General features: G+C 49.3%; 1 protein-coding gene across 1 annotated transcript; it reads left to right on the forward strand.

Moving 5' to 3' along the window:
• Positions 1–1,540: 1,540 nt before the first annotated feature.
• Positions 1,541–31,863, forward strand: ADAMTS8 (ADAM metallopeptidase with thrombospondin type 1 motif 8). Its single transcript, XM_029075292.1, has 9 exons — positions 1,541–2,329; positions 12,926–13,165; positions 13,921–14,053; positions 17,516–17,683; positions 18,560–18,861; positions 21,119–21,302; positions 22,426–22,598; positions 22,738–22,913; positions 28,813–31,863. The coding sequence occupies exons 1-9, from the start codon at positions 1,541–1,543 to the stop codon at positions 29,381–29,383; spliced, it is 2,736 nt and encodes a 911-aa protein (XP_028931125.1). The 3' UTR covers positions 29,384–31,863.
• The last annotated feature ends 39,805 nt before the right edge of the window (positions 31,864–71,668 follow it).

Below are 71,668 nucleotides of genomic sequence, written 5' to 3' on the forward strand. Positions count from 1 at the left end.
GCAGGGAATGAAGAGCTGCCCTTCCACTTGCTCCAAGTGTTTAGTCGCCAGCACCGCCTCTGCCAGGATCGGTGGACACGAGACACAGGGAGGGGGATTTTCTGAGACCCCAGGGAGTGAGATTCCCCCAGGTGAGTAGGCTTGAAACTCCCTCCCCCTTCACACATCTGACAGACCACCACTCTCCCCTCCTTCAAAGCCATAATGAAATCACAACGGGGGGGACCCCCAGATGGGGCAGAGCCCCCTTCCCAGATTGAGCCCCCCTTTCCCTCTTCCCCTCCTCCCCTATTCCCTCCCTCCACTCTACCCCCTTCCCCTCCCCACAGCACTTGTGTATATTTGTATATATTTATTACTTTATTTTATTAATGATGTGTATATATATCTATCATTCTATTTATCTATTCTGAGGTTAGCGATGCCCGTCCACTTGCTTTGTCGTTCGCCTCCCCCTTCTAGACTCTGAGCCCGAGGTTGGGTAGGGCTTGTCGCCATCTGTTGCCGAATTGTACTTTCGGCGCTTAGAACAGTGCCTGGCACATAGTAAGCGCTTAACAAATACCATCATCATTATTATTTCCCAGCGCTTGGTACAGTGCTCTGCACAGAGTAAGCGCTCAATAAATACGATTGGATGAATGAATGAATGGCGGGGGGGGGGGGAGCAGGGGGAGGGTCAGCCTGGCAGTTCAGGGCCTTCCTGCCCAGGTCCCACGGGGCAGGTCGGAGGGCGGGGGGGAGGTCGCTTGCCGGTCCCCGGGGATTTTGCGATAAAAGACAGAGCCGTGGCCGGTGACCAGGAAGGGGAGGGAAGGGAAGGGACGGGGAAAGGAGGGGAAGGGAGGCCGGCTTCCACCGGGCTCCTGCGGGGCTGGGCTGCTCCCAGGAAGGGCTCGGGGGGGTCTGCGAGGGCTTCGGGGAGTCCTGCTGTCTCCCTAAGGGTTAACGGGAAAGCGAGTAAAAGGGAGAGAGAGAGCGAGGGGAGGAAAAAAAAGGGCTTGGAGTTGACACAAACCGGGGGCGGAACTCGGCCTCCTGATTGGCTTTACGTTTCATCCCCAACTTTCATCCAAACTCTCTCTCTCCCTTTCTCTTTCTCCTTCTCTCCCTCCTCTCCCTTTCTCCCCCCTCCTCTCCCCTCCCCTCCCCTCCCCTCCCCTCCCCTCCCCCCTCCCTCTTTTCAGCTTTCCCTCTCCGGGTCCCAGGGGAGGGGAAACTGGAATAGTGAGAGATCAAAAATAAACCTCTTATGTCAAAGCCGGGGGAAGGCGGTATAAATACCGAGGCCCATTCGGGTGCTTCCCAGACAGTGGAGGAGGAGGAGGAGGAGGCCCGGGTGGGGAGGCCGGCCGGGGGACGGGCCGACGGTCCTCGAAGACGAGCAGGGCGGTGGGCGCAGGGCCGAACGTCCGCTCAGGACCGGCGGCCTCGCCCCTCTCCGCCGCCCGGGTCCCCGCGGCAGGGACCATCCCGATCCCGATCCCGGTGACCCTCCTCGTGGCTCCTGCTGGGCCGTAGGCTCGGTCCGGGCCCCCCCATGCCCCTTCCCCTCCCAGCGCTGCGCCGCCGGTGTCCCCGGGCCTCCTCCTCCGCGCCGCCCTCGCCGCTGCTGCCGGTGGTGGTGGTGGCGGCGGCGGTGGCGGCGCTGGGCCCGGCGCTGGCCCGTCCCGGCCGGCCGGGGCCGTCGGAGGAGCTGGTGGTGCCCGTGCGGGGCCCGGCCGGGCCCGGGGAGGCCGCGCTGCACCTGTCCGCCTTCGGCAGGACCTTCCACCTGCGGCTCCTGCCCGACGACGCCTTCCTGGCTCCCGCCTTCAGGGTCCAGCGGCTGGCCGCCCACGGGGGGCCCGAGGCGGGGGGCCCTGCCGGGGTCCCCCCGGGGGCCTGGGGCCGCCGCTGCTTCTACTCGGGCACGGTCAACGCGCGGCCGGACTCGCTGGCGGCGGTCAGCCTGTGCGGGGGGCTGAGCGGCTCCTTCCTGCTGGCCGGCCAGCGCTTCACCGTGCAGCCCCTGGGGCCTGACCCCCGGGGTGACCCCCTGGGCCGGCCGCACCGCCTGCGGCGCTGGGCCGGGACCGGGCCCCGGGGCCCCCGCCGGCGGGACCGGGAGGACGGGGAGGACGACGAGGAGCCAGGAGCCTTCGAGCCGCCTCCGGAATCCACCAGCAGGCCCACGGGCACCACGAGCACCACGAGCACCACCTCCACCACCGGCGGCGGGAACACCACCAGCAGCAGAACGAGGCGCTTTGTGTCCGAGGCCCGCTACGTGGAGACGCTGCTGGTGGCGGACGCCTCCATGGCCCGCTTCTACGGAGAAGACCTGCAGGTAGGAGCCCCGGCCCGTCTCCTCCGGCTCCCCTTCCCTGCCCTCTCCCCATCCTAACCCACCGCCACATCAACGCCCTCCTCCTCATCCCACGCCCCGTCGGGTCCTGCAGATTTCTCCTTCCCGCCTTTTCCCACTCCCCTCCCCGCAGCATCATCCTCATCACTGTTATTATTACGGCGTGCCTTAAGCGCCGACTATGTGCCGGGCACTGTCCGAACCGCAGGGGTGGATACGAGCAGATCGGGTTGGACACGGTCCCTGTCCCACGTGGGGCTCCCAGTCTCCATCCCCAGGCTACGGACGAGGGAACTGAGCCGCAGAGAAGTGAAGTGAGTTGCCCAAGGCCACACGGCAGACAAGTGGAGGAGCCGGGATTAGAACTCATGACCTTCTGACTCCCAGGCCAGTGCTCTATCCGCTACACCATGCCCATATGCCCCCTCTCTCCCCGACCTCCCCACTCAATCCGCCCATATTGAGCTCAGAAAAAGTCTTTCATCTCCTTCCTTCCCACATCTCCCGCCCTGCCCTCATCTCATCTCATCTCACTTCCCCCCTGCCTGAATTCCCCTGAGGGTCTGGCACCCCCTCCCACCCTTCTCCCTTCTCCAGCCTCCTCCGTCACACACTCCCATCTCTTGGCTCCGACTGTGATCTGGGGATCGGCCTTGAGCCCGGACACTGTTGCCCAACAGACCCTCGGTCGGGCACCGTCTTACCTGGGCACCTGGAGTCTATGGAGAGGTGCCAGCCCTCAAGGGACCTGCAGCTTCGTAAGGGAGACGGGACAGGCCCGCAAATCATTTCCATCTATGCGATCAGTATACGGGGCTGCCAAGAATGAGAGGGTGGTGGATGGTACCGGAGGGCTGGGAGAATGGGGTGAGATCATTCAGGGAAAGCTCCCTGGAGGAGGTGGGTTTTAACCTGCAGTTTAAAAGAGGGATTGCAAGGAGGTTGATTGGTCCTCGCCTAATGGCTAACACTGGGATGCATGAACGGAGCCCAGACTTCGTAAGGAAACTCTCCCAACCCACTCAGGTCGGGATGAACCCCCACCCACTCAGACCTGGGCCCCCGTCAGATCCAAGGACCCCTCTGCTGGGTTTTGCACCCCAGGCTTAGAATGACCTGGCAGCTCCCTGAAGGGGTGAAGGGGCAGGCGGAGGGATGAGGGTGAAGTAGCAGGGCACCGGTGTCTCCATCTCTGCGGCAGGGCCCCATCTGGACCCTCTTCCCTGGTGGGTGATCAGCAAAGCCAGGGGCAGGGGTTGGCTCAGATCACTGCTCATACCTTGACCAGGAGCTTCTCCTTCTTGAATCACTTGGGCTGGGGAACAGGGGAAGGAGAGGCAGCTGCAAAGAGCTAGCACCCTCAGGCCCTCCCAGGAAGCCAGCCCTCTGCCTATATCCCTTCTCCCCGTCTACACCGCACCTGTCTGAAGAGGCAGGAGGAGGAAGGAGAGGCCAAACAGCCTCCTAGAGCAGGGTGGGATGTTATCCAGGGCTTAGAACAGTGCCCAGCGCTTAGAACAGTGCTTTGCACATAGTACACGCTTAACAAATGCCATCATTATTATAATAACGCTCAGAGTTTGTCAAGCTGTTGTTTATGTTCCCAGAGCACTTTGACAGTACCAATCTAATTTTAACCTCGTAACGTATCCGTGAGGTGGAGAGAAGCTAGTAATAACTAGTCCCATTTTACAGAAGAGGAGACTGAGGCCCAGAAAGGTTGAGTGATTTTCCCCAGTTCACTCAACAGGTCAGGGGAAGGGGCAGGGTGAAAACCCAGGATTCCTGACTCTAGTCCTGCACACTGACAGTGAGACTTTGTGCTTCCTCTGCCCTAGGATTTTTCTTCTTCAGTTAGAGAATGTCTTGGGCACCCATTCATTCTTTAAAGAACTCCAGGGGGAAAACTCCTTTTGAGCAGGGTCCAGGGCAAAGTTCTCACTTCCGCTTTCTCCCCTAACCGTCCCCTCATCGTCCTAAGGAGATGCCTCCTGGGCTGACCTGACTTGTTCTTTGATCACTGGGATGCCCCAACAAGCCGAACACACCCCCTCCCTTAGGCCTCTCCTCTCTGAGTGCTGGAGGGCAGCAACTCCTTGCCCAGGAGGCTCTGTGGGGGCTTGGGTTTGGCTTTAGGTTCCTGGAGCGTTTTCCATCCTGGCCAGGAAGCAGTGGCAGCTGCCAGCTCTCTCTCAGCAGCCTTGCCAGTTCCTCTCTCTCCCTGGGAGAGAGGCCATGGCACAGAGCCCTGAGCGGGAGGGAGGTGAAAAGGGAAGTAGGGGAGAAGGAAGAGAAAGAGGGGAGAAGGAGGGAGAAGAAAGAGAAGAGAGACGAGAAGGAAGAAGAGAGGAGGAAAAGAGGCTTGGGAGGAGGAGAGTGGGAAGAGGAAAGGGAGGAGAAAGAAAAGGAGCAAGGGGAAGAAAAAGAGGAGGAAGATTGAGAAAAAAAGAAGAGGAGAGGAGGAGGGCCAGAGAAGAAGACAAGAAGAGAGGAAGTGGGGGAAAAGGAGAAAGAGAGAAATAGGAGGAAGAGGAGGAGGAGAAGAAGGAAGGTTCCTTTAAGGAAACAGGAAATAAGACCACTTAAGTCTGTGCTCCCCAAGCCCCAGTCTCCCTGTCCCTTTTAATCCCAGCTCTGGCATTAGCCTCCAAATCCAAGCTGGAGGGAGAGGAGAAATCAGAGCCCCACGTGTTGGGCGGGGGGTACTTCCTCCTTCGACGGTAGTAGATTTGCCTTCTTGGTGGACCATCTGCCAAGGAAGATTTTCCATGGGCAAGGGGGATGGCGAGGGAGCATACGCGAGGGACCCTCGCTCTGTGGCAGCTTCATGCACCCTCGGGACCTTGGCCAGCTCACGTCCATGCACACGCACCGCTGCACACAACTGCCTGGGCACTCTCGCCAGCTCCAGCACCAGGCACACCCCCTTCCCCTCCCACCTTCCATTTCCCCCCTGCCTCTGACCTAGTGACTAGACTGAAAACTGATCCCAAGTGAAGGCAGAGGGCAACAGGTGCCTTGCCCTTGGGCGACCTCTCCCAATGGCTATAATGATGGCATTTATAAGGGACTTTATGTGTGCTAAGCACTGTGTTATGCGCTGGGGTAGATACAGGGAAACCAGATCAGGCACTGTTCCTTTTCCTCATGGGTTCCAGTCTAAAAAGGGAGGGAGAAGCAGGTGTCTTATCATCATTTACAGATGAGGAAACTGAGGCCCAAAGAGGGTAAATGATTTGCCCCCGATCACACAGCAGGAAAGTGGCTACGCTCTTACCCAGACTTCTGGTTGACTGACAGATGTATAGAAATGACAAGAAACTGGCCCTTTAACCCAGTAGGCACAATGCCTTCCCAGTAATATCCACTAGTCTCTCCCAGCCCACTCGCCACTCCACCTTCATCCTGTTCCCTCCTACCTGCCGCCAGGCCACCCCCATCCTTCCTAATCATCCCCTCACCAGAGACATTTTCTCCTCTCCATTCGCTCCTCCCACTGCCACTTCACACTCCCTCCCAAACACCTATTCTTGATCAATTAATCCACTGTATTTACAGTAGTAAGGGCTTGGGAGACTCCAATGCACCAGAGTTGGTAGACATGTTCCCGGCCCAAAATAATAATAATGATGGTATTTGTAAAGCGCTTACTTTGTGCCAAGCACTGTTCTAAGCGCTGGGGTGGATACGAGCAAATCGAGTTGGACACGGTCCCTGTCCCAGGTGGGGCTCACAGTCTCAATCCCCATTTTACAGATGAGGTAACTGAGGCACCGAGAAGTGAAGTGACTTGCCCACAGTCACACAGCAGACAAGTGGTGGAGCAAGGATTAGAACCCATGACCTTCTGACTCCCAGGCTCATGTTCTATCCACTATGCCATGCTTCTCTCTAGAGGGGAACATATGATAATAACAATAATAATAATAATAATAATTACAGTACTTTTTAAGCACTTACTATATGCCAAGCACTGTTCTAAGCGCCGGGGTAGGTGCACGTTAATCAGGTTGGACACAGTCCCCGTCCCAAATGGGGCTCACCCTCTTATCCCCATTTTTTTCAGATGAGGTAACTGAAGCAGAGAAGTTAAGTGACTTGCCCAAGGTCACAAAGCAGACAGGTAGCCGAGCTGGGATTAGAACCCAGGTCCTTCGGAATCCCAGGCCCGTGCTCTATCCACTAAGCCTCACTGCTTCTATATAAATAATACAAGCTCTCAGAACACTAAGCATTGAAAAGGTCTTCAGGTTCTCAATCACAAGCCGTAAGGGGGTGTCCAGGGGAGATGACCAGCAGCCCCAGACACAGTAGCTGCTTCAGGCCAGGAATTGAGGCCAACAACCTGGATACTTTCAGCTACTGTAGGGTAACTCGCTCGGTGCTGGCTGGTGGGCGAGTGCTAACCGGCATGCCTGCTTTGCCATACATTCTGGAGACCTCCCTTCTGTTCCCAACTGCCTCCTGCCTGAATTGGCATCAGAGCCCTGGGAAAATGTGCCTTTTCTCTTTCTGGGGAATCATCTTTGGGGGCTGCCAGTGAACCAAGTCAGGAAAGAGCCCGACTTCTCAGCTGCCCTCCTCCCTCCACCCTGCCCAGCTTTCGTGACAGTATGTCTTTCCCCTCCTTCTCCACCCCTATTTTCAGGGAACTGAAGCTCAGCTTCCCACCCCCACCCATACAGTGGGACCTTTCATCTAGCCTCATCCCTGGGCTCATCCAGAACTGAATGACCAGTGGCAGCCATGACTGAAAAGACTCTAGTCTCTGCCCAGCCCCTTCTCGCTGGCAAACAGAAGTTAACGCTTGGGAGGCAGTGTCATCTAGTGGAAAGAGCCTGAGCCTGAAAGGAGAACTGCTCTGTGACCTTAACTTCTGTTCCCCCATTCCCTCATCTGTAAAAGGGGTACAAAATCCCTGCTTTGTCCCCCATTTTAGATTGAGAGTTCCCTGTGGAATAGGGGCTGTCTGCCTTGTATCTACCACAGTGCTTTGGCAGAGAGTTAGTGTTTGATAAATCCCATAATAATAACTCTTGGTTTGTCCAGTCCAGGGAAGAGAGCAGCCTCTAGAAAGTTCATGGTTTCCTTGCTCAGCCTCAGTACCACTCCTATAAAACTTCATTTCTTGAAACACTTTTTCAGAGAGTTTTCTGGACCCCTCCCAACCACTTAACGTTATTAGTAGTAATAATAACTGTGGTATTTGTTAAGCACTTACTATGTGTCAGACGCCAAAATAAGTGCTGGGGTGGATAGAAGCTAATCGGGTTGGACGCAGTCCCTGTCTCGAATGGGGCTCACGGTCTTAATCCCCATTTTACAAATGAGGTAACTGAGGCCCAGAGAAGCGAAGTGACTTACCCAGGGCCACCCAGCAGGCAAGTGGCAGAGCCGGGAATAGAACTGGGATTAGAACCCATGACTTACCCACTTCCTCTGCCCCCCAGCTCTTCCCTCTGGGGTGAAGCACTTGAGGGGAGGTAAGGTGCAGTTACAGTCCAAGCTCTGGTTTGATGGAGAGGCAGGGAGGTCCGGTCTCTAGAGGCCTTGACAGCCAGCACTCTGCTGTCGGTGACGAGGGGGCTGCTGGCTCCAGCTCCAAGTGCCGACCAGGCCATCCCTCTCCCAGCAGGCTCCGGGAGCTCATCAGGTCTTCAACTGACTCTGGGCTCGGGGATGTTTTTCCAAGGCACACAAAGAGCTCCCAGTCAAGTCCCCTAATCCCTTGACAAAAAGAAGCCAACCCCACTGCAATCAGAGTTCAGAGTTAAGGGGCCCGGGTGAAGGGGTCTTTCTGAAAGGGAGGGGACCACCTGGGAAGATTCAATTCACTTGGGCCACATCCGGCTCCTGGGAACAGGGCCCGTGGGTGAAACTGGAGAGGGGAAGAGATAGGAGTCCTGGGACCCCTGATTGAAAGTCCACCTGGAAATTATGTCTGAAATCAACCTGGAATGGGAGGCCCCGGACCTCCTGCCCACAAGGAGTGGCCTGGGAGAGGCTTAGGAGAAGTCGTGGGGCAAATATTGAATTCTACTTCATGGAGGTCTGTATGCAGAGCTGCTGTAAGTCTGGAGGACAGAGGGGGGAAAGGGAACAGGTATGACAGGATGGTGGTCCAGAAAGACACCAATGAGGTTTCAGTTGGCAGTGGACATAATAATAATAATAGTATTTGTTAAATGCTTACTATGGGCCAGGCACTGTATTAAGCCCTGGGGTGGATACAAGCAAATCAGGTTGGACACAGTCCCTGTCCCACGTGGGGCTCACAGTCTCAATCCCCATTTTACAGATAAGGTAACTGAGTTACAGAGGAAGTGAAGTGACTTGCCCAAGGTCACACAGCAGACAAGAGGCAGAACTGGGATCAGAACCCATGACCTTCTGACACCCGGACCCATGTCCTATCCACTGTGCCATGCTGCTTCTCATTATTGTTACGGTATTTATTAAGCACTTACCAGCTACCAAGCTGTCTGTTCTAAGTGTTAGCTGGGTCTCATCTACTAGATGAAACCCAGACCCTGACCAACTCGAGATTAATCATCAAGAGGGACAGAGCAGGTATCTTCTCCCCCGGGGTATAGATGATGAAACTGAGGCTCAGAAAGGTTAAAGTGGCTTGCCTGAGGACATACAGCAGGCAGAGTAGAGACTAGAACCTAGGTCTCCTGACTCCCAGCCCCGTGCTTGTTTCACCAGGCTACCCTGCCTCTCTAACCTATGTCCTATTGTCAGTGAAGAGCCAGTTCTGTTGTTTGGACTTTGCTCGGTCGAATGAAGTGTCTCTCGGGCTCAGAGCAGGGAAGGCCAGGAGGGAGACTTGAAACCCTGTATAACCCCATGGAGAGAGACAGTAAGCTGGATCCTCACTTCTTCCTCCCCTCTTGTCCTTTCCCAGACAGGCCTGGGGCCAGGGAACTGAATGGAGGGGAAACCTTCCTTGACCTTCTTCCTCTAGCCCCTCTGCACCTGTGCAGGTAGAATAGGAACCCAGAAAAGGAACAGAGGAGAAGCCAGAGGAAGGAGCATCAGAACGGGGACCAGCAGAAGCAGCTGAGATGCTTTCAGACAGCACCCAGGGGCTTCACCTTGCTGTCTGCCTACAGTTTATTCCGGCTGCCCTAGGGCTAGGTTTGAGGAAATGCCTTGCTCACATTTCAACTACCAGGGAGGTGCTGGATCTGAAGTGGTGCCGGCTGGCAAGCTCTGGACTCCCGGGAATGAGAAGATCCTGGTTCCGACCCCAGCTCAGCCCTTGCTTCTTCAGCTAGTTGTCTGTAAACACCTGGGGATGTATTCTCTCTTCCTTAGAGTGCGAGCCCCATTTGGGATAGCAACTGTATCTCACCTGCTTAAATTATATTTCCTTGGTCCAAAGTAAGTGCTGAATGAGCAACACAATCCTTATTGTGATGCACGGGCTTGGGAGTCAAAGGTCATGGGTTCAAATCCCGGCTCTGTCAATAGGCAGCTGTGTGACCTTGGGCAAGTCACTTAACTTCTCTGTGCCTTAGTTCCCTCATCTGTAAAATGGGGATGAAGACTGTGAGCCTCACGTGGGTCAACCTGATGACCCTGTATCTACCCCAGCGCTTAGAACAGTGCTCCGCACATAGTAAGCACTTAACAAATACCAACATTATTATTATTATTTTATCTTCTGAGAAACAGCCAGTAGGAGTCCCCTGGAGAACTGGGGTAGCATTGCAGCTGGAGTGTGCACGCTGTGCATGAATGAGCTGTTGAATAGTCTCAACTCCAGGACAGGGCCATCTGCTGTGTGACCTTGGGCAGGTCATTTCACTTCTCTGGACCTCAGTTTCCTCATCTGGAAAATGGGGATTGAGACTGTAACCCCATTCGAGACAGAGACTGTCCATCTTAATTGGCTTGTATCCACCCCAATGTTTAGTATAGTAACTGGCACAGAGTAAGTACTTAAATACCATCGTTATTATTATCATTATCATTGTTATTATTATTACCAGTTCCACGGGGTGAAGAGGGGAACAGTGGCACTGCAGCAGCAAGGCTTTACAGGCTATAGTGGCCTGACAGGTAGTGGGAGTCAAAGGGCAATTCTGGTTAGACACAGTCCTTGTCCCACATGGGGCTCATGGTCTAAATAGGAGACAGGACAGGCATATAATCCTCATTTTACAGATGAGGAAACTGAGGCACTGAGAAGTGAAGAGACTTGCCAAAGCTCAAACAGCAGACAAGAGGCAGAACTGAGGTTAGAACCCAGGTCCTCTGACTCCCAGGCTTGTGCTCTTTCCACTAGGCCACGTTGTTTCTGGAGAGTACAACAGGGTTGGTAGACTGAATCCCTGACCTCAAAAATATTTCAATCTAATGGGGGAAACGGACATGAAAATAGCTTACTTTTATTTTTCAGATAGGGGAATCAGCAGAGTATGAGGTACATACTGTAAGCTCATTGTGGGGAGGAAACATGTCAACCTACTCTATCATACCATACTCTCCCAAGCACTTAGTACAGTGCTCTGCAAACAGTAAGCACTCAATAAAAATGATTGATTGATAAGGAAATAAATTCTGTTTTTCTCAAATGTTCAGTATAGTGCATTGCCCTCAGGAGGTGCTCAATAAATACCTCTACCCCTCCTCCTTGCCCACCCTTATATGACTCCTCATCATTGGCTTTAATACAATCACCTTGCTCTCTCTTACCTCACCTCGCTACTCTCCTAGTACAACCCAGCCTGCACACTTTGCTCCATTGGTACTAACATTCTCACCATTCCTCAGTCTCGTCTATCTTACCCCTGGCCTCTCGTTCACATCCTACCCCTGGTCTGGAACGCCCTCCCTCCTCAAATCCGACAGATGATTACTCTCCCCCCATTCACTCAAAGCCTTATCAAAGGCACACCTCCTCAAAGAGGCCTTCCCTAACTAAACCCCCCTTTCCTCTTCTCCCACTCCCTTCTGTGTCACCCTGACTTGCTCCCTTTGTTCTTCCCCCCTTCCAGCCCCAGAGCACTTATGTACATATCTCTAATTTATTTATATTAAAGTCTGGTTCCCCCTCTGTAGACTGTAAGTTCATTACGACAAGGAATATGTCTGTTTATTGTTGTATTGTACTCTCCCAAGCGCTTAGTACAGTGCTCTGCACACAGTAAGCATTCCATAGATATGATTGAATGAATGAATGAGTCACCAGAAAAATTGGAACAGAAACTCGAAGAGCAGCCTGTAACCCCAAGACCCTCTCTTTCCTGGAAAAGGGGGGTGAGTCACCCTGAAGCGGGATCCAGCCTCACGGGGAAGCAGCTCACCGGTTGTGAGCTTCCTCCTAGTTGAGTAATGACTGTACTTTTCTCACGAGCCCCAATCCAGGAGAAGGTGCCAAGTTCCAGCTTGCTGATAAGATGTTTACATCAGCCCGAACGCTGCCGGAGTGCTTGACACGCCAAGTGACCTCCTGCCCCCTGCGGCGGGGCGAGCCCATTCACAAGGAGCCGGATATGTGGAGAACCCCTCCACCCCACCCCACAGCGCCGGACGCTGGAATGACCGTCCGGCTGGGCTCAGCTGTACCCGAAAGGCGGCGGGGGCGGGGAGAGATGGGGCGGTGACGGGAGGCCGAGGCAGCTGGGGTGGTGTTGGTCCAAGGAGCCGGGTGCCCAGGTCCAATTTAGGCTCTAGCCCCAGGGGCTCGTCTGACTCACTCCGCCCCTCGGGCTCTCCCTCCTCACCCGTGAGACCATCAGGCCCCCTCCTCTTCCCTGTTGAGAAACTGGCACCGAGGCCCCATTCCGATCATTCACTCTAAAGCGGCAGTTGGCATCCCCGTGGAATGCTGGCACTGTCTGGGCACTGTCTGGGCAGTGTCTGGGTGTCTGAGTAATGATGCTTCTGAGGGGCTGGAAATGGGCAGCCCTGGGCCACCTTCTCCCTTCAAGTTGGCTCAGGTTTCTCTTCCATGCCAGGCACTTGACTGGTGCCATTATTTTCTAAATAGTATTTGTAAAGTGCTTACTATATGCCAGGCACTGTTCTAGGCACTGGGGTAGATAATCAGGTTGGACACAGTCCCCGTCATTCTTTCATTCACTCAATTGTATTTATTAAGGGCTTACTGTTTGCAGAGCACTGTACTAAACACTTGGGAAAGTACGATACTTGGGAAAGTACTGTACAATAAACAGTGACAATCCCTACCCAAAATGAGCTCACGGTCTAAAGTGGGGAGACAGACATCAGTACAAATAAATAGACATCAATACAAATAAATAAAATTTTCAGGAATATACATAAATGCTGTGGGGCTAGGGCAGGGGGATGGGGAGGGAGAGCATGTGGGGCTCACAGTCTTGGTTGCCATTTAACAGATGAGGTAACTGAGGCCCAGAGAAGTGAAATGACTTACCCAAGGTCACACAGCAGACAAGTGGCGGAGCCAAGACTAGAACCCAGGTCCTTCTGACTTCCGGGCCCATGCTCTTTCCACTAGGCCACGCTGTGTTGGTTGTCAAGGCTAGGGTTCCCCCACCACATCTGTTGGATTCCACCTTGGCCTGACTCCTTGCCTCCCTGCAGAATCACATCCTCACGCTGATGTCCGTGGCCTCCCGGATCTACAAGCACCCCAGCCTCAAGAACTCCATCAACCTGGTGGTGGTCAAGATGCTGGTGGTGGAAGAGGAGGAGAGGGGGCCGGAAGTGTCGGACAACGGAGGCCTCACCCTGAGAAACTTCTGCAGCTGGCAGCAGGCTTTCAATCCCGCCAGCGACCGCCACCCCGAACACTACGACACGGCCATCCTACTCACACGGCAGGTCTGTGCCCTGAGTCCATGAGCCCCTGGGAGTTTCATGGGGGGAGTAGGAGGTAAACGGATGAAAGATCCAACCGGGGAAGTGTCTTACATTTCGGCAAGCGGGGAATTTGGGGAAGAGGCTGGAGGAAGTCAGAAGGGACATACCTAACCTCTGACCTCATGGCAGTGTGGAATCCCAGTGGAAAAGGTGGCCTGCATCCTTAGAGGGAGTGAGGAGGGTGGCTGGGATGGAGAGGGTGAGGGGATTTGCCCACAGGAAGCAGAGACTCTGCTCTCCATCATCATCGAGAACAGGACAAGGAAAACTTCAACTGTAACGTGAGGTTGGCCATAAGGAAGGACTTCTCCATCTTGGGGGTTGTAAGCGGGGAACTGAGAGAAATTGGGGAATCCCTCTCTCGTCCCAAACAGGCGGGGTTCTCACCCCCCCGGGCTGGTTTCGCGGTGGGCCTGCTGGAGGCAGGGGAAAGACCAGATGACCACTTTAGCCCACTTCGCCCTGGGGTTCTAAGAAGCTAGGAAATCAGGGGAGAGTATGGGAATCACTGTGAGTGAGGAACCGGGATTGCCAGTGATATAGTGGAATGCTGGAATCTAATAAATCAGGAAGCCAAATGTCTTGAAGTCCCCCACCCCCAAGTCTGCCTGGCCAGTTGTGACACTCTGGGCAGGGTGAACTATCCAGGCAGCTGGAGAAAGAGCCCTTGAGTAGCTCAACAGGGCTCTGCCTCACACCTCTCCCCTCCTTGGCAGGACTTCTGTGGGCACCAGAGCTGTGACACCCTGGGCGTGGCAGACATCGGTACCATGTGTGACCCCAAGAAGAGCTGCTCCGTCATAGAGGACGAGGGGCTGCAGGCGGCCTACACCCTGGCCCACGAGCTGGGTGAGTCTTATCCTGGGAAAGGTCCTTCCCAGGGGTGGCTGAGCCCAGGGGCTGATTCCAGGCACCTGCTGCTTCAAACAAGAACAACTTACCACTACATCAAGACTCTCCACCAATTCACCCAGCAATAATAATCATACTGATTATTATTATTGAGCACTTACTGTGTGCAGTAGACTGCATTATGCCCTTGGGAGAGAATAAAATAACAATTAATGAGCACGTTCCATGCCCACAACAAGGTTACCGCCTAGAGGGGAGTCCTAACTATGTGCCAAGCAGTGTACTAAGCCTTGGGGAAGATACAGTACCATCAGGTTGGACACAGTCTCTGTCCCTCTTGGGTTCACAATCGAAGAAGGAGGGAGTAGGGTTTAATCCCCAGTTTACAAATGAGCAAACTGAGGCACAAAGAAGTGAAGTGACCTGACCAAGGTTACACAGCAGGCAAGTGGCAGAGCCAGGATTAGAACTCAGGTCTTCTGATCCCCAGGTCTGTGCTCTTTCTATTAGGCCACGCTGCTTAAATATCAGTTATCTTGACCCACTATTCCCCTGCACACACTGTCCCTCCCAAACATACCCTCTATTGGCTCTTGCCATTCCTGCCTCTGCCCCACTCACTTATCCTGCCCCTCAGCCTGGAATTCTCTTCTCCTCCAAAACTACAGATCACAGGCCTCCCAACTTCAATGGGAAGAGAGGATTCACCAGCTTCTTTTTTTATTTACCCTGACCCCTCTCCAATCCCAACTTCCTTCTTGAGAAGCAGCATGGCCTAGTGGAAAGAGCCCAGGCCTGGGACTCAGAGGACCTGGGTTCTCATCCCAGCACTGCCACACGCCTGCACACGTGATCCTGGGCAAGTCACTTAACTTCTCTGTGCCTCAGTTTCCTCATCTGTAAATTGGGGATTAAATACCTGTTCTCCCTCCCCTTTAGACTGCCAGCCCCATTTGGGACAAGGACCATGTCTGACCTAATAATCTTGTCTCTACCCCACACTTAGCACAGGGCTCAGAACATAGCAAGCACTTAACAAATAATAATAATAATAATAATGGTACTTGCTAAGTGCTCACTGTGTGCCAAGCACTGGGATAGATACAAGTTAATCCAGTTGGACACAGTCCCTGTCCCACATGGGCCTCACTCTCTTAATCCCCATTTCACAAATCAGGTAACTGAGGCAAAGAGATTGGAAGTTACTTGCCCAAGGCCACACAGCAGACCTGGGATTAAAACTCACACAGCAGAGCTGGGATTAAAACTCTTGACCTCCTGACTCACAGGCCATGCTCCTCCTCAATCAATATGACAATCATTATTATTATTCCCCTAGTATGACTTCAAGGTCACTTAATCAATCAATCAATCAGTTGTCTCCATTGAGTGCTTATTGTGTGCAGAGCCCTGTAGTAAGCACTCTAGCTTTGTTTCTCTTGACCTGAAGAGGAGGTCTGATTGGTGGCTGGCTGGCTAATGGTCCGATTTCTCTCCCAGGTCTTTTTTTATGGTATTTGTTAAATTCTTACTATGTGTCAAGCATTGTTCTAAATACTGGGGTAGGTACAATATAAGCAGGTTGGACACAGTCCCTGTTCCACACAGGGCTCACAGTCTAAGTCAGAGGGAGGAGGATTTGATCCCCATTCTACAGATGAAGAAACTGAGGCAAAGAGAAGTTAAGTGGCATGCCCAAGGTCACGAAGTGATAAAGAGTGGAGCTGGGATAAGAACTCAGGTCCTCTGACTCCCAAGCCCTGGCTCTTTCCACTAGACCATGCTGCTTGCCTAATTTTTTAATGCACTTCAATGTTCAGAAGATGGAGAGAGAGAGAGAGTGGCAATAGAGTCTTAATGGAAACCTTCAGCAGCTAGTTAATTGGTGGGATGGCTTAGCGCTGCAGAAAAGGAAAAACTGGGGGCAAAGGGGAGCTCTGACAGCAGCTTGCCCTAGTGGAAAGAGGATCTGGAATCTAATCCCAGCTCTGCCACTTGCCTGCCGTGTGTCTTGCGCCTCAGTTTCCTCACCTGTAAAAGAGGGATTCAATTCTTGTTCTTCCTCCTACTTAGACCGTGAGCCCCATGTGGGATAGGGACGATGTCTGATTTGATTAGCTTGTATCTACCCCAGGCTTAGAACGGTGCTTCACCCAAAGTAAGCCCTTAATGAACACCACAATTTTTATAATTAGAAGAAACTGCCCAAGGGGAGCATTGGCAGGAAATGGGGGATGTCCAGGGCCCAGTTAGAACCGAAAGCAAGGTCATGTTTAGCTGGAGAAATGTTAACCAACATCACTGGGTGCTATGGGAAGAGGGTCCTGTAGAAGAAACCAAAGGAATGATTCGCAGTTAAACCTGAGAGTGAGGCAAAGCAATGGGATATGGATGGGGATGACAGGCAAATTGAGAGTTCAAACAAATACTATTAAGTTTTTGTTTCAATCAAATAGGTCCAAAGAAGAACTTAATAGGCTTAAAACACAGAGCACCTACTGTTTCAAAGTCACAAACGAACAATGGCATTTACTGAGCATTTACGATGCATGGAGCCCTGCACTAAGTGTTCAGGAGAGTACAATGCAATAAGATTTTGTAGACAAGATCCCTGCCTGTGAGGAGCTTAGTTTAGAGGGGGAGACAGATATCGGAATAAATTACAGATAGTGGAAATGGCAGGGTGTGAGGATGTGTACATAACTGCTCTGGAACTGAGAGTAGGGTGAAATATCAAGCAATGCCACATGACAGGAGATTTCTGGAGGGCTAGGGTTAAAGAAATGGGCCAGACCCAAATTCGGGTTTTTTAACCCATAAGAAAAAGCTACACAAAACTAAGACTCTGGGCACCGTCAACTCCACAGCACTTACGTACATATCTTTAAATTACATATTTAAATGATTAATTTATATTATAATATTAATTTATACCTCATTAATGCCGGTCTTCCCCTCTAGATCTTCCCCTCTAGACCTTAAGCTCTTTTTTGGGCAGGGAATGTGTCTGCCAACTTTGTTGTATTGTACTTTCCCAAAGGCTCTGCACATAGTAAGTGCTCAATGAATACCACTGACTGATTAAGAACAGCGACCTACCACTGACACTCGCGTTGGGGATTTAAATTTTCCGGGAGAATGAGATGAGGAAGATTTTAGAGCCAGTCTGAAGATGGACATGAAAAGATATAGATAGCTATAGCACAGGAAGAAAGAAGGGTAGGAAAAATCCAGAAAAGATGTTGCAATTTTAAGTGGTTTTAATGTCAATCAGTAAACAGTATTTATTGAGTGCTTACAGTTTGCAGTCCCCTGTACTAAACATTTGGGAAAGAACAATGTAATAGAGCTGGTAGATGCTATCCTTGCCCACTAGGAGCTTACAGTCTACATGCATATCATCATGTGCTTAAGTTGGAAGAATTTTGAGGGCAAATTAAAGCAAAACTTCTCTTCCAGGTCACGTCCTCAGCATGCCCCATGACGACTCCAAGACCTGCGAACGGGTCTTCGGGCCCATAGGGAAGCATCATATGATGGCCCCCCTGTTCGTCCACCTGAACAAAACTCAGCCCTGGTCCCCCTGCAGCGCCATGTACGTCACGGAGTTCCTGGACGGCGGCCACGGTGCGCGGCCTCTCGGCTTTCTCTCCTTTCCTTGGGTGGGGACCCCTGGCCTTTTCTGGAAAGGAGACGGGGTGGCAGGGGATGGGAGGGCTTCAGGAGGTGAAAATTCACCCCTCTTCATTCTGGCTCCCTGATGAGGCCAAACGACCCAGCCTGTCGATTCTCTGTATATTGTCGATTGACAAAGAAGTGTGGCCTAGCTGATAGAGCATGGGGCCGGGAGTCAGAAGGATTTAGGTTTGAACCCCAGCTCCGCCACTTGTTTGCTTTGTGACCTTGAGCAAGTCATTTCACTTCTCTGGGCCTCAGTTACCTCATCTTTAAAATGGAGGTTAATATTGTGAGCCCCACATGGGACAGGAACTGCAGCCAACCCAATTACCTTTTATCTACGCCAGTGCTTAGTACAGTGGCTAGCATATAGTAAGCACTTAAGTACCACAATTATTATTATTCTTCTTCAGAAGGAACAAGAGGGGCCCCTGTCCCTCCAGGAGCTCCCAAACTGGATTGGGGAAAAGTCCCCAAGAGAAGTCCGGGGGTTAGGGGTGGGGGTGTCTCGAGAGAAAGAGGAAGGTGAGGAAGCAGTATGGCGTAGTGGGGAAGCAGAATGGCCTGGTGGATAGAGCATGGGCCTGGGAGTCAATTCTAATCACAGCTTTGCCACTAATCTGCTATGCAACCCTGGGCAAGTCACTTCACTTCTCTGTGCCTCAGTTACCTCATCTGTAAAAAGGGGATTGAGACTGTGAGCCCCATGCAGACAAACTGGGGGATTTCTTCCTTGGGCAAGGAGAGTCCTCAGGGAAGTGAGGAGTTGGAGGTGTTGATTGGTACCGCCTCCCTCTAATCTCCCTACCCTTGCCCTCTGACCAGGCGACTGTCTGCTGGATGCCCCCGCGACGGCCCTCCCCCTCCCCACTGACCTCCCGGGCCAGGCGACTCTATACGACCTGGACCGCCAGTGCCAACAGATCTTCGGCCCGGGCTTCCGCCACTGCCCCAACACCTCGGAGCAAGACCTCTGCTCCCAGCTGTGGTGCCGCGTGGACTTGGCTGAGCCCCTGTGCCACACCAAGAATGGCAGCTTGCCCTGGGCCGACGGGACGCCCTGTGGTGCCGACCGCCTGTGCTGGGATGGCATCTGCCTGGCACAAGAGGAAGTGGTGAAACCCAAGGTAAGGAGCCCCCAGCTGTCCCCCAGGGTCTGTCCCTAGGCGAGATGGAAAGTCACTCCTTCTCTCCCACTCCAGATCAGACTTCTGGTCTCCCCACATTCAAATCCTTCCTAAAATCCCACTTCCCCCCAAAAAAAACATTCCCCATTGATTTCCTAGCACCCTGAGCCATATCATCCCCTCAGCCAATTCTAGCACTTAGGAATCTATTCACACCCTTCTCAGCACTCTACGGATTATGACCTCTCTAGGGGTAATGGCATAGTGGATAGAACATGGGCCTGGGAGTCAGAAGGTCATGAGTTCTAATCCTGACCCTCCCACTAGTCTGCTGTGTGACCTTGGGCAAGTCACTGCACTTCTCTGGGCCTCAGTTACCTCATCTGTAAAATGGGGATTGAGATTATGAGCCCCATAGAACATGGACTGTGTCCAATGCCATTTGCTTGAATTCCCCCCAGCGCTTAGTACAGTGCCTGGCACATAGTAAGTGCTCAACAAATACCATAATTAGTAGTAGTAATAATATTTATAATAGAAAATATCTTTCTGGTTGTCTCTTCCATTAGAGCGTAAACTTCTTGTGGGCAGGGAGCGTGTCACTTTTTTATTCTGTTTTTCCCAACTGCCTCGTATGGACACACCATACCAAATAGTCCCTCCCTAAGTGTTTCTACCACTATTATCACTTCTACTATTTCTACTCTATCAATCGATAAATGGTATTTATTGAGCACTCACTATGCTCACAGCACTGTGCTGAGTGCCTGGGACAGACATGTTCCCTGCACACTACAAGCTTACAGTCTAGAGGGAGAGACAGACATTAATATAAATATAAATAAATACTACTACTATTATGGGGTTTATGAGGATGTTTTGAACCCCAGTATAGGGCGAGTCCTACCCCCAGGCTCCCAGATACTACCTCCACCATGCTTGCAAACTGCCCTTTTTCAGACCCTTCGGCTTAAACGCTGTGGTATTTCAAACTGTTAACATTGAGTTAATAATAATAATGTTGGTATTTGTTAAGTGCTTACTATGTGCAGAGCACTGTTCTAAGCGCTGGGATAGACACAGGGGAATCAGGTTGTCTCACGTGGGGCTCACAGTCTTAATCCCCATTTTACAGATGAGGTAACTGAGGCACGGAGAAGTTGAGTGACTTGCCCACAGTCACACAGCTGACAAGTGGCAGAGCCAGGATTCAAACCCATGACCTCTGACTCCAAAGCCTCAGAGTCAGGACCCCTTTAGACTGTATTCAAATTTATAGAAATACTAGGCAAATTTGGACTACTGTTATCTGTATCGCAAGGATCAGTGAATCATTTGTATTTGTTAAGCGCTTACTGTGTGCAGAGCACTGTACTTGGGAGAGTACAGTATAATTGAGTCGGTAGATATGTTCCCTGCCCACAATGACTTTACAGTCTAGAGGATGAGGAAATATCAATCCTCTGGACTCCTCTCCTAAATAAAAGGCCTAGAGTCTTTTCCTAAACAACAAAGCACTCGGGAGCCAGACAGTCGCCCCCCTTTTCCCCCGCCACACACACACAACATAAAGCAAAGGTGGAACTTGGGAATTCAGGGCTGGCCATAGCAGTAGCTTTACTTTCTAGGAACTTCCTGCATCCTGTAGGAGCAGGGAGCAGGAAACAGGGAAGACAAAGGCTTGAGTTGCCATTTCTTCTGGCACTTGAGACCACGAGAAAGGAAAATTCATTCAATCGCATTGATTGAGCGAGCGCTTACTGTGTGCAAAGCACTGTACTAAGAAAAAGTACAAGTTACTTAACCTTTCTATGCCTCTATTTCCTCATATGTAAAATGAAGATAAGAACATCTAGTTCTCCCTACCTCCCAAAGATGTAGTAAGGGTTAAATGAGATAATTAATGGGGAAAGGGCTTTGGAAAAATAAACCCACTTACAATGAACTAGGTACTATCATTGTTGTTTTCATCATTATATTTTATTACATTTTGTCATTATTATTATAAAGAGAAAATTATGCCAGTAACCAATTATGAATGTCAAGTCTTGAATCACCAGGCTCTGCTCATGGTACCTGAGAAGGGTCAAACAAAGTGGTTGGGAGGCACTTTCATGCGTGGTTCATGAAATTAACCTGCTGGGGGTCTGCTGATGTAAAAGACGATCGGCATGGGAAAGGATGGGAGGTTAAAGGTCATGACCCGAGGGCAGCCGTCCATCTCGGCCAACTCCCCAGCCTGAGTGGTGTTTTGCAGCCTGTGGTGAATGGAAACTGGAGTCCGTGGGGACCGTGGGGCGAGTGCTCGCGCACCTGTGGCGGGGGCGTCCAGTACTCCCACCGTGACTGCAATGAGCCCGAGCCACAGAACGGAGGCCGCTACTGCGAGGGCCAGAGGGCCAGGTATCAGTCGTGCCACACGGAGGAGTGCCCGCCGGATGGTAAGCTGCTGGGCATGGGCGGGGGTTGGTGCGGGACCAACCAAGTGCCAAACTCCTGGACGAGCATCCCCGAGCCCCTCTGATTCTGGTCCAGCTCCATCAGAGTGAGCAGGGGGAGGACCCGGAGTCCAGTCCGGAATTGGCTTCTGGCCAATTCAGGGGTCCCGGCTCAGACCGCGTCCCGGGGGCTTGTCTGGAACCAGACTGGCTTCAGTTCTGTGGGGCCGGAGGTGGAGGGGGGAGACAGATGGGGGTGGAGGGGAGGGCCCAGGTGCCTCCACACCCCAAATTCCTTTGACTTGGGTGTCTGTAACTGCTCTATTCTTCTTGGTTTCTCCTTGGGCTCTAGTGGAAAGAGCACGGGCCTGGGAGTCAGGAGAGCAGTCTTCCCTTCTCGGTTCTGCCACATGCCCACTGTATATCCTTGGACAAATCACTTAAGTTCTCCATGCCTCAGTACAATGGGGATTCAGTACCTGTTCTTCCTCCCCCTTGGACTAAGAGGCTCATATGGGACCAGGACTGTCTGATCTGATTATAATGTATCTACCTCAGCACTTAGCACAGGGTTTGTCACAGAGTTAATACTTAAATTCTACTATTATTAATAGTAGTAGCAGTGGAAAGAGCAGGGGTCTGGGAGTCAGAAGACCTATGTTTTCATCAGCTGGCCTGTTAAGTGAGCTTGGACAAATCACTTATCCTCTCTGTGGCTCGGTTTCTTCATCTGGAAAATGGGTATAAAACATGTCCTCTTCTTCCCTCTCTCCTACTGTGAGTCCCCTATGGGATAGGTTACTGTGCCAAATCTAATTATCTTAAATCTATCTAGCCCAGAATGGCCTAGAAGAAAGAGGTCGATCCTGGGGGTCAGAAGGACGTGGGTTCTAATTCTGGCTTTCCCACTTATCTGCTGGGTGACCTTGGGCAAGTCAGTTCACTTCTCTGTGCCTCAGTTAACTCGTCTGGACCCATGTGGGATATGGACTGTGCCCAACCCGATTTGTTTGTATCCACCCCAGCGCTTAGTACAGGGCCTGGCACCAATGTAGTCACTTAAGAAATGCCACAATTATCATTATTATTATAGTTAGCACTGAAAAAATACCATCATTCGTTGCAGGGAAGAGCTTCCGGGAGCAGCAGTGTGAGAAATACAACGCTTACAACTACACGGACAAGGACGGAAACCTGATGCAGTGGGTGCCCAAGTTCACAGGGGTGTCCCCCCGGGATCGATGCAAGCTCTTCTGCCGGGCCCGAGGACGTAGCGAGTTCAAAGTGTTTGAAGCCAAAGTAAGAGCTGCACAGAGGGTCCAGAATCTCCCCGCGCCCCCCCATCCCAGCCTCCCCCCATTCCTGGAGCTCCCCGCTCTCCTCCACCCCCACCATTTCAGGCGGCCTTCTCACTGCTGGGCCCTTCTCGCCCCTGCAGGTGATCGACGGGACCCTGTGTGGGCCAGAGACCCTGTCCGTTTGCGTCCACGGCCAGTGCATCAAGGCTGGCTGCGACCACGTGCTCGGGTCGACCCGGAAACTGGATAAGTGTGGCGTTTGTGGGGGCAGCGGCTCCTCGTGCAGGAAGATCTCTGGATCACTCAACCGCTCCAAGTGAGTCAATCCAACCATCAGTCGATCGATCGGCGAGCGCTATGCTAAGTGCTTGGGAAAGTATGTCGGGAGTCAAGCGCATGTCCCTGCCCACAGGAGGGGCTTTCAAACAATTAATCAATAGTATTGAATGAGTGCTTACTGTGAGCAGAGCACTGTTCTAAGTGTTTGGGAGCGTACAATAAAACAGAGTAGGTAGACATGTTCCCTGCCCACACTCGAAGAGCTTTTAGCCTAGATAGGGAGACAGATGTTAATAAAAATAAATAATTTATATTTTGGGTGAAACAGACAAAATAATTTGCACCTTCTAGACTGTGGTCCCATTGTTGGGCAGGGATTGTCTCTATTTGTTGCTGAACTGTACTTTCCAAGCGCTTAGTACAATGCCCTGCATACAGTAAGCACTCAATAAAAGCAATTGAATGAGCTTATAGATAGCGGGAACAGAAAGAAGCAGAAGGAAGCAGAAGGGTCAATTTAGCAGTAGACTGAATTTGCCATGATGGAATTGCAGAATTCAATCAGAATCCAGAAAATCAGTGAATGCACATTGGAGGAATACATATCTACCCGTATGTCATAATAACACTGGAATTTGGTAAGCATATCTTGTGGGCCAAACACTGTACTAAGTATGGTGCAGAGACAATACAATCAGAGCAGACAGAGTCCCTGTCCCAGGTGGGGCTCACATGAGGGAGAACAGGGATTTTATCCCCAATTTAAAGATGAGAAAACTGAGGCACAGAGAAGGTAAGTGGTTTGTCCCAGGTCACACAGCATACAAGCAGCGTGGCTCACTGGAAAGAGCACGGGCTTTGGAGTCAGAGGTCATGGGTTCGAACCCCGGCTCTACCACTTGTCAGCTGTGTGACTTTGGGCAAGTCACTTAACTTCTCGGTGCCTCAGTTACCTCATCTGTAAAATGGGGATTAAGACTGTGAGCCCCACGTGGGACAACCTGATTCCCCTGTGTCTACCCCAGCGCTTAGAACAGTGCTCGGCACATAGTAAGCGCTTAACAAATACCAACATTATTATCCAGGACTGGAACCCAGGTCTTCTGACTCTCAGGCTCCGAGCTGTTTCGACTAGGCCACGATGCTTCTGACACTGCGGAACATGATTCTAAATACATATGTGCTAAGGGAGGCAGTTGGGTTGATATAATGATGTTGGGAATTCATCGAGAAAGCTTTCTGAAGGAGGCAGAATTTTGAAAGGTCTTTGAAAATGAGGAGAGCTGAGGGCTGATTTGTGGAGAGAGGAAGTTCCAGGCTGCATGGAAAGTGTGAGCAAGGGATGGGAGGTGGAGCTGAAAGTGAGTGTGGAAAGAGTAAATCATAATAAAAATAATTATGATACCTGTTAATTACTTACTGTGTGCCAAGCAATGTTCTAAGCGTGGGGGTAGATAGAAATTAATCAGGTAGGACACAGTCCCTGTCCTACATGGGTCTCACACTCTTAATATCCATTTTACAGGTGAGATAACTAAGACCCATAGAAATTAAATATTTGCCCAAGGTCACACAGCAGGCGCCTGGCAGAGGTGAGAGTAGAATCCATGTCCTTCTGACTCTCAGGCCCGTGCTCTATCCATTAAGTCACACTGCTTCAAAGAGTGTCAACTGGGGAATAGTGGGTCAAGCGAACTTAAATGGAACACAAAAGTAGTCGGCGGATGGCCTTGAAGCCAGTGGGGTTTGAGGTGGAGGGAGATGAGCAGTCATTAGAGGCTTTTGAAGAATGGAGAGACGTGTATTGAGCAACGTTTCAGAAAGGTGATCCAAGCAGCTGTGTAGACTATGGACTGAAGGTAACAGAGGCTCGATGTGAGGAGACCAGTGAGGAGGATGATTCAGTGGTCAGACTGTGAAATGACATGTCCTCGAACTAAGAGAGTGATCATTTTTATTTATTTTTTAATAGTATTCATTAAGTGCTTACTATGTGTCAAGCACTGTACCCCAAGCACTGGGGTAGATACCAGGATGGAAACAGACCCTGTCTCACATGGATTTACAGTCTTAATCCCCATTTTTACACGTGAGGTAACCAAGGTGCAGAGAACTGAAGTGACTTGTCCTAAGTCACCCAGCAGACACATGGCGGAGCCAGGATTAGAACCCAGGTCCTTCTGACTCCCAGGCCTTGGTCTATCCACTAGGCCATGCTGCTTGTCTCTTGAGTCTCTCCAGAGGACCAGGCCCCAGGTCAGTAGTTGGCAGGAGAGAAGAGGCAGGTTTGACCAGATGGAGGGAGGGAGTTTGAGGAGGGGGGGAAGGCTTTCCCAGGGTTGAGCTGGGTGCCGTGAGAAGAGGAAGGGAGCTCGGGAACCTGAGGTGTCTCTAACCTCCTTCTGTGGTGTCTCTAGCCTCCTTCTCTGGAGCCCTTTGCTCCGTCTCTCGGCCAGGCTCAGTGGAAGGGGCAGGCAGTTTGAGATGGGACAACTGAGGCTGAGAAGGGGTGAAACCCTCCCAAGGGCCCCCAGTGAGTTAGGGCCACAGCTCCCAGCCCACTGGCCGAGAAGTGACGTCCTCAGACGTCGTCCACCAGGGGCTGACGCTGCCCAGCAATGGGCTGTGAGGCATTGGCCCTCCCTGCACAGTTAGGGTATTTCTTCAGTCAATCAATCAATCAATCAGTCGTTATTTATTGAGCGCTTTCTGTGTGCAGAGTACTGTACTAAGCCCTTGGGAGAGCACAATATAACAGAATTGGTAGAGACATTCCCTGAAAGCAGCATGGCGTAATGGATAGACCACAGGCCTGGGAGTCAGAAAGTCATGGGTTCTAATCCCTGCTCCACAGCTTGTCTGCTATGTGACCTTGGGCAAGTCACTTCACTTCTCTTAGCCTCAGTTACCTCAACTGTAAAGTGGAGATTGAGACTGTGAGCCCCACGTGGGACAGGGATTGTAGCCAACCCGATTTGCTTGTTTGTCTATCCCAGCGCTTAGTATAGGGCCTGGCACATAGTAAGCACTTAACAAATACCTTAATTAATTAATTAATTGTGTTTACAGTTTAGAGGGGGAGACAGACATTAATATAAATAAATAAATAGCATAATGAATACTTATAATAAATAAATGATATATAATGATATAATTGAGAGATATAGCCAATATAATTGTGAGCACTAAAATAAATAAATAATAAATATGATAATACTTAATATAAATAAATAGCAAATGCTTTCTAAGTGATCACTATGCGCCAAGCACTGTACTTATTATTCAGGATGGCCAGTTCTGTCACAGGCTGAAAGAGTCCCCGAGGAAAAACGAGGAATGTCTGGAGAAAGTCAGAGCCATTTTGAATGGCTCTATCCCAGGCCCTGGGGCCTCACTGTGGGCAGTGTGTCATAGGGAAAAAACCTGGCTGGGAGTCAGGGGACCTGGCCTCTTAACCCAGCTCTGCCACTGGCCTGCTCTGTGTCTTTGGACAATTCACTTAACTCCTCTGTGCCTCAGTGTTCTCATTTGCAAAATGGTACTTCGATACCTGTTCTCTCCTTTTAAAAAAAATCCATCAATCAATCAATAAATGGTATTTATTTAGCACTTACTGTGAGCAGAGCGTTGTACTGAGTACTTGAGAGAATACAACAGAGTTTATGGACACGTTCCGTGATCATAATGAGTTTACGGTATAGAGGCATTTATCAGTGCTTACTATGTGTCAAGCATTGTTCTAAGTTCTGGGGTAATAATAATGATAACAATAATGATGGTATTTGTTAAGGGCTCACACTCTTATTCCACATTTTGCAGATGAGGTAATTGAGGCCCAGCGAAGTAAAGTAATAATAATAATAATGATGGCATTTGTTAAGCACTTACTATGTGCAAAGCACTGTTCTAAGCGCTGGGGGAGATACAAGGTGATGAGGTTGTTCCACGTGGGGCTCACAGTTTTAATCCCCATTTTACAGATGAGGGAACTGAGGCCCAGAGAAGTTAAGTGACTTGCCTAAAGTCACACAGCGGACAAGTGGCGGAGTGGGATTAGAATCCATGACCTCTGACTTCCAAGCCTGGGCTCTTTCCACTGAGCCACACTGCTTCTTGCCCAAAGTCACACAGCAGACAGGTGTCAGAGCTGAGATCAGAAGCCATGACCTCCTGACTCCTAGGCCCGTGATCTCTCCACTATGCCATGCTGCTTCAGGTTAATCATTTTATTCACAGTTCCTGTCCCACATGGGGCTCACAATCGAAGTAGGAGAGAGAACAGGTATTTAATCCCTATTTTAAAGTTGAGGAAACTGAGGCACAGAAAAGTTAAGCGACTTGACAAAGGTCACACAGCAGTCAAATAGTGGAGCTGGGATTAGACCCCAGGTCTTCTGACTCCCGGGCCTGTGCTCGTTCCACTAGACCACGCTGCTTCTCCCTTAGACTGTGAGCCTTGCACACTCTAACTAGAGTGTGTCCACCCCAGAGCTTGTCAAATAATCAGCGCTTAACAAATACCACAATTATCATTTTCGGAGCATGCCCCACCGGATCCTAGGACATCTCCCCCATTTGAGTACAAAGCTCCTTGTGGCCTGGGGGCATTTTTCATCCTTCCGTTGTACTTTCCCAAGGGCTTCAAACCATCAGGCGAGAACTTCACGTTTTTCCATTACCTTTTCACTACTCTAATCGATCAATCAATATTATTGAGCACTTTACTGAGCACTCAAATTATTGAGCACTTACAGTGTGCAGAGCACTATACTAAGCTCTTGGGACAGTACAATACGACAGGGTTATAATAATAATAATAATAATGTTGGTATTTGTTGAGCACTTACTATGTGCCGAGCACTGTTCAAAGCGCTGGGGTAGATACAAGGTAATCAGATTGTCCCCCATGAGGCTCACAGTTAATCCCCATTTTACAGATGAAGTAACTGAGGCACAGAGAAGTTAAGTGACTTGCCCACAGTCACACAGCTGACAAGTGGCAGAGCCGGGATTCGAACTCGTGACCTCTGACTCCCAAGCCCGTGCTCTTTCCACTGAGCCACGCTAGCTTAGTCTAGTACACTCTGCTGCCTGCTCCTACTCTTTCAATCAATCAGTCAATCGCACTGATTGAGTTTTCTATGTGCAGAGCTCTGTATTAAGCACTTGGGAGAGTACAACATAGGAGTGTTGGTAAACACATTCCCTGCCCACACAGGACTTACAGTCTAGAGGAATTGCCTGCTTCCTCCTTCTTGCCTGCTGTTTCTCAAGAAGTCATCTCCCCCCCACTCTCTAAATTCACCCCTTCCCCCTGCGCTTCTGAGACTATCCCTCTTCTCTCATAAAAGCAATCATCCCCTCTTCTTCTCTCCTTCACTGCCACCTCACTCCCGACTCTTCCATCTCTATTCCCATGTTCACCCTGTTTGCCCATTTTGTAGCTCCCTCCCTTTCCAAATCTGACTGGTTACAGCCTTCCATATATTTAAAGCCCTCCTGGAATCCCAGGGGCCTCCTTGAAATGATCTTATCTCGCAGACTTGAGACCAAACAGACCAAGTGGCATCTATCCAGGCTCCATGGAGATTCACCTAGAAGGGAGGAATGAGATTTCTTTCCATCCTAACAGTTAATTCCCTGGCTCAGGAAGATGAGTTTTTCTGTTTCAGTTTTAACTCCATGAGCTTCTGTGGCCAAAGTCCAATGCTCGTTCCTGGGATGGAATTCATTTACAATCTTACACCGGAGGGAGATGCAGACCCATCTCCCTCCGGTGTAAGTAAGATTGTGGCCGCAACAAAGTCAGAAAATATCAGGTCCTTGGCCACCCCCAAGGTTTTGGCCCCCGGAATCTCCACTCTAGCTCCAAAAACATCAGGCTGGGGGGTAGCTGGAGTCTCAGGCCCAGACCTGTGCCCTCTTCTGTCTCCTAGGTACGGCTACAACGACATCGTCACCATCCCCGCTGGGGCCACCAACATTGATGTGAAACAGCGGAGTCACCGCGGGGTCAGAAACGACGGCAATTACCTGGCTGTGAAGACCACCGACGGGCGGTACCTGCTCAACGGGGACCTGGCCATCTCGGCCATGGAGCAGGACATCCTGGTCAAAGGCGCCATCCTCAAATACAGCGGCTCCATCGCCGCCCTGGAGCGGCTCCAGAGCTTCCGTCCGCTGCCCGAGCCCCTGACGGTCCAGCTGCTGACCGTGTCCGGCGAGGCCTTCCCGCCCAGAGTCAAGTATACCTTCTTCGTGCCAAAGGATGTGGCCTTCGGCAAGCAGAAGGCCAAAGACAAGAAGCCGACCAATGTCATCCAGCCCCTGAACACCGTGGAGTGGGTCCTGGGAGACTGGAGTGAATGTTCCCAGACCTGTGGGGCCGGCTGGCAGCGGCGAACAGTAGAGTGCAGGGGCCCTGCAGGCCTGGCTTTGGCCACCTGTGACAAAACCCTAAAGCCAGAGGACACCAAGCCCTGTGGCCACGTCCCCTGTGCCCTGTGAGAGTTGAGGCCGCGGTCCTTTTGCTCACGGACTCGCGGTGACAGGGTAGGGTCAAGGGCGTCACCTACAATGCCCATCCTGGACAGAAAGTGGCACCAAAGAGGCCCAGAGCCCCCTGTTGTCCCCCTGTGCCCCGCAAGGACACTGAGCTGGAGAAGGAGGCGAGAGGACAGGGCAGCGAGGAAGGGCAGACAGCAAAGACAACTCCTAAGATGACCTGACCTTGATGATTCAAGAAAGGGATGTGGGTTTAAAGGCCAAAGTCGAAAATAGAAAACAAGACAACAACCCATTGGCCAAGGATGCATAGATTAGCAAAGTGGAAGGAGGAAGAATTAACTTCTCTTGGCTGCTTTCTTTCCCCCAATAGAAAATCTACCTCAGAGGGAAGGAAGGCACAGTGGAAGGGAAACGTGGACAAATTCTACAGCAAAGGCTCTAGCTGGAGCCTCTTGAGCTGCCTTTGAAAGGATGGTGCTGCTGACATCCTCGTGATTGAAGTCCATTTGTCAGAAAGCCCCTGGAGTAAGAGCGGAGAGGTGTGCTCAAAGCCAGGGTGGTGCCTGCAGTTTTCGGTGTTCAGAGTGTAGTCCTCTTGGCTTTCCTCCCTCTCCTCCCCTTGTCCACTTTTTTTAGGCCCTCTTCCCAGCAGAATGGCCATGTAGATAGTGCCAAGGAGGAGAGGGGATGCATGGGCATGGTGACCCCCACTCCCTCCCTCCACCAACCACTGCCACCATGGCTCCCAGACCATGGAGGCCCTCGGGCAAGAAGGAGGGTATGGCATGGGGGGAGGGAGAAGTGGGTCAATGGCAGTCAGTGCTCAAATTCTCCGCCGCCCCAAGCCCAACCCTGGCATGCAGGACTCTCTCCTTGGGCAGGAAGAGAGGCCATTTAAACTCCGGGGTTCTCGAACTCCTCTCTGAAGGGGAGCGGCAAGAATCGTTTGCTAGATTGGAACCTCTTGGACTGGACCTGAGGTTCTCAGACTTTTTTCTTGTCTAAGCAGCCCATCCCTAGTCTCCTTCATCCCATGCCTCCCAACCACGCTGTAAACTGAAAAGAACCCAATGGTCAGTGATATTTCCAGGCTGTTTGGAAGGAAAGAGGAACAGCTGTGCGGGTTCCAACTCTTCCAGGCATAGCCAGATTTCCCACTGGGCTTTCTAAGAAGGAGTACAGAAACAGAGGGATACTGGGGAGTGAGCGGATCATAAAGAAAGATTAGTTATTCGGTGTGGGGAGTGAGTTGGGAGGTGTTTATGGGAGAGGAGTAGTTTGGGTTGGAGGCTTCTCTGAGCTCTCCATCCGCTCTGGGCTCTCCCCAGAATCCCTGAGGACTGGCCCTCTTGGCTACACACCATTTTATTATGTTTTCATTTTAGTTTTCACCTTCCCGTTTGGTGTTACAGTTCAAAAAGGGTTTGGATACAGTCGAGGACAAGTGGTCCAGACATGGTCCAGAAGGAAAGTTCTGGATGTTAGATGGTCCATTCCTGACATCCAGGAGGAAAGCCATCACACCACTACGCCAAGAATCCTGCTGCCTCTATCAGCAAAAGACTCCTGGACTGGGCTGGAAGGATTCAGGCCTGCCCCAGCAGTGACATTTCTTTTTGTTCTTTTATTACATTGCTAAGATTCTACATAGATTTATTTATATCTAGAAATGGCTAGCTCATCCTCCATTGTTCTTCCTCTCACTCCAGCTCCTTCTCACTATCTCTCGATGCTCCTCTCCCACCCTCCTGCCATCTCACATGGAGTCACTATTCGAGTCAGTAATGGGAGAGAGGCTGGGTTATGGTAATGGTCCACAGGAAATCCATAGTATTTATTGAGCACCTGCGGAATCCACTGAGTCCATTAGACTGTAAGCTCCTTGAGGCCAGGAATTGTATCTACCAATTCTTTCGTATTGTGTCCATCCAAGGGCTTAGTACATTGCTCTATATAGCATTGATTGAGTGATTGATTATTGAGTTTTAAGCCTGTCACTAAGTCCTTGGCAGAATATAGCAGGAGCAAGACACCAAATCCCTGTCCCGAAGAAGTTTCCAACTTACTGGAGGAGACAGACGGACTATAATTATTTGCAGAGTGGAAACAGGAGGAGGAACAAGGATATGGCAGCGTCAGCCTGAAGCTACCCCAGAGAACATCATCTTCCCGATCAACAGAACCCAACTCCCCCTAATAACGTTGGTGATTCTCCACGTTCCATGTTCCCTTGGGCAGCCCTTACCCACCCCACTCCCTCTTGCCCTGATTCTTTACATCTCCCTCCTCTCTGCCTAACGCAGAATAGTAAGGAACAGAGAAGAAAAGTAGAACTCAAAAAATGACAACCTTACTGGAAAGTAATTTTCTGATTTTCACTTGAGAAATGCCCGAAAACAGACTGTCCAGATGCTGGAGAACCATGTAAATTATATGCAAATGACAAGCAAATAAATCTGTGAGCATTCTAACTACTTCAACCACCTGGGGAGCGTTCTAACGAGCACCTCTGGCATAGCATCCAACCCTGAAGCTGGCTTTTACTTTCCCTCTATGTCTTGTCTCCTTTCCTGTAGGTGGTCTCTGACCTGTGGGATGGGGTCTGTCACCTCTCAGGTTCCTCTGTCCCCCAGGAACTCTGGACACATGGGAAGGGGGTGTGTGGGGGTATATGGGTGTGGAATCTCTTCAGCCTGATAACACCAAACCTTCCCAGGAAGACAATAGCAAAGGTCAATATCAGGAGTTTAGAACAGCAGAGAAGGTCGGATTAAGGTGACTCCTGATGAGATGCCAATTGGCCAGTGGGATCTGTGGACCCAAAAACCCTCCAAAATTGATGGCCTAGAAGGCTTTCTTAGCCCTTATAGCCATTGTAGGACTGCAGAGTCCACTCTCTCTGGGTATGACCTCCACCAAGGCTTAATTCAACTTCAACACAGAAGCAAACACTGTCCTGGCCCACCCCACGGCGGACCTCCTCGGAGCAAGAGACAAGCCGATGGTCTCCCAACACAGTCATGCTGAGAGGATCCTCCAGTTCCCCCACCCAGAAGAGAGTGTGGGGTCGGGAGAGGCCCCAGAATCCTACCCTGGAAATTCACCTCGATGATCCTCAGTGAACGGGAGCCAGCTCCCTGTGATTGTGTGCGCCGTCTGCTCCTGATTTGGTGCCTTTGTGCTTGAAGGGAAGTCTCTTTAGTGTCTTTCCCTTTGCCCTGCAGCGATCAGCAAACATTTGTACAAAATAAGTGGGGAGAGAAAAAACAAGAAACTCACTGAAGGCATGAGGTCATTTGTTCTCTAATGAAAACCACCTCCTGCTCTGGCTTTAGGCAGAGGGGAACCTTACTCTGGGGCCCCAGAGAGCACAAAAATGATCTTCAAGTCATTAAAATACCAATTTCAAATGAGTATTTAGGCATGCTAATATTTAAGAAGCAATGTGGCCTAGCGGACAGAACATGGACCAGGGTTCTAATACTAGCTCTGCCAAGTGCTTGCTGTGTGACCTTGGGCAAGTCGCTTAACTTCTCCAAGCTTCAGTTCTCCTGTTCTTCCGCCTACTTACACTGTGAGGCCCATGTGGGACAGGGACTCTATCCAAGACTGTAAGCTCGTCGTGGGCAGGGAACGTTGTCTGTTTATTGTTATATTGTAGTCTCCCAAGCACTTAGTACAGTGCTCTACACACAGTAAGCGCTCAATAAATATGATTGATTGAATGAATGAATGGATGAACCTAATTCACTTGTGTCTCCTCCAGTGCTTAGAATAGTGTTTGACACATAGTAAGTGCTCACAAGAAATGCCGTTAAAAAAAATCCTTTTATAGATCTGGGAATTCTGACAGGCGTGGAGGAGGCCAAAGTTAGGGTTATCCTCCCTCCTTCACTGTCTTATGGCTCCCCAGATTCCCAGGATCCCCCTCTCATCCATGATGCATCCAGTGCCTAGCACCCCCAGGTAGGAGCAAAACAGTCCCTTGGAGACTTGGTGAGAGGAATGGTGAGTCACTGAGAACACGGTGAAGCCTAGTGATGAGAAGCAGCATGGCCGAGTGGATAGAGCATGGGCCTGGGGGTCAGAAGGGCCTGAGTTCTAAACCCGGCTCTACCACTTGCCTGCTCTGTGACCTTGGGCAAGTAATTTCATTTCTCTGGGCCTCATTTACCTCATCTGTAAAATGGGGTTTAAGAATGTGAGTCCCATGTTCATGGACGTGTGTCCAACCTTGTATCTACCCCAGCATTTAGTACAAGTGCCTGGTACATAGTAAGCTCTTGACAAATAACCATAAAACTTTCAATTTAATCTGGCCTGGGAAAACCTCTTCATAAGGCATGTCTTTATGCTCTAAGCCCTTAACACAGCACCTGAATACTCACGTGATTTTGAGAGAACATTTTTCTGGAAAAGTGTCTGGGGGCGGAGGGCAAGGAGAGGAATGAGAGGAGAAACCAAAAGCAAGCCCGTACCCGAAGTGCAAAACAAGGGAAGAGTCAGGGGAGGAAGGGGGAAAGTAAGCAGGTCCAAACAGAACCGGCAAACCAGAAGTCTCAGTCCATGTTTCCACAGTGCTACCTCCAGGGCTCCATCACTTCCTCGTTCCTTCGGGGCGAGGGTTGGGGTGGGGAATACTAGGAATACCAGGAAGCAGTGGCTTTGCGGGGCTTCATGCTGCTCTGAGCCTAGCATCCCGGGTCAAGTCCACCAGATTGCCTGCTCTTTTTAAATCAATCAATCCATTATATTTATTGAGCTCATAAATCTCCTGACCTCCTTCTGGTCCGACCCCTCTCGCTCTGGTCGGGTGGCCAATGGGGGATAATAATAATAATTATAATAATAATGAAGGTATTTGTTAAGTGCTTACTAAGTGCCGAGCACTGTTCTAAGCACTGGGGTAGATACAAGGTAATCGGGTTGTCTCACGTGAGGCTCAGTCTTAATCCCCATTTTACAGAGGAGGTAACTGAGGCACAGAGAAGTTAAGTGGCTTGTCCAGGATCACATGGCCGAAAAGTGGTGGAGGCAGGATTAGAACCCACATCCTCTACTCCCAAGTCCATCCTCTCTCCACTAAGCCACCAGAGCCCCATCCAACCCAGACTGGGGGATGTAGAAGGGATACCAGCATTCCGGATGTTAACGTTGCTGAAAATGATTGGGAAACTGACCCCTTAGGGATGTCATCACAAGGCTGTCTCCCTCTCTCTCTCTATCTCTCTATCTCCCTCAGCCCCTCTCTCCCTCCTCTCCATGATTCCCCCAAAATAACTGAGGAGGGTCATCAACCTCCAATGACCGCTGGTGTCCACTGGTCCAGCTGGGGCAATTCTACTTCATACATAGTTATCCATCAGGGATTCTGCCCCTGGAATTCAGCTGGCAATTGGACTGATGATGTGCAAACTCGAAAGGAATTCAGCCTGGCTCTCCCCTCAGTGTGTGGGCTCAGCGGGGCTAACGGGATAAATGCTTGTTTGTGTCTGGAAATCCAACAGCTGCAACGAAGAGACACCCACAGGACGGCTCAGCTGGATCAAAAGTACCACGGAAACCCTCCTGCAGCCAGGACACCCTCCAAGTGGAGAGGAGGTTGGGGGTGGGGGGTGGTTTTCCAGGTGGGCTCCTTCCTCCGCTCTCTCTAGCCAAGACACTAGGTTTTAATAGAACCCGGCACAGGTGCCTCTCAGTGAGCAATTCCCACCGCCTCGGGCTTGGCAGAAGTTACGGTACTCAGCCTGAGTCTTGTGACTCTCCCAGATACGTTCCAAAATGGATGCACGGTTTAGACGGTTGCTTCAGACTTTTCAGGCTAAGAGCCATGTGAATAATCATGCTGTTGATGAAGCGTGGATTAAGTTCAAAGGCTACCACAGATATTATAATAATCATGATAATCATAATTATGGTATTTGTTAAGCACTTACTATGTGCCGAGCACCGTTCTAAACACTGGGATAGATACCAGGTAATCAGGTGGTCCCATATGGAGCTCACAGTCTTAATCCCTATTTTACAGATGAGGGAATTAGAACCCACAACCTCTGACTCCCAAGCCCATGCCTTAGCCACTCCGCCATACGGGTTCTCAATATCCAGAGGTACCCAGATATCCAACAGGCAATGGCGACACTTGCTACAGTGGCCATTTTAGCCATAAGTGGGTCCTGAGTGTCAAAGATTTTATACAATACTGTAACCCTGCCCGTCTACTCACTCGTGGCATCTCTGACCCAGGATGCTATAGTAAATCACTTCACACAGTTCTTGGTTGTGAAGTTTCAGGGCCAAGGTCTGTCTCGTGCCCTCGATGGGAGATGCCATTTTCACCTCTACAAAGTGAAAATAATAACTGTGGTATTTGTAAAGTGCTCACTACGTGCCAGGCACTTATTCTAAGCCCTGGGGTAGATAGAAGCTAATCAGGTTGGGCACAGTCTTGGTCCCACATGGGCCTCACAGTCTTAATCCCCATTTTACAGAAGAGGTAACTGAGGCACAGAGAAGTGAAGTGACTTCCCCAAGGTTACACAGCAGACAAGGGGCAGAGCTAGGATTTGAACACATGACCTTCATTCATTCAGTTCATTCAATCATATTTATTGAGTGCTTATTGTGTGCAGAGCACTGTACTAAGCCCTTGGAAAGCTTCAAGGCTCTCCATCACCTTGCCCCTTCCTACCTCTCCTCCCTTCTCTCTTTCTACCACCCACCCCACACGCTCCGCTCCTCTGCTGCCCACCTCCTCACCGTCCCTCAGTCTCGCCTATCCCGCCGTCGACCCCTGGGTCACGTCCTCCTGCGGTCCTGGAACGCCCTCCCTCCTCACCTCCGCCAAACTGATTCTCTTTCCCTCTTCAAAACCCTACTTAAAACTCACCTCCTCCAAGAGGCGTTCCCAGACTGAGCTCCTCTTCTCCCTCTACTCCCTCTGCCATCCCCCCTTTACCTCTCCGCAGCTTAACCCTCTTTTTCCCCTTTTCCCTCTGCTCCTCCACCTCTCCCTTCCCATCCCCACAGCACTGTACTCGTCCGCTCAACTGTATATATTTTCGTTACCCTATTTATTTTGTTAATGAATTGTACATCGCCTCGATTCTATTTAGTTGCCATTGTTTTTACGAGATGTTCTTCCCCTTGACTCTATTTATTGCCATCGTTCTTGTCTGTCCGTCTCCCCCGATTAGACCGTAAGCCCGTCAAACGGCAGGGACTGTCTCTATCTGTTGCCGACTTGTTCATCCCAAGTGCTTAGTACAGTGCTCTGCACATAGTAAGCGTTCAATAAATACTATTGAATGAATGAATGAATGAACAATACAGCAGTAAAGAGAGACAATCCCTACTCTCAATGGGATTACAGTCTGGAGGGGGGAGACAGACATCAAAACAAGTAAACAGGCATCAATATAAGTTAATAGAATTATAGATATATACATATACACATAAGTGCTGTGGGGCAGGGAGGAGGAAGAGCAAAGGGAGCTAGTTGAGGTGACGTGGAAGGAGGGAGCTGAGGAAAAGGGGGGCTTAGTCTGGGAAGGCCTCTTGGAGGAGGTGTGCCTTCAGTAGAGCTTTGGGGGACAGGAGGAGAGTGAATGGTATATTTGAGGAGGGCGGGCGTTCCAAGTCTGATATAGGAGGTGGGCCAAGGGTCGGCGGCGAGACAGGTGAGATGGAGGCACAGTGAGAAGGTTAGCGCCAGAGGAGCAGAGTATGTTGGACTGGGATGTAGAAGGAGAGAAGGGAGGGGAGGTAAGAAGGGCCAAGGTGATGGAGAGCTTTAAAGCCAATAGTGAGGAGTTTTCGTTTGATATGGAAGTTGATAGACAACCACTGGAGATTTTTGAGGAGGGGGGTGACATGCCCTGAATGTTTCTGTAAAAGATAATCTGGGCAGCGGAGTGTAGTATTGACTGAAATGGGGAGAGGCAGGAGGTTGGGAGGTCAGAGGGGGGCTGATGCAGTAGTCCAGTTGGGATATCATGAGTGATTGTACTAACATGATAGTGGTTTGGATGGAGAGGAAAGGGCGGATCTTGCAGATGTTCTGACTCCCAGGTCTGTACTCTATCCACTAGGCCGTGCTGCTTATATCAGGCCATGCACTGGGATGGATACAGGATAATCAGTTTGGCACAGTCCCTCCTTGTCCCATACAGGACTCACACTGGAAGAATTAGGAAGCACAAGTATCTTATCCCATGGGAGACCCAAAAAGGTTAGGTGCTCATTGTGGGCAGAGAATGTGTCTGTTTATTGTTATATTGTACTCTCCCTAGTGCTTAGTACAGTGCTCTGCACACAGTAAGCACTCAATAAATATGATTGAATGACTTGCCCAAGGACGAACAGCCAGTTTCTGGTACAGCCGAGATTAGAACCCAACTCCCAGACCCATGTTCTTTCTACCAGGGCATGCTGCATCCTTATTTTTGCCTTGTTGCTTTGCCTAGAAATGGGCCTAGGAGTCCACAAAACCACACTACACACATACACACACACACACACACACACAGATCTCAGCTTCTGGCATCCACATTTCAGCCAGATGCTTCCAGGTTCCCGGAATATCTAGCATTCTGGAAGCATCTTTATTTCCAAGTTTGACCAGGTATCACTCCACAGTCCCTCAGAGGCTGGAAAAAGCCCATTTGTCTGTCAGAAAACAGAAGCCAGAAACCAGAAACCAGATGGCCCTATTTCGGCTGGTTTGGGCAGCCTCCAAGGTGGGGCAGGAATATGCGCTGGCCTTGGGACACCACCATACCCAGCTAGGCAGGAACAACTGACAACAAGATGCCGCTAGAGTTGGCCCAAGCAAACGATTTCCAGCCCACCCCTCTTGGATCCCCACTCCCATTTCCACCCCCAGGTCATAGTGGACCCCCAGATCAATTCCTTCCCTCATCGTCATGAGTGGTATTTACTGAGCGCTTCTTATGTACAGATGCCCATACTAAGCATTTGGGAGAGTCCAATACAACAGAGTGGTCCAACGTGTTCCCTGCCCATGATGAGCATTACCTCATGGTACCCATTCCCCTTCTCAAAAGCTGTCATTTACCTTAAGGACTAACGAACATCTCAGAGAGCAGCTTTTCCAAATAAAGTGCAAAACCACATACCTGGCCCAAACTAGGCCTTGCAAACCTTCCCTTTCCCATCCACCCTCCAAGAGCCAGGTATCAGCAGGAAGAAAAGAAATATGAAAAAAAGTGAGCATTTCAAGTTGTTCACCAGTTATTAGAATATCAGAGGAAGAAAATCAACACCTGGAAAGGGGTTGGTGGCCGGAGGTAACAAAATGCTGAAAAGGAGGAAGTGGCAGGGAGGGAGGCCCTGGGGATGAAATGGAGGTTCTTCGGGAGAACTGAGGGTGGATGGAAATGATCAGGGGGATCATGGGGCAGCCAGAACAGTGGCAGATGGTTCACCCCAAGTTGCGTCATGGGGAAGGAGATGGTGATGGAAGGCCCCCATGCCAGTGAACTGTAAGAGCTGTGAAGTATTGCGTGATTAAATCACATGAAATTCTATGCTCCAACCATCTAGGAAAAGTATAAAATCTCCAACTTAGCCTCTGTTGATGCTCATTCTTGGCAGACCCAGGCCTTGGGGTTGTGGTACATTCTGCAATAAACTCACATGATTGCTCCAGCTCCTTAATCTCTATATAAGGTGACCAGATGTACTGCTTCAGAGAGGACTGTCTAGCATCCTGATAGGGTGAAGACGGAAACCAGGAAGGACAGTGCTTTAGGCCAGGAGGTGGGACAGGATTCTTCAGCCACTGCCGTCACTGGAAAACAGGAGGAGGAGTTTTCTGCGGTGGAACTGACTCTCGAGGCTGGGGAAAGGAGTTTCCAGAGCAACAGGTGATGAATTTCCAACGAGGAGGGCTGGGAAAGGTTGAGCTGGGATCATTAAGCCCTGTCCCACACAGGTCTTGAGCCTGCCAAAAGGGAACGGTCATCCTGGTCTTCGATTCCCTATTCTGCTCATCTGGCCCGCTGCCAGGGGTCTGAGGATGCCAGGAGGTGGGCCGAGCCGGGACGGGGCAAATGCGTTTCATTTTCCTTCCGGCCTCACAGTCCCTCATGCCAAACATCTTGTAAGCCTGGGGGATTTGCAGGAGCTTGCCCCAAGCCAAATACAACTTCCCGTTTCTCTGAAAGGGGAAAAAAAAAACATTTAAAAGATTCTTTGGGTCCAAGAGTTACTGTAAACACGAATGGATTGGACACATGTGGAATGAATTTTCCCGGAAGCGAGGCAGGGAAGAGGCTTAGGCTCAGCATATGGGACCCAAGTAAGGCAGGGGAGGTGGGAAGAACTTAGATATCGTTGCCCATCCACCTCTGCATCAAATAAAAACTCACCATTGGCTTCAAAGCAGTCAATCACCTTGTCACCTCCTACCTCACCTCCTTACTCTCCTACAACAACCCAACTAACACTCTTTGTTCTTCTAATGCTAATCTTCTCCCTATACCTCAGTATCATCTATCTCGTCCCCCATCCCTCACCCACATCCTGCCTCTGGTCTCTGCCTCCCTCCTCATTTCTGACAATTACTCCCCTCGTCTTCAAAGCCTTATTGAAGGCATGTCTTCTCCAAGAGATCTTTCCTGGCTAAGTCCTCCTTTCCTCTTCTCCTACTCCCTTCTGCATCACCCTAACCTGCTCCCTTTATTCAACCCACTCCCAGGTCCACAGCACTTGTGTACATATCAGTAATGAATTTGTTTATATTAGCATCTGTCTCACCCTCAAGACTATAAGCTCACTGTGTGTAGGGAATGTGTCTATTGTTATATTGAACTCTCCCAAGCGCTTAGTACAGTGCTCTGCACTCAATAAGCACTCAGTAAATATGATTGAAAGGATGAACGAATATTGTAACCCTGGAGTTATGGGGAAGAGGCCCATAGGACCGGAGACTGTTCCTCTTGCATCTGGGGATAATAATAATTGTGCCGGGCACAGGGGTAGATGCACGATAACCATGCCAGTCACAGTCTCTGTCCCACACAGTGCCTACAAGTTGAGCAGTTTCCACACTTACAGTTGAGAAAACTGAAACAGAGCCTAAATGACTTGACCAAGGTCACCCAGCAGGTCAGAGACAATGCTGAAATAACAACCCAGGCCTCCTGCCCCCTAGATCCATGCACTTTTCCCAGGGCTTGATATTTCCTGAGACCAATCAATGCCATCGATTGACCTGACGGGCTACCTTTGGTTGTAGAGAACAGCCAGAAACAGCTCATCTCTCTGGGTCTAGCTAGGTAGATCAGCAAGACATGCTCCTGGGGATACTAGTCAATCTATGAATCGACCAGTGACATTTATTTAGTACTTAACGTGTGCAGAACGTTCTACTAGATGCTTGGAAAAGTATAGTACAACAGAGTTGGTAGACTTGTTCCCTCCTCATAAGGAGCTTACAGTCTAGAGGAAAAATCAATCCATCAATCAATAGTATTCGTTGAATGCCTATGATATTCAGAACCTTCTACTAAGCACTTGGCAAAGAACAACAGTGATTCTTGTCCTCAACAAGCTTACAGTCTATCAGGAGAGACCGGCACAGCATTATTTACAAATTGAAAGAAGAAGAGAATAGAAATATGCTCTGTGGATCATGAAGTACATAAAGAGAAGAATATGTAAATTGATATCTACGGAAGTGCTTCGAATGGTTGTGAACTACTTCAGTATAGACGTGGCACCAAAATATTGAGCTGATAATGGGAAGATAGGAAAAATTAATGAGGCTAGGCCTCGGATTAAGGTGGGATTTCATAAGGGCTTTGAAGATGAGATAGGCTATGGTCTGGTGGATTTGAAGGGGAAGTGAGTTCCAGGCAGGAGGAAGGGCTTGAAGGAGTGATTAAAGGGTGAAGAGATGAAAAAGAGGCACAGTTAATAGGTAAGCTTCAGAAGAACCAAGAATCAAGAACTGTGGGTTTAATAGAAGAGAGTAGTGAGAAATCTGGAAAAGTGCCTTGAATAATAATAACAGTATTTGTTAATCGCTTACTATGTGCCAGGCACTCTACTAAGCACTTGGGTGGATACAAGCAAGTTGTGTTGGACACAGTTCCTGTCTCACATGGGGCTGACAGTCTTAATCCCCATTTTACAGATGAAGTAACTGAGGCATAGAGAAGTGAAGTGACTCACCAAAAGTCATGACTCACCAAAAGTCACAAAGCAGACAAGTGGCAGAGCCAGAATTAGAACTCAGGTCCTTCTGACTCCCAGGCCCGTGCTCTATCCACTAGGTCACTCAGTGGTTGGGAGTTTCTACTTGATGAAGGAGAAATGGGAACCAGTTTTGACAGAGTGGGAAGATGGAAGCAGAATGATGCTTTAGAAAAATGACGCAGGCAGATGAGTGAAGTAGAGACTGGAAAGGGGAGAGGCTGGAGTCAAGGAGACCAGTGAGGAGGCTGATGCCGTAGTCTTACAGGATATGATGAGCACTTGGATGAGCATTTGGACCAGGGTGGTGGCCATTTGGATGGAGAAGTGTCTGTCTGCCTGTGATGGTGATCACCTACTTGTGAGTACATGTGAAAAGGGGGAAGATAGAGGGGTTTCTCTTGGATGGGCTTGAAGAAAGTTATGGTGTGCAACCAACAGATCCACAAAAAGCAGAGTGGCCTAGAGGACATAGCGCAGGAGTCAGAAGGAGCTGGATTCTAATCCCTGCTCTGCCACGTGAATGCTATGTTACCTTGGGCAAGTCACCTCACTTCTCACAAGTCACTTCACTTCTCTATGGCTCAGTTATCTCATCTGTAAAATGGAGATTAAGATTGTGAATCCCAAGTGGGATATAGACTGCTTCCAATCTGATTAGCTTGGATCTAATCCAGCACTTAGTATGTGATAAACACAACAAATACCATTAAAAATGCACTAGTAAATCAGTATTTATTGAGCACCTACTGATGCAGAGCACTCAACTAACTGTGAACTCTTAACCAAACACAGATTCACTTCTCTTTAGGCACTTAAAATTTACTGAGGGAGACAGATAGATGGGCATACATGTAAGAGTGGGAGCAGGAGGAAGAACAAGGTAGTAGCACAAATGTCAGCATGCCTAGTGGAAAGGGCATGAGCCTGGGTGTCAGAGGACCTGAGTTCTAATCCTGGCTCTGTCACTTGCCTGCTGTGTGACCCGGAGCAAGTCACTAAACTTCACGGTGCCTCATTCCCTCACCTGTAAAATAAGGATCAAATACTTGCCTTCCCTCCTTCTTAGAAATGTGAGACGGGCTGTGTCAAATACAGGGGCTGTGTCAAAATGATCATTCATTCATTCAGTCAGTCGTATTTATTAAGCTTTTACTGTGTGCAGAGCACTGTACTAAGCTCTTGGGAAAGTACAATACAACAGTAAACAGTGGCATTCCCTGCCCACAATGAGCTCACAGTCTAGATTGGGGGAGACACACAGTAATATAAATAAATAAAATAACAGATACACAAGTAAGTGCTGTGGGGCTGGGGGTGGGGTGCAAATAGGGCAAGTCAAGGCTATGCAGAAGGGTATGGGAGATGAAGAAAAGTGGGGCTTAGTCTGGGAAGACCTCTTGAAGGAGATGGGCCTTCAATAAGGCTTCAATAAATGGAGCGAGAGTAATTGTCGGATTTGAGGAGGAAGGGTGTTCCAGGCCAGAGGCAGGACTTGAGCCAGGGGTCAGCGGTGAGGAAGGTGAGATAAAGGAATAGTGAGAAGGTTAACACTAAAGGAGCCAGGTATGTGGGCTGGGTTATAGAAGGAGAGACGTGGGGTGAGGTAGGAGCGGGCAAGGAGATGGACTGCTTTAAAGCCAATGGTGGGGAATTTTTGTTTGTTACAGTGGTGGGTAGGCAACTACTGGAGATTTTTGAGGAGGGGGTGATGTATGTTGTGTAGAAAGATGATCCAGGCAGCAGAGTGAAGTATGGGACTGGAGTCGGGGGAGACAGGAGATTGGGAGGTCAGCGAGGAGGCAGATGCAGTGATCCAGGAGGGATAGGATGAGTGATTACATTAATGTGATAGCAGTTTGGATGGAGAGGAAAGGGTGGATTCTAGTGATGTTGTGAAGGTGGGACCGACAGGATTTAATGATGGATTGAATACGTGGGTTGAATGAAAGAGAGGAGTGAAGGATAATGTCAGGCTTTCGGGCTTGTGAAATAGGAAGGATGGTGGTGCTGTCTACAGTGAAAGGAGAGTCAGGGAGAGGACAGGGTTTGGGGGGTGGGAAGATAAGGAGCTCTGTTTTGGATATTTAAGTTTGAGGTGATGGGAGGACATCCAAGTAGAGATGAAGGCAGGAGGAGATGCGAGTCCCTGGAGACAGGGAGAAAGGTCAGGGTTGGAGATGTAGATTTGGGTATCATCTGCAAAGAAGTGGTAGTTGAAGTCATGGGAGTGAGTTCTCCAAGGGAGTGAATGTAGATGGAGACTAGAAGGGGACCGAGAACTGAACCTTGAGGGACTCTTATAGTTAGGGTGTGGGAGGCAGAGGAGGACCCTGCGAAGGAGACTGAAAATGAACAGCCAGAGAGGTGAGAGGAGAACCAGCAGACGATGGAGTCAGTGAAGCCAAGGTTGGATAACGTTTCCAGGAGAAGGAGGTAGCCCACAGCTGGTATCCTAATCCTCCCCGACCTCTCAGCTGCCTTTGCCACTGTCGCCCATCCCCTTCTCCACACTTTATCTCACCTTGGCTTCACGGACTCCGTCCTCTCCTGGTTCTCCTCTTATCTCTCTGGCCGTTCATTCTCGGTCTCCTTTGTGAGCTCCTCCTCCCCCTCCCATCCACTAACTGTAGGGGTTCCTCAAGGGTCAGTTCTTGGCCCTCTTCTGTTTTCCATTTATACTCACTCCCTTGGTGAACTCATTTGCTCCCCACGGCTTCAACTATCATCTGTACGCAGATGACACCCAAATCTACATCTCCTCCCCTGTTCTCTCCTCCTCTCTCCAGGCTCGTATCTCCTGCTGCCTCCAGGATGTCTCCACCTGGATGTCTGCCTGCCACCTAAAACTCAACATTTCTAAAACTGAGCTCCTTATCTTCCCTCCCAAACCCTGTCCTCTCCCTGACATCCCTGTCACTGTGGATGGCACGACCATCCTTACCGTCTCACAGGCCCGCAAACTTGGTGTCATCCTTGACTCAGCTCTCTCATTCACCCCACACATCCAATCCACCACCAACATCTGCCGGTCTCACCTTTACAATATCACCAAGATCCGCCCTTTCCTCCCCATCCAAACAGCTATCATGCTAGTACAAGCTCTCATAATATCCCGTCTGAATTATTGTGTCAGCCTCCTCTCTGATCTCCCTTCTACCTGTCTCTCCCCACTCCAGTCTATTCTTCATTCCGCTGCCCGGATCATCTTCCTACAGAAACGCTCTGGGCATTCACTCCCCTCCTCCAAAACCTCCAGTGGTTGCCTATCAACCTCCGCATGAAACAAAAACTCCTCACTCTTGGCTTCAAAGCTCTCCATCACCTTGCCCCCTCCTACCTCACCTCCTTTCTCTCTTTCTACTCCCCAACCCATACGCTCCATTCCTCTGCGGCTCACCTCCTCACTGTCCCCCGTTCACGCCTGTCCCGCCGTCGACCCCTGGCCCACGTCCTACCGCTGCCCTGGAATGCCCACCCTCCTCACGTCTGCCAGATTAACTCTCTTCCCCTCTTTAAAGATCTACTGAGAACTCACCTCCTCCAAGAGGCCTTCCCAGACTGAGCCCCCCTTTCCCTCTGCTCCCCCTCCCCTTCACCCTCTGCTCCTCCCCCCTTCCCCTCCCCTCAGCAGTGTGCTCATTTGTATATATTATTTATTACCCTATTTATTTTGTTAATGAGGTGTACAGCCCCTTGATTCTACTTATCTTGATGATGTTGTCTTGTTTTTGTTTTGTTCTGTGTTGCTTTGCTGTCTGTCTCCCCAGTTTAGACTATGAGCCTGTCATCGGGCAGGGATTGTCTCTATCTGTTGTTGAACTGTACATTCCAAACGCTTAGTACAGTGCTCTGCACATACTAAGTGTTCAATAAATACTACTGAATGAATGAATGAAAGGTTGAGGACGATTAGGATGAAGCCTTTGAGAAAGCGGTTTCTGTGGAGTGAAGAACAGAAGCCAAATTGGAGGGGTTAAGGGAGAGAAGTGAAGGAGAGGAATTTAAGACAGCAGGTGTAGATGACTTGCTCAAGGAGTTTGGAAAGGAATGGTAGGAAGCAGATGGGGTAATAACTGGAGGGAGCCATGGGGTCAAGGGAGGATTCTTGTACCTACCCCGGCATTCAGCACAGTGCTTGGCACTCTACTAAGAAGCAGCAGCTTGAGAAGCAGCATGGCTGTGAAAAACAGTGAGGCTTAGTGGATAGAGTATGGACTTGGGAGCCAGAAACACCTGGGTTCTAATCCCAGTTCCGCCACCTGCCTGCTGTATGACCTTGGTCAAATCACTTCACTTCTCTGGGCCTTAATTGCCTCATCTATAAAATGGGGATTAAGAGTGTTGAGCCCCATGTGGGACAGGGACTGTGTCCAACATGATTAACTTGTATCTTCCCCAGGACTTAGAACAGTGCTGGGCACATAGTAAGCACTTAACAAGTACCACAATTATTATTACTAGGACAGGAAGGTCAACCTCTCCACTGAAGCTAAAAGAGTTGTCCAAAACTCAAGGCTGGTTGCAGGCAGTAAAGGAGGGAAGAGATTGCCTCTGGTCTCACCATCAGGGTAATACAGGGCCTGGCAAATAGTAAATGCTTAACAAATACTTTTAACAAAGAGAGAGAGAGAGAGACTCAAATCAGGCACAGCCCCTGTTCCACAGATGACACACAGTCGATAAGCAAGGGATTGCAGGGATCTTGTCTTCAATTTACAGATGAGAGAATTGAGGCTCAGAGGGGTTAGGTGACTTGCCCAAGGTCACACAACCTGCCAGAGGCAGAGCTAGGACCAGAATTCAGATCTCCTAAACTTCCTGACCCGTGCTCTTTCCACTGGGCCGTACTGAAGGTGATTAATCCTAAGCATTTGAAGCGGGGCAGCCAGCTCCCATCAAAACACCTGAGGTTTTCCACCACCAAGAGGACTTCCCTGCAAGTGCCTGCCACTGCTTTTCTCCCTCCATCCCACGACTCAGCTCCAAGCAGAGCGGAAGCCTTCAGGAACAGGTCAGCACTCCCATCCCTCAGCGGCTTCCTTGATCTGGGCGTAAGGCAGGGCGTCCTGTACTTCCTTGGGTCTCCAGAGACTAATAGCCGTGTGTAACTCTGTGGATAAACAGTACGCTGACCTTGCTCCAGGAATTTAAACAGTGTTGCTTAAAGTAAACGCTGACAAATACTTTCTTGCTTAAGTCTTCTGTCTTCTGGGTTCGTTCGGGTTTTCTTTTCCTCAGATGTCCGGAGCAGAACTGAGTTGTGTCTCCTCCAGAGGAGAGTTGTGAAGCCTTCTCCGTGGCTAACAAGCTGAAAGAGCCCTCTGCTGATGACTGTGCCGCCGGCTTATAGATTAAGAATGATCAGAAACTGCTACCAGAAGAGAGCAGTCAAATCAATCAACCAGTCAATAGAATTTATTGAGCTCTTGCTGCGGGCAGAAAACTGTACCAATCTTGTGGGTGCATATCATCATTATTATTACTATTGTTATGGTTGTTGTTCCTGTTTTTTTTCTTAAGAGTATACTATGTGTAAAGCACTGTTCTAAGTGCTGGGATAGAGAATAATAATAATAATAATGTTGGTATTTGTTAAGCGCTTACTATGTGCAGAGCACTGTTCTAAGCGCTGGGATAGACACAAGGGAATTGTCCCACATGGGGCTCACAGTCTTAATCCCCATTTTACAGATGAGGTAATTGAGGCACAGAGAAGTTAAGTGACTTGCCCACAGTCACACAGCTGACAAGTGGCAGAGCCGGGATTCGAACCCATGACCTCTGACTCCAAAGCCCGTGCTCTTTCCACTGAGCCACGAGCTTCTCAAGAAGCAGTGGCTTAGTGGAAAGAACCCAGGCTTGAGAGTCAAAAGAGGTGGGTTCTAATTCCGACTCTGCCACTTATCTGCTGTGTGACCTTGGGCAAGCCACTTAACCTCTCTGAGCCTCAGTTACCTCATCTGTAAAATGGGGATTAAGACCCTGAGCCCGGCTTGGGACGACCTGGTTATGCTGTACCTACCCCAGCGCTTGGAACAGTGTTTGGCACAGAGTAAGTGCTTAACAAACACCATAATTATTATTATTACATGGGTCTAAGTAGAAGAGAGAATAGATACTTCGTCCCCAATTTACAGATGAAGAAGTTAAGTGCCTTGCCCAAGGTCTCACAGCAGGCAAAGGATCAAAAACAGGGATTAGAACTCAGGTCCTTGCCCTCAAGGAGTATACAGTCTAGCCTAGGGAAACAGATACTAAAATAAGTTTCAGATAGGGAGAAGCAATAGATTACAATGACATTTATAAATAGGATCGTATGATATGATATATTTATGATACTTACATAAATGCGATGGGTGTAGTGGATGGTTTGCGCATACCCTAGTGCGTAGGTGATGTGAAAACGCTGAAGTGTCAAGAGGAAGGTAAATAGAGAGGGGAGCTGGGAGATTAACCAGGGAAGGCCTCTTGGAGGAGATGTGATTTCATAAGGGCTTTGAAGGTCAGCCCGTGAAGGTACAGTAAGCTCAGGGTTCTTGGGATCATCATTTACCTCTAGCTGGGCCTTCTCCTTCCCATGAAATCCCATCATCTGGAGTCCGTTGTTCCTTTGGCTTCTACCTGAGGACAATGTGGAGGAGAATAATTGCAATGATAGTATTCTCTAAGTGATTGATTACCTTGTGCCAAGCACTAAGGTAGAGCCAAGATTACCGGATCGGACACAGCCCCCGACCCACACAGGCCTCACAGACAAAGAGGGAGGGATAATGAGCACTTGGATCTGGATTTGTCCCCTTTATTCACCCCTCCCTTAGCCCCTCAGTACTTATGCATATATCCAGAATTATTTATATTAATATCTGTCTCCCTTTCTAGACGATAAGCTCATGGTAGGCAGGGGACATATCTACCAACTCTGTTATAATCTCCCAAGTGCTTAGTATAGTGCCCTGCACCCTGTAAGCACACAATAAATACAATTGATTGATTGGGTATTTGAGATCCCTTTTTGCAGTTTAGGAAACTGAGACAGAGAAGTTAAGTGAGTAACACAGCTGCGATAAGAACCTCATCTTCTGACTCCCAGGCCTCTTGCTCATTCCACTAGACCCAGCCTTTTCCCAGTGACAAAAATTGAAAGATGGGATAGGAAATAGGTCCTCAGAGAGAAGGCGAGCAAAACTAGGACAATGAGGTGGCTGAGAAAATACTTAGTAACTGTTTTCAAGTGTGTGATGGCTTTTATGGTAGGGCTTTTGATGTCTTCCTTGCCTTGCGAATTCAACAAGGAGAGATTTCAGGTGGGAATAATAATAATAGTATTTGTTAAACTCTGGTTAAGTCCGAGATACGTACTAAGCGCTGGGATGGATACAAGCAAATCAGGTTGGACCCAGGCCCTGTTCTACATTGGGCTCACAGTCTTAATCCCTATTTTACAGAGGAGGTAACTGAGGCTCATAGAAGTTAATGATTTGCCCAAGGTCACATAAAAGACAAGTGGCAAAGCCAGAATTAGAACCCAGGCTCTTCTGACTCAAGCACTGTACTAAGCACTTGGGAAAGTACAATACAGCAATATTCCCAAGTGTGTCGTATAGCACCCTGCACACAGTAAGCACGCAATAAATACGATTGAATGAATGAATGAATAAACAAAACACAATAGAATGAACTCATTCACTGCCCACAATGAGCTTACAGTCTAGAGTGGGAGACAGACAGATAAAGTATGGATATGTACATAAATGTTCTGGGGCAGGGTGGTGAATTAAGAGAGCAAGTCAGAGCAACACAGAAAGGAGGGGGAGAAAAGAAAATGAGGGCTTAGTCAAGGAAGCCCTCTTGGAGGAGACTTCAGTAAGGCTTCAAAGGTGGGAAGAGTAATGGTCTGTCAGATATGAAAAGGGAGGGCATTCCAGACCGGAGGCAGGACATGGCGAAAGGTCGGTGGCAAGAGAGACAAGATCTAGGTACAGTGAAAAGGTTAGCATTAGAGAAGCAAAGTGTGTGGGCTGGGTTGTAGTAGGAGAGAGGTGAGCTAGGAGGGGGCAAACTGATTGCTTTAAAGCAGATGGTACGAAGTTTCTCTTTCATTCATTCAATAGTATTTATTGAGCCCTTACCATATGCAAAGCACTGTACTGAGCACTTGGGAGAGTACGATACAACAATAAACAGACACATTCCCCGTCCACAACGAGCTGGTTGTTGGACTCCCAGGCCCGTGCTCCCTCCACTAAGCCACATTGAATAAAAAAGTGCTTCTTCCCAATCAAGTGATGAATATACATTGCAGTAGTCTACAGGGAAAGTGCAAGAATTTCTGATAAAAGAATCAGGAATCCATCGGCCCTGGTCGGGCCAGTCATTTGTCTGTCTGGCAGCAGAGGGCTGGACCTGCCGATCGATGTCTCCAGGTCCCTTCTACCTTTAGGGTTCTAGAACTCTCTGTTACAGCTACAAGACTTCCAGGGGTCGGGAAGTTCATCTCCCGATATTTTTGTGGGATTTAGGACAAAATGGCCAGCTCCCATGAGCCTCTGTGCTTCTTCCACCTTCCCCAGCGCCTCCACTGTCTTTGGTGTTACAAGGCCTCAGTATTCCAGCCACCATGCCAATATGGCAAAGTCTCAACTTTTTAAAATTATAACATAGAGTGTACTAGAGAAACGACCTTGAACAGCATGGCATAGTGGATAGGGCACAGGCCTGGGAGTCCGAAGGTCATGGGTTCTAATCCCCGGTCTGCCCCTTGTCCGCTGTGTGACTGTGGGCAAGTCACTTAACTTCTCTGTGCCTCAGTTACCTCATCTGTAAATTGGGGATTAAGACTGTGAGCCCTACGTGGGACAACCAAGCGTTTAGAACAGTGCTCTTCACATAGTAAGAGCTTAACAAATACCAACATTATTATTACCTCACTTTTCAGTGCCTCTGATCTCTCATCTGTAAAATGAGGATTGAGACCATGAGCCCCACGTAGAACAGGGACTGTTTCCGACTCGATTTGCTTGTATCCATCCCAGATCGTAATCCAGTGCTTGGATTATTATTAGGCAAGTTAAAATGGCCCAGATTTGCAGGGGATTGGGAATCCCGACCCTATACGGTAAACTCCTCGCGGACAGGGGTCGTGTCTACAGGCTCTGTTGTACTGTACTCTCCCAAGCACTTGGCACAATAGTTTTCGCACGGGAGGGGTTCGATAAATACATATGATTGATTGATTGGAATGAAACATTATCATTCACATCTGGAAAGAGTTACAAATGCCCGGGCACTCAGTGCCCCCTGCTGGTCTCCCGATGAATTTCACCGGATTAATGTCCTTTATGGCATTGGGTGATATGTCACTAGAATAACAATAATAATAATAATAATGATCTTTGTTAAGCACTTATTAGAAAAGGGCCAGATACAAACAAATGTGCCTAAATGCTATCATTTCTGGAACAGGCAATCATTGTGGGTTTCTTAGGGTGTTACAGGTGTGTGCTTGTGTGTCAACTCAGAATCACAATACATTTTATGTTTTTAAGGTATTTGTTCATCAATCAATGGTGCTCATTGAGCACTTACTATGGGCAGAGCACTGTACTATGCATTTGGTAAAGTACAGTACAACAGAGTAAGCAGATACATTCCCTACCCACAACGAGCTCACAGGCTAGCGCTTCCTATGTGCCAGACACTGTAAGCCCTGGGTTGGATACCAACTTGGTTTAGTGGAAAGAGCACAGGCCTGGAAGTCAGAGGTCATGGGTTCTAATCTGGATCTGCCACTCATCAGCTGTGTGGCTTTGGGCAAGTCACTTGGCTTCTCTGGACCTCAGTTACCTCATCTGTAAAATGGGGTTGAAGACTGTGAGCCCCACATGGGACAACCTGATTACCTTGTATCTCCCTCAGCGCTTAGAACAGTGCTTGTTACATAGTAAGCATTTAACAAATACCATCATCATTATTATTATTATTATTACTCAGATTGGATAAAGTCCATGTCCCACATGGGGCTTACAGCCTCAAACCGTATTTTACAGATGAGGTAACTGAGGCACAGATAAGTAGGTGGCTTGCCCAAAATCACACTGTAGATAAGTGGATGAGTCTGGATTAGAAGTCAGGTCCTTCTGACTCCCAGGCCTTTGCTCTATCCAAGAGTCCACGCTGCTGTTGGTTTTATGTTTCTATAGTTTTGGTGTCTGTTGACATTGCCAAACCCTTCCCGTCCCTCAAAGATCATGAGCCTCTGAAGGGACAGAAATGTCTATTTCTCTCCCATATCTAGTGCTAGATATCTAATGCTTAGTTCTAGTGCTTAGTGCTTATCTAGTGCTTAGTTCAGCGTTCTGTACACAGTTACGACTTAATAAGTGCTATTGCTATATTGCAACTGCATCATAGAGCCGGAATTAATTTTGAATGACAATTTGATCCATGCAGATTCCATAGCTACAGAGTTAAGATGAGGTCCTAGCTTGAAAAAGGAATTCTTCCCAGCAGCTGTTGACTCACTTCTGGGGGTTAACAGCTTAACACCTAAACGCACCTAGTGTGGGGCACAGTCCTGACTTCTGAATATGAATGCTCAGAGAAGGTTCACTGGAAGCAAGGAACATGTCTGTTACATTGTTATATTGTACTCTCTCAAGCGCTTAGTACAGTGCTCTGCCCACAGTAAGCGCTCAATAAATATAATGACTGACTGACTGCCAGTTGGGAATCCCAAGAGCTCTTATTACTAGTTTAAGAATCCCTGGTCCCCTGCTCTACGTGTTTTTGGCAGATTTTGTGCTTCTGTCTGCCTGGCTATTTCTCTGCCTCCCCCTTTCCAGTTGTCATCTCACTGAGCGGAGATGGCCATCAACTTTTTGGAGCCCTCCCGACACCGGATAGTTGACCACGCTGCCTCCGTGCCATTGAGGAGACTCCAACCCATCCTGTCTTGCACCATCCCTGGCCAGAAAGAGAAAAACGTCACAGCATGAGACCTCCTCAAGTTCCGGGGGAAGATCAGTGGCTGCTGTGGCCATCGCTGTGTGTCTGCAGGTGTGCCCTGATCTCTGAGCCCTGAGAAGCCGGAAATTTTGCTCCTTCGGCAACTGCACCTGCTGATTTTGTTTTTGTTGACTTGACTGTCCTATGTTTTAATCTTTCATCATTTCTGCTGTATCTGTCTCCAGTCCCTTTTCCTCACGTTTATCCTTAGATCATGAGTTCCCCAAAGGACAAGACCACGTCTAATTCCCATCTGTGGAGCCTCTTCCAGTGCTAATTACCCTACTCTGTATATATTAATAGTAGATAAAGCACAGGCCTGGGAGTCAGAAGGTTATGGGTTCTAATCCCAGACCTGCCACTTGTCTGCTCTGTGACCCTGGGCAAGTCACTTCACTACTCTGTACCTCAGTTATCTCATCTGTACAATGGGGATTGAGACTGTGAGCCCCCACTTGGGACAGGCACTGTGTCCAATCCGATTTGTTTTATCCACCCCAGTGCTTAGTACATTGTCTGGCACATAGTAAATGCTCAACAGGTGCCTTTGTTATTATTATTATGTGCTTAATAAATATTATCACTATTACTACTCCTATTCCTACTACTACTGGTCCATCCTCCTGTTAGAAAAAAATATAGCCACGTAGTAATGTGCAGCAAATAGGTTTAATTCTATTCATGCCAATACATTCTTTTCTTGTGATGAAGGAATTTAACATTGGGTTGAACTGCTTGGGAAAGGATTCTGGTCCTGATCTCTCTGGCCAAGTGTGTTTACAAATAGTGAATCAATCTACTGAGCATGTTCGATGTGCAGAGAAGCACTTGGGAAAGAACAAAAGTATTTGAATACTTGATCTCTGCCCGCAAGGAGCTTGCAGTTTGTGGGGTAGACAGACCCTTAAATAAATTACAGATAGGAGCATAATAGAGGATAAAAGCTATGAAATAATAATTGTAGTATTTGTTAAGTGTGTACTGCGTGCCAGGCACTATTTTACTAAGCACTGGGGTAGATACAAGGTATTTGGGTTGGGCACAGTCCCTGTTCCACATAGGGCTCACAGTCTTAATCCCCATTTTCGAGATGAAGTAACTGAGACCCAGAGGAGTAAACGATTTGCCCAAGGTCACACAGCAGACGTGGCAAAGCTGGGATTAGAACCCAGGTCCTTCTGACTCCTAGGCCTGTGATCTATCCACTGGATAAGGGTCATGGTGGGGCAAGGGGTGCAAAAATGGCATTAAAGAGCTGAAGTGACAACTGGGGGAGTAAGGTTCTGGAGATTATGTATTAATCAGGGAAGACCTGCTGGAGGCCATATGATCTCAGATGGGACTGCCCCTTCCTCTCCGTCTTGTTGGGCAATTTCAGGAAGAGGGTCCATGGCACTGACGTCAGGCCCACGTCTCTGTGTGAGCCCCAGGCCTCCGAGCTGCTGGAGACGGCCTGGTTGTATGCTCCCCGGGGCCTGTTTCTTCAGGAGAGAGTGCTCAGCAGAGGCCTGTCCAGACATAACATCCAACTCCCAGAACCCTGGGGGATGACAAGCTGCTGGGACCGAGGCCACGCCCACCACTATGGCACCCAGCCCCTTCCCCAAGCTTGTAGATGCCTAGCAGCAAGCTGGAGTTTCACTGCTGCCCAAGATCTGAGCCTGAGCCCAATTGTTAGAGGAAAATGCCTTGTCTCCATTGCACCCTTTGCTTCAGATGGGCACAGTTCAATTTCACTGTTGGTGCTAATCCTGTTCCCGCTTGCCTTTGTCCTGTTTTCGGGACTCTGCCAGCATTTCACTTCTCTGTTTCCTGGACCTCACTCCTGGTGTCATTTTGTATTGTTGTAACATCGCTCTCTAACCTACAGGAAAAACCTTTGGCCCAGAACATGATTTTTGGGCACTCCCACCTTGCCCACCACCTCTGACTCTCCAGGCATTGTGATTTGCCAGAACATATGAGAACGCATGGGTTGATGGGTCAGCACCAAATTTAGGGGGGCTTGGGGTGGAGAATATGGGCTCTTGGCAACTCTCTGGCCAGTGAAGGCCATCTCCTACAGAAGACCCCTGATGCCCTCACCAAGGGCCAATTGGAAACTTGCCCACCCTCCATAAGCTGAGGCTGAGTCAGTGTGTCTTCCCGTTTTTTTTGGTGTTTGTTAAGCACTTACTCTGCAGCAAGCACTGTTCTAACCACTGGGGTAGATACAAGTTAATCAGGCCAGATAGAATCTCTGTCCCACACAGACCTCACAGCCTAAGTAGGTAGGAGAAGAGGTATTGAATCCCCGTTTTGCAGTTGAGGGAACTGAGGCACCAAAAAATTAAGTGACTTGTACCAAGTCACAGACAGCAGGCAAGTAGTGGAGCTGGGATTAAAACCCAGGCAGAGGATTGGATTTTGAAGCAAATTAAACCAAAATGGTCTTCGGAAGGCCAAATGACTCGACTTAGATGAGCATATTTTGGACACATAATCAGCAGGACTGATTCTCTGGAGAAGACACTAATGTTAGGAAAAGTCCAGGGAAAACATGGAAGAGGCAGACAGGCCGCTGGATGGATAGAGTCCATAACAACGATCACAGAAGAACCATTAGAAAGGTTGTGGATTATGGCAAAGGACTGGACATTCTGGAGAAAGTATATCCATGGAGTCGTGATGAATCAGAAACGACTCGATGGCACATAATAATAATGATAATAATATTTTTTGTGTGTTTTTTGTGTTTCTTCCTTATGTGTCTCCTCTCCAGCCACCTCGATCTTTGACTGGGAGTGGCTTGAGGGCCAGGGACCATATCGAATTTTCACCTGTGTATTTCTTTAGTACCATGCTCTGCACAAAGTGGAGAGCATGGTATCAACTCTCCCGTTTAGACTGTGAGCCCGTCACTGGGCAGGGATTGTCTCTATGTGTTGCCGAATTGTACATTTCAAGCGCTTAGTACAGTGCTCTGTACATAAAAATAATGTTGGTATTTGTTAAGCGCTTACTACGTGCAGCGCACTGTTCTAAGTGCTGGGGTAGATACAGGGGAATGAGGTTGTCCCACGTGAGGCTCACAGTCTTCATCCCCATTTTACAGATGAGGGAACTGAGGCACTGAGAAGTGAAGTGACTCGCTCACAGTCACACAGCTGACAAGGGGCAGAGTCAGGATTCGAACCCATGACCTCTGACTCCCAAGCCCGGGCTCTTTCCATTGAGCTACGCTGCTTCTCCGGAGAAGAAGTCCCATTTAGACTGTGAGCCCATCATTGGGCCGGGATTATCTCTATCTGTTGCCGAATTGTACATTCCAAGCACTTAATACAGTGCTGTGCACATAGTAAGCGCTCAATAAATACTATTGAATGAATGAATGAACTTCTACTAATATACATTATTATTACTACTCCTAATTCAACTTAATACAATTAATTACTACATTACTACTACTAACGCAATTACTATAACTATTAATTCTATTGTTACTACTATTACTATTACGAGATGTCCCCTGACCAATTCGTAAGGCTTGAGGTTTGGATTGTCTGATTGCAAACCCAACCCTACGAGATGCTGCCCTGGAAAGAGAAAACTTCTTCAGAAGGTGGAGTATCTGACCTCTGTCCCCACCAGTTTTATGGGTTTTTGCTTAGAGCTGCATTCTCTGCTCTGTAGCTAATGAGTTCAGTGTCCACTAAAGCAAGTGCTATTCTTTCTGGCAAAGGCTATTCCGATCATCACATAGTCCAGAACCACGAATAATCAAGAGAGAGCTCAGAAGTCCTGTGGGGTCGCTGATCTGGACTGGCAAGAGATCACTGGACCGTGGATAATAATAAAAATAATAATGTTGGTTTTTGTTAAGCGCTTACTATGTGCAGAGCACTGTTCTAAGCGCTGGGGTAGACACAGGGGAATCAGGTTGTCCCAGGTGGGACTTACAGTCTTAATCCCCATTTTACAGATGAGGTAACTGAGGTGCAGAGAAGTTAAGTGACGTGCCCACAGTCACACAGCTGACGAGTGGCAGAGCTGGGATTCGAACCCACGACCTCTGACTCCAAAGCCCGTACTCTTTCCACTGAGCCACGCTGCTTGGGATCAGTGGATCCCAAACTGAAATACATTCATTCATTTATTGAGTGCATACTCTGTACAGAGCACTGTACCAAGCACTCGAGAGAGTATAATACAACAATAAACAGACATATTCCCTGCCCGCAACAAGGTTACAATCTAGTGGTGGCGGGGAGGCAGACAACAATACGAAGCAGCATGGCTTAGTGGAAAGAGCATGGGTTTGGGAGTTACAGGACATGGGTTCTAATCCCAGCTCTGCCACTTGTTTGCCGAGTGACTTTGGGCAAGTCAGTTCACTTCTCTGTTCCTCATTTATGTCACCTGTAAATGGGGATGAAAACTGTGAGCCCCACGTGGAACAACCTGATTATATCTACCCCAGGGCTTAGAACAGTGAGCCCATCAATTGGGCAGGGATTATCTCTATCTGTTGCTGAATTGTACATTCCAAGAGCTTAGTACAGTGCTCTGCACATAGTAAGTGCTCAGTAAATACTATTGAATGAATGAACAGTGTTTGGCACATAGCGCTTAAATACCATAACAATAATGATAATAAATAAATTACAGATACTCTGGGATTGGGCCCTGACTATTCAATGGTGGCCAGATTTCCTGCTCACCCAATCAGCCTTCAAACAATCAGTCATTTAATAGTATTGATGGAGCATGTGTAGGGGCAGAGCACTGTGCTACCCCTTGCCAGAGGGGAAAAGTTGGTCTTGTAGCAAACAGAGGGAGCTGGTTCAGTAATCTGGGTATGAATTATGTCTTCCTCTATAAGGTCTGTGTGTGTGTGTGTGTGTGTGTGTGTGTGTGTGTAACCACCCCTGGCACGGTAAACTATTACATTCAAGGAAGATAAAATAAACCTGTCCTGTTCAAGGCCCTTCAGCACATGTGTTCCTGGAAGTGGTGTTGGATGCAGTGTATTGTGTTTCCATGGGAAAAGAACCCGGGGATCGTTGGGGAGGCCAAGCGTTCAGAGGAATCCATTCTCAAAGTAGAAGGAGCCTGTTCGTGCTGATCGGTTAACCTCAGGTAGCAGTAATAATAATTGTGGTATTTGTTAAGTGCTTACTATGTGCCAGGTACTGTACTAAGCATTGGGTGGATACAAGCAAATCAGGTTGGACACAGTTCCTGTCCCACTCAGAGCTCACGGTCTCAATCTCCATTTTATAGATGAGGTGACTGAGGCCCAGAGAGGTGAAGTGACTTGCCCGAGAAGTCACACAGAAGGCACGTGGCAGATCCGGGATTAGAACCCGTGACCTTCTTTCTCACTCCCAGGCCCAGGCTTTATCCACTAGGCCCCAGAATAGGAGGGTGGGGGTGGCTGGGCGGGGGGGGCGGGGGGCGGCGGTGGGATCCAGAGATTGGGGGAGCTGGGTGGCAGGCCCACACCAGGGAAAGCCAGAGGACATGGGAAAACCACTTAATAAGATGGTACCTTCTCTGCCTTTCCCTCCGACCAGCCCCAACTATCCTAACCAAAGCCCGGACACCTTTTCAGGGCCACCGAGTCAGGGCCACACTTGCAGGGCCTGCAGTTCTAGTCTGGTCCAGGAATTGTCCAGCTTCTGGTGGGATTGGGGGAAGAGGGAGGGCCCAACATTAGCCACACCTACCCCCTTACTCCAGAGTCAACAGGAACCCAGTATGTGAGAAGGGGTCATTGACCAGGGTCTGCTAAATCCCACTCTTGGACCACAGTTTGTTGGTTTATTGATTTACAGTATTTATGCCAGACTCTGCGCTAAGCAACAGGTGCTGGCCTAATGGATAGAGCATGGGCTTGGGAGTCAGGAAGGACCTTCTTTCTAATCCTGGTTCTGTCACTTATCTTTTGTGGGACCTTGGGCAAGTCACTTAACTTCTCTGCGCTTCAGTTACCTCATCTGTAAAATGGGGACTAAGACTATGAGCCCCATGTGTAAAATGGGCTGTGTCCATTCTTTTATCTATCCCGGGACTTAGTACAGTGTCTGGCACATAGTAAGCGCTTAACAAATACCATTAAAAGAAAAAAGCACAAAGCACGGGGAATGATACAGCTTAATCAGATCAGGCCCAATCCTGGGCTCACAATCAAAAGGTAGGGAGAGCATATTTTAACCTCATTTTACAGACGAGGAAATGGAGACACAGAGAAGTTAAGTGCCTCACCGAAGCTCACCCAGCACACTGTGGAGCCTGTAGAACCCTGCTGTTTGCCAGTCCTTTAATCAGTGACTCATCGCAGTGCTCTGAGTAAATGTCAAGCTTTCTCTCGGCTGGGCTGAAAGAGCCCTCTTGGTTGGCGGAGCCAGGGCTGCTCTCCGTCTCTCTGACCCCCGCGGTGTCTCTGGAACCCAGTGAGCTGCCTGGGTCACCCCCAGAGAAGCCTTTGGCTCGAAGACGGTCGGCATCCAGGGAAGGCAGGTGCTGGCATTTGCTGGAAGGGCAAATCTGTCAACCGCCCAACCCAGGGCCGTGCCAAAGATGTGGCAAGGTGGCACTTGCCATCTCTGCTGTTGGATGGGTGCGAGGGAGGGGAGAGGATGGAGTCTAGGAGAGGAGATGCCATGGGCACTCCTCCAACAAGCAGTTTGGGAAATAGTGGGCATAAGATCAGGATTGTGCCTTGGGCACAAAAATGCCTAAACTCAGCCTTTTTTTAAAGGGCATTTGTTAAGCGCTTACTATGTGCTAGGCACTGTACTAAGCACTGAGAGAGATACAAGCTAATCAGGTTGGACTGTCCAGGTCCCACATGGGGCTCACAGTCTTTATCCCCATTCTACACATGAGGGAACTGAGTGAATCATACATAGAGAAGTGAAATGATTTTCCCAAGGTGACACAGCAGACAAGTGGAGGAGGTGGGATTAGAACCCAGTTCCTTCTGCCTCTCAGGCCCATGCTCTAGCCAAAGCACAACTCCAGCAGAAAGAAGAGAAAGGACTCCCTCCCTGATTAGACTGTAAGCCCATCATTGGGCAGGGATTGTCTCTATATGTTGCCCATCTGTACATTCCAAGCGCTAAGTACAGTGCTCTGCACATAGTAAGCGCTCAATAAATACTATTGGATGAATGAATATCCGACAGACCACCACTCTTCACATCTTCAAAGTAGCGTGGAAGCAGCATGGTCTAGTGGAAGGAGCAGGGGTCTGGGAGTCAGAGGACCTGAGTTCTAATCCCGGCTCTGCCACTTGACAGCTGTATGATCTTGGGCAAGTCGATTAGCCTCTCTGTGCCTCAGTTTCCTCAACTGTAAAATGGGGATTCATTACTGGTACTTCCTCCTACTTAGATTGTGAGCCCTTTGTCAAAACTAATGATCCCATATCTACCCCAGTGCTTAGTACAGTGCTTGGCCCAAAATAGATGATTAACAAATACCATAACTAATTACATGAGAAGCAGCATGACCTAGGAGGTAGGTCACGACCCAGGAGTTAAAAGGACCTAGGTTCTAATCCCAGTTCTGCCACTTCTCTGCTATGTCACCTTGGGCAAATCCCTTAACATCTCTGTGCCCCCATTATCTCATCTATAAAATGAGAGCTAAGACTGCGAACCACGTGTGGGCACGGATCGTGTCCAACCCAATTAGTTTGTATCTACTCCAGCGCTTAGTACAGCGCCTGGCACACAGTAAGCACTCAACAAGCGCTTTAAAAAGATCTCATTAAATCAAAGCTCTACTCAAATCATATCTCCTATGATATAGAGTGGAAAGAGCACGGGCTTTGGAGTCAGAGGTCATGAGTTCAAATCCCAGCTCTGCCACTTGTCAGCTGTGTGACTGTGGGCAAGTCACTTAACTTCTCTGGGCCTCAGTTACCTCATCTGTAAAATGGGGATTAAGACTGTGAGCCCCACGTGGGACAACCTGATTCCCCTGTGTCTACCCCAGCGCTTAGAACAGTGCTCTGCACATAGTAAGCGCTTAACAAATACCAACATTATTATCTCCTCCAGGAAGCCTTTCAATTAGTCAATCAATCAATAATACTTATTGAGTATTTTCCATGTGCAGAGCACTGTACTAAGTGCTTAGGAGAGTACAACAGAATTAGCTGACACGTTCCCTTTACATAACGAGCTTACAGTTGAGAGGGAGAGGCAGATATTAACATGAATAATGTCTGATGAATCTCATCTATCTACTCTCCTTCACTTCTGCATCACTTATGCACTTGAATCCACCTCCCCAAAGCGTTTGGCTACTCACCCCATCTCCATTCCCACAGCACTTACATACATATCTTATATCTGCTGCTTCCTTTATCTGTAATTTATTTTAATGTCTCTCTCTCACTAGATTGTGAGCTCTTTGAAGCCAGAGATCGGGTCTACTTCCTCTAATGAATTCGCCTGAGTGTTTAGTACAGTGTTTTGTGCACAGAAAGAAATATCCCCTCCCTCCAAAAAAAAATCTCCAGTGGTTGCCTATCAACCTTTGTATCAAGCAAAAACTCCTCACTATTGGCTTCAAAGCTCTCCATCACCTTGCCCCCTCCTACCTCACCTCCCTTCTCTCCTTCTACAGACCAGCCCGCACACTCTGCTCCTCTGGTGCTAACTTCCTCACTGTGCCACATTCTCGCCTGTCCCGCCAATCGTCCCCTGACCCGCATCCTACCTCTGGCCTGGAAGCCCTTAACTCTGGCTCTCCCTGCTCACATCTGCCAAACTAGCACACTTCACCCTTTCAAAGTCCTACTGAAAGCTTACCCTTCCAGACTAAGCTCCCCTTTTCCTCTGCTCCTCCTCCCCTCCCCATCACCCCAACTCCCTCCCTCTGCTCTACCTCCTTCCCCGCCCCACAGCCCTTGCGTATACATGTACGTATTTATAATTCTATTGATTTTATTAATGATGTGTATATAGGTATAATTCTACTTATTTATATCGATGCTATTGATGCCTGTTTACTTGCTTTGTTTTGTTGTCTGTCTTCCCCCTTCTAGACTGTGAGCCCGTTGTTGGGTAGAGACTGTCTCTAATTGTTGCCAAATTGTACTTTCCAAGCGTTTAGTACAGTGCTCTGCACACAGTAAAGGCTCAATAAATATGATTGAATGAATGAACCACTGCCTGATCTATCAGTTGATAAACTGAAAGGAGCCAGTGTTTCGGAGAGATTCTTATGGGACCTACATGGAAAGGATTGAGGAGAAGATCTGGGCTCTTAGCCGTGTCTAGGGCTAAGTCAGGAATCTGCCAAGGCACTTATCCAGGCAAGGAAAACATGGGGGTCCCTGCCTTCAGATTAGGACAGCCTGAGCTAGGCTGGCCAGGAACAGAGTCAGGAATAAATTGTATTTATTGAGTATTTACTGAGCGCAGAGCACTGTACTAGGCACTTGAGAGAGTACAATATAACACTAAACCGACACATTCCCTGCCCACAGCGAGCTTTCAGTCTAGAGTGAGAAGACAGACACTGATATAAATAATAAAATTACAGATATTTACATAAATGCTGTGGGGCTGGGAAGGGGGATGAATAAAGGGAGCAAGTCAGGGTGACACAGAAGGGAATGGAAGAAAAGGAAAAGAGGGCTTAGTTAGGGAAGGCCTCTTGGAGGAGATGCATTTTCAGCAAGGCTTTGAAGGGAGGGAGAGGAATTGTCTGTCAGAGATGAGGAGAGAGGATGTTGCAGGCCAGAAGTAGGACGTGGATAAATAAGATGGAGGTGTTCCAAGCCCCAGTCTAACCCCTCAGCAGCCGTCCCCCGAGGCCCGGGAGAGAATAGTATCACGGGGTCACATCACACCTGACCCCCGACGATCAGGAGCAGCAGCTGGCAACAGCTGGCAACAGATGGCAACCCAGGCTGCCCAGAAGCAGGGGCATCTTGCCAGGCGCTGCCAGGCACTGCCACCAGCTGGCCAGCAAGGGACGTCTGAAGAGTTCCTCGGGACCCCAAGCACACAGTCTGAAGCATTTCAAGAAAGCTGGCCAAAGGGCTCTTCTCGCCCATGTCCACTTCCACACCCCAAAAATGCCCGGCTCAGAGGTCTGTGCTCTCCAGACTCTCACTTCCAAGCACCTCCAGTGCCCTCCTCCCTGTCCTCCCGAACTCCCCACCCCAACCCTCGTTTAGAGCTCAGAACAGCCAGACCAGACCCAAGGCCGCAGGACAGACCCAGATTTCCATCAAAGGAAGCCGCCCACGAAGGGAGAGGAATCCTTGGCAGGAATGCCTGGAAAACAGCTGTCCCACCCCAGAGCCGGGGACCTGGGCCCCCGACACAGAAGAAGGGAAGACAAGAAAAATACCCTGTAACCCCCACCTTCCCTCCCCTCACCGAAGGTCCCCGCTCCCGGCATGGTCCGGGCACATCAGGCTGGGGATACAAAGCTGCTTCCGCACGCTCTCGGACTCTTCCATCACCGCCGAGACTTTGAGCCTCGTCTGTGCATCTGGGTTGTGTTTTAATGCTTCACCACTCGTGATGTGTCTGTCTTCCATCCCTTCTCCCCACTTCGACTCTTCGACTGGGAGACCCCGAGAGACAGGTGCAAATTCTAACCCAGCGCTCTTGGTACTTTCTAAACATTTAAAACATGCCAAACAGTGTTCTAAGCCCTGGGATAGATACAGGCTAATCTGATTGGGCACAGTCCCTGTCCCACAGGGGCCTCACAGTCAAAGTATGAGGGAGAACAAGTGTTCAATCCCCATTTTACAGATGAGGAAACTGAGGCACAGACAAGTCAAGTGACTTGCCCAAGGTCACACAACTAGCAAGTGGTGGAGCCGGGATTAGAACCCAGGTCCTCTAATTCCCGGGTTTATGCACTCTCCATTAGATCATGTTCCTTAAAATAAGAATAAGGATAGTAATAATAAAAACTAATAATACTGCCAATCAGTCCATGTTATTTATTGAGCGCTTACTATGGGTTTACTAAGCATTTGGGAAAGTGCAGTACAACAGAGTTCAGACACATGCTCTGCCCACAGTGATCTTACAATCTCGAGATGAGCTTACAGTCTACTAGGTGAGCAGAAGATCTTTGTAGGATTGGAGACTAGCGTTTCTCTCCTTCCCCCTGGGCCTCCCCCATCTCTGTCTCTGTCTCTGCCTTCCTCTCTCTTATCCTTCCACTCCAGAATTGTGGAGGCAAACTGGCTACTCCAACACCAGCACAGCATCTGGGGTTTGGCTGAAAATTCAGTTCAGAAAAGGCTGGGACCCAGAAGACGCCACAGAAAATGCCACCCCCAGCTAAACACACCACCACCATCAACAACAACACAACAATGGCAATGGCACAAACCCGTCATTCATTCTCACTGCAGCACGGGACACTCTGAAACTCCTCCCTCACCTCAAGGCAATTGCTCGGAAGGCTGAACCAAGGAGGTGGGAGGAGCAGCCAGGCCACAGACAGAACTTACAGGAGGGGAATTCCAATGCCTGGATGCCATGCTGAGAGTCCGAATACATAGCCACGCATCTCCTCTCTCCTTGTCCAAGTCCTTCGGGTTTCCCATCTGCCAACACGAATAATTCCTCTATTCTTGCAATGTCTCTCTCCAAAACTCTCAAACCGCTTGGTAGGCTTCCTATCACCTGTGTGAGGCAGGGAAGGCTGCTGGAAGGAGAAACCTGGGCCTAGTCAGTCAGTCAATCAATCACATTTACTGAATGCTTACTGTGTGCAGAGCACTGTACTAAGTGCTGGGGAGAGTACAATATAGCAATAAATAGACATATTCCCTGCCCACAGTGAGCTTACAGTCTAGAGCAGGGGACAGACATTAATATAAATAACTAAATTACAGATGTGTACATAAGTGGGTTGGGAGAGGGGTGGATAAAGGCAGCGAGTCAGGGTGATGCAGAAGGGAGTGGGAGAAGAGGAAGGGAAGGCTTAGTCAGGGAAGGCCTTTTGGAGGAGATGTGCCTTCAATAAGCCTTTGGAATGGAGGAGAGTAATTGTCTTTTGGATACGAGGAGGGAGGGCGTTCCAGGCCAGAGGCAAGATGTGGGCGAGAGGTTGGCAGGAGACAGATGAGATCGAGGTACAGTGAGAAGGTTGGCATTAGAGGAGCTAAGTGTGCAGGCTGGGTTGTAGTAGGAGAGAAGTGAGGTGAGGTAGGAGGGGCCATGGTCATTGAGTGCTTTAAAGCCAGTGGTGTGGAGTTTCTGCTTGATGTGGAGGTGGATCCCAGTGGATCCTTAGAGTGGTGGTCTCCATTAGGATTTTCCCCAGAGCCAAGGATATGAAAGGATTAAAGGGACTTAGAAGAATTTGCATAAGATATACACATTGTGTGTACCTACTGTCCTTATAGAGAGAGTGCAATGCCATTACTGATACAGATTCAGAGGCAATCTTCAAAGGAATGCTTGTTATTGCTCCCCCAATCATTGCTAATTCTTGAATGATCTCCTCTAGACTTTTCTCACACTTCCCAGTTTCCTCCCGAGGGGGCACGAGTGAGAGTGGGCAGAGGTCAGGGTAGAGCCTCTGAAACCTTGCCAGCATAAAGGTGGATGAACTCTTGGTCTGATTTTGGAAATCCCAGAAAATCACATCCCTTCTTAGCCCCAAACCTCTCATTCACCTCCATCTCTTCCCTCCCTAGTTGAGGCGGGTGGGGACAGTCAGTTGTACTTACTGAGCACATACTGTGTGCAGAGCACTGCACTAAACCATCGGGAGAGTACGATATAACAATAGATACAGTCCCTGCCCACAGTGAGCCTACAGTCTAGAGGGTGCAGGACAGTCTAGAACCAGGAGTATGTCTGTCTTAGAGAGCATCTTACCTCTCTGGAATTGCATTTTAACCCTGTGGGCCAGAGAGATGGAGTGGGAGCCCCTGGAGGGAGGAGAGGGAAATGGGAGAGGGAAAAGTGAACAACTACAGAGGTGTTGGGGCGGGAGGAGGTTTTCGATGCATTTCTTCCATTCGGGCTTCTGCCTTAATGCGAGTGTGGGTCGGTCAATCAGCAGAAGAGAGTGAGTGAATTACCCGAAGTCCTTAGAGAAGCACCATGGCCTAGTGGAAAGAGTGTGGGGCCGGGAATCGGGGTTCTAACCCCAGTTCTGCTGCTGAACTGAACAAGTCGCTAACCTTTCTGGACTTCAGTTTCCTCATCTGTAAAACAGAGGTAAGATATCTGCTCACCCAACCTCTTAGACTGTGAGCACCATGTGGAACAGAGACTGAATCTGATCTGGTTATTACATACCGACCCCAGAATTTAGCACGGTGCTTGGCAATCAGTCAATCAATGGTATTTATTTACCACTTACTATGGCAGAGCACTGTGCTAAGCCCTGACCTGTAGTAAACACTTAATTTGATAAATGTCCTGATAATACTGTTTTGCTTTGAAGACAACGGGAAACTCTGAGACATCGTTCTCTGGGAATCAGAGAAACCCTTTCAATCCGGGTGGATTCATGTCTAGCAGGGTGAGGAGGGGCTATTATTTAGGAGGCAGTGGGCTCATTTGTGAGCTTCAGATTGAAAGCAAGCATTACGAGAAAGACGACAATAGAGGACTGTTGGATGAGAGATGACAAGCTGGGATGGTATGCACATTGTGCAGCTGAAATGTTTATTCCCAATTAATGGGCAAACATTAGACAATTGTCTCTTTCAAGAGCAGCATGCTGATGTATAATATGCAATCGGAGAACGTCGTACAGGAAAACCAAGCTCATCAGCTGCTTCCAAGTCTTATCTCCCCGAAACGAAATGGGCTGTGGTCTTTTAAAGGCCTAACTTCAGCATCTTCTATTCGATTGATTAATGGCATTTATGGCCTACTGGGTGCAGAACACTGCACTAAACACTTGGGAAAGTACAACACAATATGACACAATCACAGCATAGGTCCAGGTGGACAGTTCCAGATTCAGAAGAACCAACATGGTTTATGGAGAGAGCAGGAGACTGGTAGTCAGGAAACCTAGGTGAATGCCACTGGCCTGCTGTGTGACCTTGGGCAATCATTTAACCTCTCTGGACTTCCTACCACAGGGACTCTGTCTGGTCTGATTATCTTGTATCTCCTGCAGTGCTTTGCACAAAGTAAGCGCCTAATAATTCCCATAATTATCATGAGGGAAGTTGAAATGGGAAAATTGTGGGTTCCAGCCACTGAATTAAATCAGTGCAGGAAGTGGGAGGTTGAGGGGAGGGAAGAAACACACCAAGCTCAGAAGCTCTTAAACCGGGAGTCCCGTATGGGACAGGGACAGTGTCCGATCTGATCATCCTATCTGTCCCCCAGCACTTAGCACAGTGCTCTGGCACAGAGCAAGTGCTTAATAGAGCCCATAATCAATCATTCAATGGTATTTGCTGAGCACTGACTTTGTGTATGCAGAGCATTGTACTAAACACCTAATAAATCCAAAATCCACTCTCCAGCCCTACTGGCCAGACCCCTTCTCTTCCTCCCACCAGGGACATGGGCCCGGCTGCCGGGGAGAGCAGCTGGACTCTGTGAGGGACGGTCTGGAATGGCCATGTCCCTGGGTGACCGCCTGGTGGATACCAAAAGCCTTGTGTCACACCGCTCAATCCTGTCGGACTTGGCAAACCCAGGCAAATGTTCAGAGGATGAACTCACTCCCGCCCTGGCCTCGCACAGCTGCCAAAGTCTGAGCAGCTCGGCCTGCAGGGACGAAGTAGGCCTCGCGGTCCGGAAGAACCGAGAACAGGGGAGGGCCGGAGAGGTCCGAAGGATTGCTGGGCTGCTCCAGCGGGCACTGCCCAGAGCGAAGAGCTGTCCAGGGTGGCTGGGCCATGCCAGCCACCGTGCGGGCCGGGAGAGGGTGTAACATCTGTTCCGAAACTGGCAGGAGCCCACCTCTCCCAGACCAAGCCCTTCCCCCCGGAGCCAGCCCTTCCAGGAACCCACAGGCCAAGGCAGGACAGTGCCCGGGAACCAACTTCATCCCGTCTCCCATCCCCAGGCCCCCAGTTGCTGGGAATCGTCTCACCAAAGGGGCTCTCGACAAGCGTAGGCCCGGGATGGCTGTGTGTACTCAGAGAAAGAGCGTGACGGACAGCTGGGAGCTTCGGCCTTCCGTCTCCCACCCCACAGAGCCAAGATCCCAAATTAGATCCAGTCTGTTCCTGTCCATCAGCCCGTTCCCTTACTGGGCCAAGGTGAAAGCTCACTCCTCTGCCACGCACCCAGATCACAGCCATCCCCATCCTCAGACCTCCGAAAAACCCCACCTCCTCCAGAAAGTCTTTCCTGATCAATTCCCAGCACCCCAAGTCGTGTCAACCCCCAGCCATCCTCAGCCTGGATATATATGTAAATTACTGAATGTTCACTACACATATGTAGAATGTTCAGTTACTGAATATTCAGTGTATGTTTATAGTCGATAGAACATTCAGTTATTTATTCTGATATTGCATCCTGTTATTATTTATTGAATTTGTTAAGTGCTCACTAAGTGTCAAGCACTGCTCTAAGTGCTGGGGTAGATATAAATTCATCAGATTAGACACAGTCTAAGAACAGGCACTGAATTCCCACTTTACTGAGGCACTGAGATGTGAAGAAACTTGCCCAAGGTCACACAGCAGGCAACTGGCAGAGCTGGAATTAGAACCCAGGTCTTCTGTCTCCCAGGGCCACGCTCCTCCCACTAAGCCACGCTGCTCCTAATTCCTAATTCATCCCTGTTCTTTCTCTGGCTCCCATTCTATGTAAATCATATTTGTTGGTCTTTAGATTGTAGTCTGAGGGCAGGGGTCGTGTACTATGTTTCCGTTGTACTTTCCCAATCGTTTAGTATAGTGCTCAGCTGGGAGTAAGTATTCGATGAAGACCACTGCTTGACTGATTGTTTGGTTGCTGTTCCCCCTTATCTGACTGGCAAGAGTCAGGAAATGGACTACATGACACAGTCCCATCCTCCATCACTGTGGCAACTTCTCGGGCTCAGCCACTCTCCAACACCAGGGCAAGTAGAACCCCTACGGCTACTTTTTGCATTTTTCAAAAGAGCCCTCTTCTTGGAATTCCATTGCCATCTGCGAAAACAGCCCTCCACCTGTCTCCTCTCCCTTTATCCCATTACCCTGGGCCTAGGAAAATGGAAAATTTCCAGATTGGTTGTGGGTCAAGCTGGAGATCAGAAGAGTTGCTCCAGAAGGTATCATTTGTGGGCAATTGGGCTAGGGCCAGGGCCAATTCCTGGAACATCTTACAGGTACGCATTTCACAGAAAGCAAACATGACAACAGTGTGGCCTATTGGTGAACAGCGACTCTGCTACTGGTCTGATTTGTGACTTTGAGCAAGTCATTTAACCTCTGTGGACCTGAGTTTCCTCATCTGTAAAATGGAGCTAAGGAATCTGCTTTCTCTTCATCTTAGATGGCGAGTCCCTGTGGGTCAAGGACGGTGTCTGATCTGATTGTCTTGTATCGATCCTAATGCTTGGCACATAGTGAGTGCTTAATAAATACCATTTTTAAAATAGAGCAGGATTCCCTCAGCATCTCGTATCCTTCCTGGGTCATCTTCTAGACGGTGAGCCCGTTGTTGGGTAGGGATTGTCTCTGTTGCCAAATTGAACTATCCAAGCTCTTAGTACAGTGTGCTTTGCACACAGTAAGCACTTAATAAATATGACTGAATGAATTGAATGAATGAATACCTGAAACAGCGTCCACTCCTCAGAGACACTCTACTCATCGTCCCGGCCTGAAACTGCTCCTTGGAAGAGATGGAAAAACCTGGAAAAAATTCTGGAAAAATCATGGAAGGAAAAACATTTTCAATCCAAGACTTTCCCCCTCCATGCGCCAATCGAGGAAACCTCTGAAAAGCCTCTTATGCAATATTTTCTTTTAGAATGATGAATGAAATGCTTTGCAAGACAGACAAGATTTTTCCACATTGTTCCCATTGCCCTTTGCTGGAGTAGGCGGTGGGGAGGTTTCTGAACTTATTTTCTAAAAGTCCCTTCTTTCTCAATTTTGTAAACCTAGATCGCAGTCACATACAGATGCTGTATGACCATGGGCAAGTCACTAAACTGCTGTGCCTCAGTTACCTCAACTGTAAAATAGGAATTAACTCCTCCTCCTTATTTAGACTGTGAACCTCATGTGGGACAACATGATTACTATATCGGTTTCCTTGCTGACCTCCCTGCCTCCTACCTCTCCCTATTTGAGTCCATACTCCACTCTGCTATCTGGTTCATTTTTCTACTAAAACGTTCAGGTCATGTTTCCCCACTCCTCAAGAACGCCCACTTGCTGCCCATTCACCTCCACATCAAACAGAAACTTCTTATTATTGGTTTTAAAGCACTCAATCAGCTTGCCCCTGAGCCTGCACACTTTGCTTCTCTAACGCTAACCTTCTCACTGTACCTAGAGCTAGCCTATCTCGCCACCGACCTCTAGCTCATGTCCTGCCTCTGGGTTAGAACGCCCTCCCTCTTTATTTCCGACAGATGATTACTCTCCCCCGCTTCAGAGCCGTATTGAAAACCATCTCCTCCAAAAGGTCTTCCCTGACTAAGCCCTCTTTTTCTTTTCTTCCACTCCCTTCTGCATCATCCTGGCTTGCTCCCTTTATTCATCTCCATTCTAATCCTCCTTGACCTCTCTGCTGCCTTTGACACTGTCAACCATCCCCTCCTCCTCCATACCTTATCTCACCTTGGCTTCACCAACTCCGTCCTCTCCTGGTTCTCCTCTTACCTCTCTGGCCGGTCATTCTCGGTCTCCTTCGCTGGAGCCTCCTCCCCCTCTCATCCTTTAACCGTTGGAGTTCCTCAAGGGTCAGTTCTTGGCCCTCTTCTGTTCTCCATTTACACTCACTCCCTCGGTGAACTCATTCGCTCTCACGGCTTTGACTACCATCTCTACGCAGATGACACGCAGATCTACATCTCCGCCCCTGTCCTCTCCCCCTCCCTTCAGGCTCGCATCTCCTCCTGCCTCCGGGACGTCTCCACCTGGATGTCGGCCCGCCACCTAAAACTCAACATGAGCAAGACTGAGCTCCTCATCTTCCCTCCCAAACCCGGTCCTCTCCCCGACTTCTCTATCACCGTGGATGGCACGGCCATCCTTCCCGTCTCTCGGGCCCGCGATCTCGGTGTCATCCTTGACTCGTCTCTCTCATTCACCCCACGCATCCCATCCGTTACCGAGACCTGCCGGTTTCACCTCTACAATATCGCCAAGATCCGCCCTTTCCTCTCCACCCAACGGCTATCTTACTGCTACAGGCTCTCGTTATATCCCGGCTAGACTACTGTGTCAGCCTTCTCTCTGACCTCCCTTCCTCCTCTCTCGCCCCGCTCCAGTCTATTCTTCACTCCGCTGCACGGCTCATCTTCCTGCAGAAACGATCTGGGCATGTCACTCCCCTTCTTAAACAACTCCAGTGGTTGCCTATCGACCTCCGCTCCAAACAAAAACTCCTCACTCTAGGCTTCAAGGCTCTCCATCACCTTGCCCCTTCCTATCTCTCCTCCCTTCTCTCTTTCTACCACCCACCGCGCACGCTCCGCTCCTCCGCCGCCCACCTCCTCACCGTCCCTCGGTCTCGCCTATCCCACCGTCGACCCCTGGGCCACGTCCTCCCGCGGTCCTGGCACGCCCTCCCTCCTCACCTCCACCAAACTGATTCTCTTCCCCTCTTCAAAACCCTACTTAAAACTCACCTCCTCCAAGAGGCCTTCCCAGACTGAGCTCCTCTTCTCCCTCTACTCCCTCTGCCACCCCCCCTTTACCTCTCCACAGCTAAACCCTCTTTTTCCCCTTTTCCCTCTGCTCCTCCACCTCTCCCTTCCCATCCCCACAGCACTGTACTCGTCCGCTCAACTGTATATATTTCCATTACCCTATTTATTTTGTTAATGAATTGTACATCGCCTTGATTCTATTTAGTTGCCATTGTTTTTACGAGATGTTCTTCCCCTCGACTCTATTTATCGCCATTGTTCTCGTCTGTCCGTCTCCCC

Source organism: Ornithorhynchus anatinus, chromosome 11 (assembly GCF_004115215.2).
Source record: "Ornithorhynchus anatinus isolate Pmale09 chromosome 11, mOrnAna1.pri.v4, whole genome shotgun sequence".
NCBI classification, from domain to species: Eukaryota; Metazoa; Chordata; class Mammalia; order Monotremata; family Ornithorhynchidae; genus Ornithorhynchus; species Ornithorhynchus anatinus.

Excerpts from the sequence above, each read along its gene's own strand:
- ADAMTS8 (XM_029075292.1), top strand. The coding sequence starts at position 1,541 with ATGCCCCTTCCCCTCCCAGCGCTGCGCCGCCGGTGTCCCCGGGCCTCC. Across the intron at positions 17,684-18,559 it reads GTTCCTGGACGGCGGCCACG|GCGACTGTCTGCTGGATGCC; the intron begins GTGCGCGGCCTC and ends CCCTCTGACCAG. Across the intron at positions 22,914-28,812 it reads GGATCACTCAACCGCTCCAA|GTACGGCTACAACGACATCG; the intron begins GTGAGTCAATCC and ends TCTGTCTCCTAG.